At 32.3% G+C, this 72,089-nt stretch overlaps 3 protein-coding genes and 1 long non-coding RNA gene across 4 annotated transcripts; 3 read left to right on the top strand and 1 right to left on the bottom strand.

The window, feature by feature from the left end:
• The first annotated feature begins 7,973 nt into the window (after nt 1–7,973).
• On the top strand, nt 7,974–11,072 carry LOC130826204 (uncharacterized). Its single transcript, XM_057691784.1, has 2 exons — nt 7,974–10,205; nt 10,366–11,072. The coding sequence occupies exons 1-2, from the start codon at nt 10,023–10,025 to the stop codon at nt 10,669–10,671; spliced, it is 489 nt and encodes a 162-aa protein (XP_057547767.1). The 5' UTR covers nt 7,974–10,022; the 3' UTR covers nt 10,672–11,072.
• A 22,201-nt stretch (nt 11,073–33,273) lies between these two features.
• Nucleotides 33,274–38,493, bottom strand: LOC130826192 (cell division control protein 2 homolog C). The gene is made up of 6 exons (XM_057691762.1): nt 37,914–38,493; nt 37,698–37,809; nt 37,528–37,621; nt 37,383–37,452; nt 36,519–36,657; nt 33,274–33,621 (listed from the first exon to the last, which is right to left on the bottom strand). The coding sequence occupies exons 1-6, from the start codon at nt 38,333–38,335 to the stop codon at nt 33,529–33,531; spliced, it is 930 nt and encodes a 309-aa protein (XP_057547745.1). The 5' UTR covers nt 38,336–38,493; the 3' UTR covers nt 33,274–33,528.
• Nucleotides 38,494–43,972: 5,479 nt separating this feature from the next.
• LOC130825814 (uncharacterized) lies at nt 43,973–46,895 on the top strand. Its single transcript, XR_009046961.1, has 3 exons — nt 43,973–44,368; nt 45,662–45,710; nt 46,595–46,895. It is a non-coding gene; the product is annotated as an uncharacterized LOC130825814 (long non-coding RNA).
• Nucleotides 46,896–54,840: 7,945 nt separating this feature from the next.
• On the top strand, nt 54,841–56,796 carry LOC130824932 (uncharacterized; the record flags this gene model as incomplete). The annotated part of the gene is made up of 3 exons (XM_057689955.1): nt 54,841–55,227; nt 55,450–55,626; nt 56,380–56,796. Coding segments are annotated over exons 1-3 (981 nt in total), but the record flags the coding sequence as incomplete, so codon positions are not given.
• Between the last annotated feature and the right edge of the window lie 15,293 nt (nt 56,797–72,089).

Below are 72,089 nucleotides of genomic sequence, written 5' to 3'. Positions count from 1 at the left end.
GTGGATGTATTCACCACTTACAAAGTGAATGAGAGCTCTTATTTATAGGACTAGGTACATAAATGTCATTAGCTCACTAAATACAGAATTAATATTGAATAATGAATGACATGAAACTTCTCCAAGAACTTGAAAGGTCGAAAACAGCATCTTAGGCACACCAGAGAAACCGCTCGACCGGATCAGAGAGCTCGCTCGGTCGAGCGGCTCGGTCGAGCGAGTAACAACAACATTCTGGAGCATTCTGTCTGACCGCTCGACCCAACCTGGAGCTCGCTCGGTCGAGCGAGCTGGTCGAGCGGCTCTTCAGATACTTCTGACAGTATTGCTCGACTTTACATCGTAGAGCATCTTGAATCAACCTTTCCACTTCTTCATTAAGTCCCATAACTCCCACACTTCATTACCTTATTAATCCATACTTAATCACCATCATAAACCACAATAATCAACTTAATACACCAACATTAACACATTCATGGGATTCCATCCCAAAGGTCACACATGAATGCACCTTAACAAATGTGCACTCAAGTCACACCAATCACAAAAATCTCCACCTTGACTTGAGTTCACCCAAGTCAATGGAATTCTCTAATTCACTCCAAACATAACATAACAACTTACACAACATCATACTCAAAAACAAAAAACAAAAACAACACATGTGCACAAACATAGCACATGCACTAAACATGCCCTCAAAGGGCTCACAAGAGTATGAATTTTAATTACCAATCAAGTCCATACATCCCATGGACTCATTGGGATATGTTGAAATTATTCTCAAACTGTCTTTAAAAGAAGTATCAATATTATTTTCATGCTCGGTTGAAGTAGTGGACACACAAGCCGAACTGATTAAGGTTGAACCCAAAAGCATATACAAGCCATCATTAATGGATCCTTTCAAGAACAAATTAGGACCCTTGCCAACCTTCAAAACTCCACCTTCACCAATGCACCTATAACCTTCTTTATCCAGAATACTAAGGGAAATTGTGTTTTTATTCATACCTGGAACATGAAGGACTCCGGTCAACGTTCTTACAACACCATCAAACATGATAATTTTAACATCTCCAATACCAACTATCGGACAACTAGCCTCATTGCCCATAGTGACTTTTCTTCCATCAACCTTTTGATAAGTTGAGAAGAACCTAGAGTTAAAAGTTATGTGTCTCGAACATCCCGAATCCAAAATCCAAGAATCATCACCACCCTTATATTCACTAGTAACGACAAGAGCACCAACATCATATAGTTCATCATCTACAACATAGCTAGCTTCGGCGGAGCTATCTTTTGCGGATTTGCTTTCACCGGATTGTTTGGCTTTTAATTTCCAACAATCTTTCTTGAGGTGGCCTTTCCTCTTACAAAAGTTGCAAGTCATGCTCCTTTTATTCCTACCCGATTCCTTAACAAACAAAGCATCATTGGGAACTCTAGACTCCTTTTGAGCAAATTGAGAATCAATAAGATCCTTTTGTATCAAGGCCTTTCTAACATCCTCACTACTCAAAGTGTCTCTTCCATATAACAAATTTTCTCTAAAATGCTTATATGAGGGCGGTAGTGAAACTAACAATAGAATAGCCAAATCCTCATCATCCACTTTTACATCAATATTTTGCAAATCCATAACTATTGAGTAAAATTCATCAAGGTGCGGTTTTATCGGCTTCTCTTCATGCAATTTGAGATCATACAAACGACTCTTTAACAAAAGTCGATTGGTAACACTCTTTTCCATATAGAGTGATTCCAATTTTTCCCATATGCCTTTTGAAGTTTCCTCCTTTACAACTTCTCTCAAAACTTCATTAGAGAGACAAAGTTGTATGGTGGATAGAGCCTTCGCATCCATTTCTTCCCACTTAGCCTCACTTATGCCTTCGGGTTTCTTCTCCACACCATCTAGTGCTTTATGCACTCCATTTTGTATCAAAATTGCTTTCATTTTGACTTGCCATAAGCCAAAGTTCACACTCCTATCAAACTTCTCAATATCAAGTTTCATTGTAGCCATGTCGCACCAATACAACCTCTAAAACACGATAACAACAACTTGGCTCTGATACCAATTGAAAACGACGATGTATTAGAGTTCAAACAATGTGTTTCAAACTCCAATATTGCCAAGATCGAGTGTATGAAGTTTTAGTGACAAACAAATTACGCTATCAACGATATTGATGTTTATAGGAGAAAATAATGCAATAAAATGACACAAAGATTTAACGAGGTTCACCAAACTATGGCTACGTCCTCCGGTGTGTAGTATCTCTTATATTATCAAAAGGAGTTCAAAGAACTCTCAAATATGGAGAATTACAATAGAGAAGAGATATAGGCTAGTGTATGGCTTTGGGTGTATTTGTGGATGTATTCACCACTTACAAAGTGAATGAGAGCTCTTATTTATAGGACTAGGTACATAAATGTCATTAGCTCACTAAATACAGAATTAATATTGAATAATGAATGACATGAAACTTCTCCAAGAACTTGAAAGGTCGAAAACAGCATCTTAGGCACACCAGAGAAACCGCTCGACCGGATCAGAGAGCTCGCTCGGTCGAGCGGCTCGGTCGAGCGAGTAACAACAACATTCTGGAGCATTCTGTCTGACCGCTCGACCCAACCTGGAGCTCGCTCGGTCGAGCGAGCTGGTCGAGCGGCTCTTCAGATACTTCTGACAGTATTGCTCGACTTTACATCGTAGAGCATCTTGAATCAACCTTTCCACTTCTTCATTAAGTCCCATAACTCCCACACTTCATTACCTTATTAATCCATACTTAATCACCATCATAAACCACAATAATCAACTTAATACACCAACATTAACACATTCATGGGATTCCATCCCAAAGGTCACACATGAATGCACCTTAACAAATGTGCACTCAAGTCACACCAATCACAAAAATCTCCACCTTGACTTGAGTTCACCCAAGTCAATGGAATTCTCTAATTCACTCCAAACATAACATAACAACTTACACAACATCATACTCAAAAACAAAAAACAAAAACAACACATGTGCACAAACATAGCACATGCACTAAACATGCCCTCAAAGGGCTCACAAGAGTATGAATTTTAATTACCAATCAAGTCCATACATCCCATGGACTCATTGGGATATGTTGAAATTATTCTCAAACTGTCTTTAAAAGAAGTATCAATATTATTTTCATGCTCGGTTGAAGTAGTGGACACACAAGCCGAACTGATTAAGGTTGAACCCAAAAGCATATACAAGCCATCATTAATGGATCCTTTCAAGAACAAATTAGGACCCTTGCCAACCTTCAAAACTCCACCTTCACCAATGCACCTATAACCTTCTTTATCCAGAATACTAAGGGAAATTGTGTTTTTATTCATACCTGGAACATGAAGGACTCCGGTCAACGTTCTTACAACACCATCAAACATGATAATTTTAACATCTCCAATACCAACTATCGGACAACTAGCCTCATTGCCCATAGTGACTTTTCTTCCATCAACCTTTTGATAAGTTGAGAAGAACCTAGAGTTAAAAGTTATGTGTCTCGAACATCCCGAATCCAAAATCCAAGAATCATCACCACCCTTATATTCACTAGTAACGACAAGAGCACCAACATCATATAGTTCATCATCTACAACATAGCTAGCTTCGGCGGAGCTATCTTTTGCGGATTTGCTTTCACCGGATTGTTTGGCTTTTAATTTCCAACAATCTTTCTTGAGGTGGCCTTTCCTCTTACAAAAGTTGCAAGTCATGCTCCTTTTATTCCTACCCGATTCCTTAACAAACAAAGCATCATTGGGAACTCTAGACTCCTTTTGAGCAAATTGAGAATCAATAAGATCCTTTTGTATCAAGGCCTTTCTAACATCCTCACTACTCAAAGTGTCTCTTCCATATAACAAATTTTCTCTAAAATGCTTATATGAGGGCGGTAGTGAAACTAACAATAGAATAGCCAAATCCTCATCATCCACTTTTACATCAATATTTTGCAAATCCATAACTATTGAGTAAAATTCATCAAGGTGCGGTTTTATCGGCTTCTCTTCATGCAATTTGAGATCATACAAACGACTCTTTAACAAAAGTCGATTGGTAACACTCTTTTCCATATAGAGTGATTCCAATTTTTCCCATATGCCTTTTGAAGTTTCCTCCTTTACAACTTCTCTCAAAACTTCATTAGAGAGACAAAGTTGTATGGTGGATAGAGCCTTCGCATCCATTTCTTCCCACTTAGCCTCACCTATGCCTTCGGGTTTCTTCTCCACACCATCTAGTGCTTTATGCACTCCATTTTGTATCAAAATTGCTTTCATTTTGACTTGCCATAAGCCAAAGTTCACACTCCTATCAAACTTCTCAATATCAAGTTTCATTGTAGCCATGTCGCACCAATACAACCTCTAAAACACGATAACAACAACTTGGCTCTGATACCAATTGAAAACGACGATGTATTAGAGTTCAAACAATGTGTTTCAAACTCCAATATTGCCAAGATCGAGTGTATGAAGTTTTAGTGACAAACAAATTACGCTATCAACGATATTGATGTTTATAGGAGAAAATAATGCAATAAAATGACACAAAGATTTAACGAGGTTCACCAAACTATGGCTACGTCCTCCGGTGTGTAGTATCTCTTATATTATCAAAAGGAGTTCAAAGAACTCTCAAATATGGAGAATTACAATAGAGAAGAGATATAGGCTAGTGTATGGCTTTGGGTGTATTTGTGGATGTATTCACCACTTACAAAGTGAATGAGAGCTCTTATTTATAGGACTAGGTACATAAATGTCATTAGCTCACTAAATACAGAATTAATATTGAATAATGAATGACATGAAACTTCTCCAAGAACTTGAAAGGTCGAAAACAGCATCTTAGGCACACCAGAGAAACCGCTCGACCGGATCAGAGAGCTCGCTCGGTCGAGCGGCTCGGTCGAGCGAGTAACAACAACATTCTGGAGCATTCTGTCTGACCGCTCGACCCAACCTGGAGCTCGCTCGGTCGAGCGAGCTGGTCGAGCGGCTCTTCAGATACTTCTGACAGTATTGCTCGACTTTACATCGTAGAGCATCTTGAATCAACCTTTCCACTTCTTCATTAAGTCCCATAACTCCCACACTTCATTACCTTATTAATCCATACTTAATCACCATCATAAACCACAATAATCAACTTAATACACCAACATTAACACATTCATGGGATTCCATCCCAAAGGTCACACATGAATGCACCTTAACAAATGTGCACTCAAGTCACACCAATCACAACAATCTCCACCTTGACTTGAGTTCACCCAAGTCAATGGAATTCTCTAATTCACTCTAAACATAACATAACAACTTACACAACATCATACTCAAAAACAAAAAACAAAAACAACACATGTGCACAAACATAGCACATGCACTAAACATGCCCTCAAAGGGCTCACAAGAGTATGAATTTTAATTACCAATCAAGTCCATACATCCCATGGACTCATTGGGATATGTTGAAATTATTCTCAAACTGTCTTTAAAAGAAGTATCAATATTATTTTCATGCTCGGTTGAAGTAGTGGACACACAAGCCGAACTGATTAAGGTTGAACCCAAAAGCATATACAAGCCATCATTAATGGATCCTTTCAAGAACAAATTAGGACCCTTGCCAACCTTCAAAACTCCACCTTCACCAATGCACCTATAACCTTCTTTATCCAGAATACTAAGGGAAATTGTGTTTTTATTCATACCTGGAACATGAAGGACTCCGGTCAACGTTCTTACAACACCATCAAACATGATAATTTTAACATCTCCAATACCAACTATCGGACAACTAGCCTCATTGCCCATAGTGACTTTTCTTCCATCAACCTTTTGATAAGTTGAGAAGAACCTAGAGTTAAAAGTTATGTGTCTCGAACATCCCGAATCCAAAATCCAAGAATCATCACCACCCTTATATTCACTAGTAACGACAAGAGCACCAACATCATATAGTTCATCATCTACAACATAGCTAGCTTCGGCGGAGCTATCTTTTGCGGATTTGCTTTCACCGGATTGTTTGGCTTTTAATTTCCAACAATCTTTCTTGAGGTGGCCTTTCCTCTTACAAAAGTTGCAAGTCATGCTCCTTTTATTCCTACCCGATTCCTTAACAAACAAAGCATCATTGGGAACTCTAGACTCCTTTTGAGCAAATTGAGAATCAATAAGATCCTTTTGTATCAAGGCCTTTCTAACATCCTCACTACTCAAAGTGTCTCTTCCATATAACAAATTTTCTCTAAAATGCTTATATGAGGGCGGTAGTGAAACTAACAATAGAATAGCCAAATCCTCATCATCCACTTTTACATCAATATTTTGCAAATCCATAACTATTGAGTAAAATTCATCAAGGTGCGGTTTTATCGGCTTCTCTTCATGCAATTTGAGATCATACAAACGACTCTTTAACAAAAGTCGATTGGTAACACTCTTTTCCATATAGAGTGATTCCAATTTTTCCCATATGCCTTTTGAAGTTTCCTCCTTTACAACTTCTCTCAAAACTTCATTAGAGAGACAAAGTTGTATGGTGGATAGAGCCTTCGCATCCATTTCTTCCCACTTAGCCTCACTTATGCCTTCGGGTTTCTTCTCCACACCATCTAGTGCTTTATGCACTCCATTTTGTATCAAAATTGCTTTCATTTTGACTTGCCATAAGCCAAAGTTCACACTCCTATCAAACTTCTCAATATCAAGTTTCATTGTAGCCATGTCGCACCAATACAACCTCTAAAACACGATAACAACAACTTGGCTCTGATACCAATTGAAAACGACGATGTATTAGAGTTCAAACAATGTGTTTCAAACTCCAATATTGCCAAGATCGAGTGTATGAAGTTTTAGTGACAAACAAATTACGCTATCAACGATATTGATGTTTATAGGAGAAAATAATGCAATAAAATGACACAAAGATTTAACGAGGTTCACCAAACTATGGCTACGTCCTCCGGTGTGTAGTATCTCTTATATTATCAAAAGGAGTTCAAAGAACTCTCAAATATGGAGAATTACAATAGAGAAGAGATATAGGCTAGTGTATGGCTTTGGGTGTATTTGTGGATGTATTCACCACTTACAAAGTGAATGAGAGCTCTTATTTATAGGACTAGGTACATAAATGTCATTAGCTCACTAAATACAGAATTAATATTGAATAATGAATGACATGAAACTTCTCCAAGAACTTGAAAGGTCGAAAACAGCATCTTAGGCACACCAGAGAAACCGCTCGACCGGATCAGAGAGCTCGCTCGGTCGAGCGAGTAACAACAACATTCTGGAGCATTCTGTCTGACCGCTCGACCCAACCTGGAGCTCGCTCGGTCGAGCGAGCTGGTCGAGCGGCTCTTCAGATACTTCTGACAGTATTGCTCGACTTTACATCGTAGAGCATCTTGAATCAACCTTTCCACTTCTTCATTAAGTCCCATAACTCCCACACTTCATTACCTTATTAATCCATACTTAATCACCATCATAAACCACAATAATCAACTTAATATACCAACATTAACACATTCATGGGATTCCATCCCAAAGGTCACACATGAATGCACCTTAACAAATGTGCACTCAAGTCACACCAATCACAACAATCTTTCTTATTTTTATTCTAATAAAGTTTTAATGTCAATTTTTGAAGAATTTTGTTGTTGATTCATCCTTTTATGCTTCATCTACTTTGATTGGTTCTGTTTTTTTTTATTTGTGTATTTTTTCAATCGATTTTTAGACTCCATTGACTATACTATTGAGTTATTCTTCTGTTGTATATATACTTCTGTTGACAATACTATTGAGTTATTGTTTTATTGAGTTATTTTTTCAATTGATTTTTTCAATCGTAGTATTTGAAAATACTAATTTGCTACTGTTTTTATCATTGCTGATTTTATCTAAAAAATACAGTAGCAAATTTTCTATCTTATATATGTTTTTAGATATTCTTCTGTTGATGAAGTATACTATTGAGTTGTTTAAGTTAATAAGCTATTGTACTTGGTCTTAACTAGAATTGATTGAATGGTTTTGTGACTTATCATCTACTTATGCTATGATTTATGTAATTATGGCGCGTCTTCAACAATCGCCTAAGGATTTTATTTTTTTTTTTGGGTTTACTATGAAGCGAAGAAAAACTAGAAGAGTAATGATGTTGATTTTTATTAGGATAATCCTCATTTTTAGAGGAAGGCTAAGAATTAGGATGTCTAAGCAACCTAGTCTGCATAATCCTATCTATTTAGCACATTTAGATGGAATGATAGTGGAGAGTGATATTGCTTGCATTGAGCAACTTAGGATGGATCGTCGCACATTTAATATCTTAATTTCATTGGTTCGTGAAGTTGGAGGGTTAAGGGATACTAACAACATGGTAGTCGAAGAAATCGTTGCTATATTTTTGCATCTTTGAGGAGGAGAATAGGGAAATAAATTATGATTTTCAACGGTCAGGAGAAACTATAAGTAGACATTTAAATAATGTGTTAAAAATTGTGTTAAAACTTTCGAGTTTGCTCCTCAAGAAACCCCGAGAATAGCACATATGAAAGATGGAAATGGTTCAAGGTAAACCTTGTATTTTTTTTTAATAGATAGAAAGAACATATCGATTTTTAACTTTTATTAATCACACCCTTTTTTATAAATTGTATAGGTGCAATTGATGGGACTTTGATTGATGTAAATGTGCCTGCGATAGATAAATCACGTAATAGATCAAGAAAAAATATCATTTTAACAAATGTTCTAGGAGCTTGTGCACCGAATATGCAATTTATATATGTTTTGGTTGGTTGGGAAGGTTCAGCTGCCGATGGAAGAGTACTTCGAAGTGCTTTAAATAGGAATAATGGATTAAAAGTGGCTAGAGGTCAAAAATCAATTTCTTATGTGTAAAGAATTTTTAAAGTGAGCAACAATGACCAATAGTCTAGCTTAACTCATTGGTTTTTCGCTTTTTCACCTAGATAATTATTATCTAGGGGATGCAGGATATAAACATTGTGATGGATTCCTTTTACCTTATAAAAGAAAATTTTATCATGAATGGAGAAGGGGGTTGGAGCAACCGCGCTCTAGGGAAGAGTTGTTCAATACGAGGCATACTTCAGCTAGAAATGTGATTGAACGAGCTTTTGGTTTGTTGAAAGTACGGTGGGAAGTTCTTGCCAAAGGAACCAAGTACCCGCTCAGCACTCAAATAGATATAATATTGGCTTGTGTATATATTCATAACCTTATTCGCCAACAAATGAGCATTGATCCAATGGAAACTCTTTTAGATGCATATATGGAAGAGGAAGGAGAGAATGATGAAATTGATGATGGAGACTACATTCAAAATTGTGAGGCTTCTGAAGAATGGACTAACTTTAGAAACACATTAGCTCAAGAAATTTTTAATGCATTCTTAGCCAGGAGACATCAATAATGATGTACATTAGTTCCGAATAATTTCTTATTTTACTTGGTTTTGCAATTTTTAGTCTTTTTATGATTAGCTTCTATGTTGAACTACAGACATGAGTTGTTGTTTGTTGCATAGTTTTCAACTACAGAAATTATTTTGAGCATGAAAACCGATAGCTGCTACTTATTTTTTAATTGATATAAAATAGAGTTATTATTGTTTGATAATTGTTGTTTGTTGTGGAGTTGTCCCTATCTTTAAATTGATTGATTAGTTATAAAATATACTTGTCTTATAAATATACTTTGGTATTGTTTGTCACCATTGTATAGAAGATATATATAACTAATATGGGTGAAGAGATTTGTGGTCGAGGAAAAAAATAAGAGAATGTGGACTTCATTAGAAGAGAATGCTCTTGTTGACATTATGTTTGAGATGCAGAACTCAAATTGAAAGTGTGATGCAAGCTATAGGACGGGTTATCAGACATACATTGAAAAGAAAATGAATGATCGATTTCCTTATTGTGGATTGAAGGGGAAGCCACATATTGAATCCAAAATTAAGATTTTTAAGAGACAAATGGGATATATTCTTGAAACTCAGAAGCAAGTTAGTGGTTTTGGTTGGGATGATGCTACAAAAATGATAACTGGTGAGAAGGAAGTCTTCATAGGATGGGCTAAGGTATTTTCTTTTATTTAATTTGTTAGTAGTAACTATTAATCACTGTTTTTGCTATTAGTTTTGTTTCTTTCATTTGATTGAGATATAATTGTAAAATATGCCACAAGGAAAAGTTGGAGCTGCTGATCTATTTTGTAAACCATTTCCTCTTTATGACAAGCTCTGTGAGATTTACGCCAAGGATCGTGCTAGAGAAAGTATGGTCAAGGGGCCTGGAGACGATGAAGAAGGTGATAAGAATGAGGCTGAGAAGAATGATGATGTTATTAGCTCAACTAGGACAATTGGGCAATCAAGTGGCCGAGGAGATTGTAAGAGAAGAAAGGAAATTGAAAATGATGAGTTTGATGGGTTGGCCACTGCTTTGACAACTTTAATTGATGTTGAAAAGGAGTCTACTTCAATCATGATGGATATGAAGAAATCATTTTTACGAGATGTGGAGATAGGTGAGAGTATTGAGTAATTTGCAAGAATTGACACCCATAGAAGTTGTCGATGCTACCACAATTATTAGCTTAGATGACAAGAAAGTGGAGATATTCTACAGTGTACCAGATGAGTCCAAAGTTATGTTCGTCAAATCTTTGCTCATATGATAGTGTTGATAGATTTCAAAACTATTATGATGTAGAATGGGTTAACTTTAGGTTGTATTTCTGTGTTGGTGAACGTAGGTGTGTTTTAAAAAAGTACGAACTTGGTAGTCACTAGAAGAATGGACCTTTTATCGCAATTTTTAGGTCCAAACACTAGCTAATTTTCTCTGTTGAAAAGCACTACTATGGCTACTTAATTGAAACTTATTTGTGATTTTCAAGTATTTGCAATGTAAAGAATGCATGAAAAATATTATTATTTGCAATTGCAAGTCGATGCAATTGTCCACAAAAAAAATAATGAACAAAAAAATGGTATTGTTTGTAATTATCTACAAAAATATTATTATTAAGAAAATGGTAATAAGCGAAATTTTTAGATACAATAATGAAACTAAGAGCCATTACCAATTTTCATTACCAACAACCAAATGCAATTAATTATCTTCCATTACCATTCTTTAGTCATGGCCTAGGGATGACAATGGGTCGAACTCGGCTCGGACTATCCACCCTCCAACTTTGCTCCGGATAAATCTCGGAATATTTTTTTCAGTCCACCTCCACTCGGAGTCGGATTATGCATACTCCAACATTGCTCCGACTCGGACTCTCGGACCTCCGACGGAGTTCGGATTATTATCAAGATTTATTCTTATCGATACTACATTAATGATTTTAAAGCACGAAAAAATTGATATAGATTAGTCTTTAATTACAACCTAACAAAGAAAATATATCTTTCAAAAATAACTTAATAAGAACATGGAACTGCAGAACTTCAATCTTGAATGTATTCTATATATATGCAAACTTTCAAAGCTAAAATATTAAAAAAATTAAAGCTAAGAAGGACAAAACTTTCAAAGCTATGAACAAAAGTATTCTATATATAAATCCTTACTAATATCATTTAAATCATCAATCAAATTCTTACCCATAACAAGATTCAATGACAATTATACAAAATTGACACCAAACTCATAAACTTAGTAAAATTCTAATTAGATACTAGGAAGATTACTTAGAGTAAACTTGAGAGGCTTACAATGGGGTAATAAGAAAAGAGGAGTGAGATGATAAGTGTTTGATGTAGTGGTGGTTGCACAGGAGGATCAAGACACCGCGGTGGGCCTTGGTGTTAGTGCAGACAGCCGTAGCTGCTACTGGTGGTGCACGAAAATACAGCAGTTGCTGCTGTTTTGTAGGCGGGTGTAGCGGCGCTGCTTCTACTGGACTTCGTGCGTGCATGGAGGCTGCGGCTGCTGCTGCTTGGTGGCTGTGCGGGCTGCCGGCTGCTCCTTTGTGGTTGCGACGGCTCACAGAGGTGAGGGAAGAGAAGAGAAGAGGGAAGGAAAAGCAGTGAGGCTAACGGCTACAAGCAAGAGCCAAGAAATAAGGGTTTCATTCATACTAGTCCTTAGTCCTTATCCTTATTATTATTATTATCATTTTTTTTTAATCTTGTGTCAACATTAATGAAGGGCTAAGATTGAAATCATTTTGAAATTAATGGTTAAAATCCAAAATTCATGTGGCATTCATAGTTGTATGTAATTGGTTATTGAACGTTTTTAAGGATTGATGGGGTGGACATTATCAAAACCATTCATTCATCCACATTACACATCATCAATGGCTTAAATTTAATTAATGGTAAATACTATTTTAATGAACATTTTCTTAAAAAAGCTAATTAGCAATAAAATTGAATAAGAATTATTTAGAATTATGAGGTTATTAAATAACTTATATATAAACATAATTAAATAAAATTTTAATTCGTTATTAGTGGTTTAATTTCGTTTAATTCATAATAATTGACAACTTACAAGTTATAATTAAATCTTTAATATACTATCGATTTAAGTATCTATGTAAGACTATAAATCTATGATAGTCTAATAGATTGTTTTGATTAGTTTTGTTCATTCAACTTGATCAAACTTACAATATTCAATCTCACTTACAATTTAACGACATAGCTTCAAGTCTATATTAGACAAGTTCCAGTTAAATCATTATTAAACGATCGATTAAGTATCTAATTGATTAATATTAATTAATATATAGACTAATACTATATTTCTAATAGTTTATTTTAGTTAGTTTTAGGTTTCATTATACTTAAAAAACTTCAAAACTATGTAAGACTGTAAGTCTATAATAATCAAATCGATTGTTTTGATAAGTTTCATTCACTCAACTTGATTAAATTTACAATATTCAATCTCACTTACAATGTAATTAGTCAATCAGATAGTCAGATGTCAAGTTTGCAATTCGGGTTAGAATAAACTTATTTTCATATAAAGTTCAAAATTTTCAAAATATAAAAATGTCTTAAATTAAAAGTTGAGTCGGATGTCGGGTCGAGTCGGAGTCGAAGTCGAAGTCGATCGGATTATCGGATATTTTATGAGGTCCAGCTCCGGTCCAACTCTAAATCGGACTTGGATTATATAATCGAATTCAGAGTCGCATATTTTCCACCTTAGAGTCGAATCAGATTAAAATCCTCGGATCGAGTCGGATTAGGGGCGGATTCTGACTGAATTGCCATCCCTAAGTCATGCACACCAAACAAAAGAATCTTCATTACCAATTTTCATATCCATTCCTTCATTACTATTGCCATTACAACATTCCATTCTCATTACTTCATTATCATCAACCAAACGGGCCGTAAGAATAATATTTAATTTTATAGAAAAACAAAAGTCAAACTAATTAAATAAGGTTTTTAAAGTAGCAAATTAAAAAATAATTATTGTTATCAAGTGTGAGAAATAGTTATAGAGTGATAGCGAAAAAGAAAAGAATAATTAGTTCTCTCGTTTTGGATAATTATTTACCTTGTGGGATGGGTCAATATTCCCAACATGAGGTTAATTATCTTTCTCAAACTATTACTCTCTCGTATTCTTCTTATTTGTTACATCTACTTTTTGGTTACTATTCACTAATAACTCTTTATTTGTATTTTATTCTTAAACTATAAGTTAAAATATAGTCATGTGGGATTTTATTTATTTGTCTCAATGCAAAGATTATTAATATTAAATTATAAATAATTTTTAATCATGTAAAATTAAACATATTAAACATTAAAATGTTGTCTCGGCGTGTGTAAAAAAGGTAAATGGTATAAATAGGGTGAATAGGAGGGAATATTTTTTATCTTTCATCTTCCTTTCAAATTTTCTTCTATTTATATTTATTTGTATAGTTTAACTATTATTTTTTTTTTTGGACTTTTATTTTTCACTTAAATATTTACTCTCAAATTAACAATAAAAAATAGAAATGAAAATTAAATGTATTTGGAAGATCAGAGAAAAATAAAATTGTAGAAGGGGCAGCGTAGGGTTAATTAGGCTTAGAAATAAAGGCAATTAAGATGAATCAAAAGTTATACAAGAGTATCTAGCATGTAATTTTAATATCCAGTAAAAAGAATCACGTAAGATAATTTACAATAGATAAACATTTTAATATATATAATAATAATTATAACTCATTGCCGATTCAAAAATATAGGTAACACCAACAATATACAAAATATTCACGATGTTTATTTAAAAAATAATCCACTTTATGTTTAACAATTCTAAAAATAATAAAATAATAAATTAAATATAGAATTACTACATTTTTAACTTGAATTATCATTTTTAAGAACCAAACAATTGCATCTAAAATTCACTTGTCATTTTTAAATTACCAACGAACTTTGAAATGGTCAGTTAAAAGAAAATCCAATTTTCGTGTTGAAATTTATGTAGATAAAATTTAGCAAATGGAAGCAACTTTTTTATATGATCAATAAATCGATTTTCAAGTTCGCTTATATTATTAGAAACCTTAATTTGATTTAAATGATGAAATTTTAAATAACAAATTTATATGGGGTAAAAAGACAAAAGTACCTCTTTATTATTCCCCAAATTAAAGACTTTGACTTTCGAGCATGATTACTGAGTTAATGACTATAACTATGACTAATTGGTTATTATAAAAGAGAAACAAAGATGTGCAAAAATAACTTATATACAACTAGGATTGATTTATTTAATAATCTAGAAATTCTCATAAAAGGAGTGTGTAACACACATATTAAAATATCCAAAAATATTATAAGCTCGTCTTGTATGAGACCGTCTCATCATGATACGGACCCTTATAATTAGTTTTTTTTTAATTGACCAATTTAAGCTTGTAAGTATTACTTTTTAAATAGACTAAATATACATGGATTAGTCCAATAAAGATAGTCTCATTATGAAACCGTATCATTTAAAAATTTGAGAAATATTATACACTTAACATTTACATTTTTATAAAATGGAGAGAATAGTTTTAAATTCTACTTTTATCTTAACTGATAGTTGTATTAGGCTATTGACTCTAAGTATTAAGGCCCAATGAAAATCAACAAGTAAAACCTAAAATGGAGCTCAATTAACTAAATAAGGCCAAGTAATAATAGTACTATGTACAACTGTACTCCAACAAAGGAAAAATAGAGTTTAAGGACCAGCCGCAATACTCTTATCATCAACCTCAAAAATTCATCTTTAACCTCAAGACACACAAGCATAGTTAGCCCTATCAATGGAAAACTCAAAAACTAAAAAATAATTTCCCAAATTTGAAGGGTAGCACATGCTATCCTAGATTACACTATAGATCCGCCTATGCTCATTACTATTAAATTTCACTATAAATGATTCTCAAACAAAAGATAAGTCAAACATCTTATAAGATAAACTTAGTCTCAATCACACACCCATCCATCCCACACTTAAGACATTTGATGACATTAATGTGTTTAGCATGAATGATCCTTTGTGATATTATATTTTACAAAAAATAATTTTAAATGAACTTTACATATTTTTGTTATGTTTATTTTGAGAAAAGTAAATTTTAATGTATTAAGTTAACTTGTCTATATTTAATTTAAATTATTCTTATGTAAAATAATATAGTAAATTACAATTTATATAGACTTGTTTTGGCATGGAAATTACCATTAAAAAAAACTTCATGATAAATATATGACTTTCAACTAAAGATATTAAAATACAACATGATACAACATGAATTTAATAAGTGGTTTATAAATTATCAAAACCCATAAAACATAAATTATCACAAAATCATAAAGCTACATCAAAAGTAAAATGGAGTAGTATTCATGATCCTATAATATAATACACAAATCTATTTATATTAATGTTGTTAGAGCAAGTACCTAATTCGCTATGCTTGGAGGTGGTGTTGATCACCAAATGACTCAAGCATAGGCACACTAAGTTGTAAGCAATGATGGGGTGGAAGAGGTTTTAGTGCATTAATGATGGGGCATCAACGAAGCAATGAAAGAGGTCTATGATGTGCCATTCTAATGGAGAAATCAAGAATAATAAGATGAAAGTGCTTAAAAGGCGTCATGAACAAGTAAGAGGTGTCTTTAACAAGGCAAGATGTAGCACAATAAGTGTCTTGAACAAGGCATGGGTTATGGAGGAAATGCCTTTGAACAGGGCAAGCAACACAAAAAAACATTAAATGAATGTGAGTTGGTGCTGGTTCAAGCACATATAATACTCGTTCAAGCACCATAGTGTAGGAACACTATCAGGTTTTTGTTTTGGCTCATACTTGATAAGCACATTTGAGCTTTTGGGCTAGAGTTTATTCTAATTTTTTAGAGACAGTATAAGGTCCTTAAATCAGATTAACGAATAGATAGAGGGCTAATACCTAGAAAAAATAGGGTTTGAGAGTCCTAGAGTGTTCTCTTGTATTAGATGAATGAACTCCATTATAGATGGAAGGAAGCATTGTGAGTGATATTTAATTAATGTAGTAATGTTGATCAATTAATGAAATATTATTCCATTAGAGGAGGAGGTGGTGTCTAAGACACCATTTTATCTTTGTGTGTCTACTTTTGTTCATCAAAGCTTCAATATTTTTTTTATTGCTTTTGTTTATACACTTCTTTTCATGCTTCCTTCTACACCTCATCTTGTCCACTAATGGTCTAAGAACCTTTCTTATCAATTGGTGTCAGAGCTTAGAGTGTTTTCCAAGGGTATTAAGTAAGAAAAAGCTTAGAGTTTGGTAAAGGAGTGATGGTAAAAGTAGATATGTTTGGAGGGCTTGTTGAAACCATTGAGGTTTGTTGAAACCGTTGGGAGGAGTGAAAAGCAGGGGTTATACAAGAGATGAGGAGTTTGTTAATAAAGTTCTCATGAAACTAGAAGAGCTTGTTAACAATGGCGAAAAAGCAAAATCAAGTGATAGAGTCTTCGTTTTTGAGAGTTAATCCTTAAAAAAGTTAGTAGGTTTTTGTAGCAATAATGATGAGATGCCATCTATGGAGGATGGTAAGATTGTTGATTAGAATCTATTAATAGGGGATAGAAAAATCATTGAGGAAAATCTATTAATGAAGAGTATTGAAGAGAAAACTAGAGTCAAGAAGGTAAGAGCGAGATATGGGGATAAAGTGTTCTATCATTTTCATAAGAGAGGCTACATCCAATACACTTGCATCAAATTAGAGAAAGACTGTCGAAACTGGAAGCTTTTAAAGGACATGAAGAAGTCGATTATGGAGTGTGGTGATAAAAAGAAGCTCCAAGGAACAACAAAACAAAAAAAACAAAAAAAAAGGTTCCATTTGAGAAGGTAAGAAAAATCACAACTTTGAAGAAAGGAGTTGCAAAAAAGAGTGTTCAAAACTTAGATGATGAGGACCAAGGGTTAGGTCAAATATGATGCTGAAAATGATGGTGATGTGCTAATAGCTTATAGTGATGATGGTGATTAGGTGTTTGATTTCGTGCATTCATATCATATTTGTAGAGACAAAAGCTTGTTATTACGAAGGTTTTGGCTTGTGAGCATGAGAGGGTGATCTTGCCTATTAGTTAGGAAGTTGTGGTAGAGGCCATTGCAATGGTGCTTTTGAAGATGTACACTGTCTTTTTGAGAAAGCTTAGCGGTGTATGATACATAGCTAAGACTGAAACAGTTGTAAAAACATCTTCGTCAATTATTTTAATAATAAAATGAATTCGTCATTTAAAAGTAAAATTTTACTACGATTTTTAGGTATTAATTTTATTATTTCTTCTAATTTTTAATAGTTGCTACAATTCCTGTAGCAACTACTGTTCATCAACTGATCTTATTTGGTATATATTTCTCCATCTATAATGTATAACATAGTCAAGTGATATCTTGTATGCTTCGTCTTTATGCATATTTTGATAATATTAACTTTTTAGAATTTATTATCATATGAAATTAAAGATATTAAAGGTTAAAATCGTGCATTGGATAGCATGAAAAATAGAAGTGTAGCAACTATTAAAAACTAGAGGAAGTATTTTTTGGGACAAAATAAATTACTCCCTCCGTTCCTTTTTGTTTTTCCACTTTACCTTTTGTACATATTTTTTAGAAATTTTGAATCCTTAATATCTTTAAGTACGCATCATAAAAAATTATAATAGTTATATATCAAAACACTTTACATCAAGGCAAATCTAACAAGATCTCGCATTAATTTATTTTATCTTTTAATATATATTTCAAAAATCTAATTTAAGTTTCTCTCTCTTAAAGTGGACAAACAAAAAAGAACAGAGGGAGGATATGATGAAAATATAGGTATATTTTACACATCATGCATTTGATAAGTATGAATAGAAATCCATCACCTATATTTTGCCACCTAAACCTATATGATTATCTAAAAATTATGATTCATTACGCTTCATTACTCATCAAAGCCATATGACTTATCTAAAGAAAACTCACCTTTTTAGTAATGCTATTTCTGCATAAATCAACTCCTATTCATCATCTTCTCTCTTATCTCTCAAAGCAAATTCTAAAACCCATTTCTACTCTTTTAGTGCATAAGACTTACCCAAGTATTGGAATTTACCTACTTTTCCATCCTAAGTTCATAAATCACCATGAATTAATTAGTATGTATTTATATTAGAAACCCCCAATTTCAATTTAGGGTTCTTAAAAATTCAATTAAGGTCTCTACAAAATTAGTGAGAATTATGGAAAGCTAATTGGGAGTTGTTTTGAAAATTAGATAATCCTGGGATTGAAGAACTCAAGTAGATCATCATCTCCATCCTCTTTTGATAACAGTGAGTTCATATCCATCTTCATCTTCATTTTATTAATGTGCATGTTAATTAAGGTTAAAAGAACCTTTAATTGACATTGATGTGTTTAATTGTTAGGACTTTTTGATAGAATCTTCTTTTGGTGTTTGAAGTTGGATTTTGAATTTTCATTGAAGAAATTGCTCATCAAGGTAACCCACAAACTATTCTATTAAGTTAAGTATAAATTTTTTTGTTTTATAGTGGTTTTAAGTATAGACAATGGTTATTGATTCATGTTCAAAGTTGAGAGTAAATTTCATTTTATTTATACAAGTTTCAATTAAATCTGTTTGGCTGTTTTCGAGACAATTAGAGTCATTTTTGGGTTTTGGTTCCTTCATAAGATTTGTAGAGCTTGGAGTAGCCACTTGAGTCGCCTCTATACGAGTTCTATGAGGAAGTTTTACCTAAAATACTAATAGGGTGTCCTGAAAATCAAGAATAGCATTTTAAGATTTACTTGTTAATGATAAAAGTTAGGGTTCAAATTGAGTACTCCTTTTATCAAATGTATAGGGTTATTATTCATTCTTCAATTGGGTTTTATTGATTGGAATTGTTGAGTTATGGGTTCATATTTGATTAATTGATATTATTTGGGTTTGAATCAAATTGAGTATTTGGGATTTAAGATTAGTATAAAAATTTATAAAAGTCCATTGATGGTAACTCAAGCTCTTATATGTGTTGCTGATGATGAGTCAAATTGTTATTTAACTAATTATTAGTTGCTTTACTTATGTAATAATGTTATTAGTGATGTGAAATGATTTTAAAAAAATTAACCATGTTATGGAAATTGTATTTGATAAAATAATGTTAATATTGTGTTTATTTAAAAACTTTCAAAACCATGTTTTATTTTTACGTAAAAGTTTTGTATAAAGACATTGTAAATGTCCGTTCTTTGCGATAAAATGGGAATTAGACAACGGATACTATGTATCCAGATATATGTGAAAAACCCTAGAGCTTTATTTAAGGTATATGCTTTTAGGATCTGCATCGAGCCCCCGATTCTGTTTCGTTCTTGCAAGAGTCATATTTAGGTGATGACGATCACCCGTTTTACCATAATGTTAAATCAAGCCTCATTCTAGCGGTCCATGAATATTCTATGTTTTTCATATATTTTACTATTGTTTTAAGCATTGTTTAGTGCAAATGTCTGGTAAAAAATACTATTTTATATAGAGATGACCTCAATTATGTTTAGCTATGTGCTTATGCAGTTCATTAGCCGTATGTCGTTATTTAAAGAAGTATTTTTTAAAACTTACACATTACACTGTGATGTAATGTAGTTTGAGTATTATCGAAAATAACGTGTGACAATATTTGATTTTAAAAAGAGTTACCAAATAAGAATCTTTGTATGTCTTAATAAATGTGCATTGTTTGTCGCGTTATGCAACAATTATAGTTGTTGACAGCTTTTGATGGGACCTATTCCTTTCGGGGAATAGATCCACTTTCAAAGTTAGCTGCGTCATATGGATGGATGTACACTATTTGCTATGTGTATTGTGTGCAGCGAGGACTTCAGTTGTATTTTGAGACTGTAAATTATTATCATGTAATATATTTATAGAACCAAGTGTTTTGTAAAATTTAAATCTAAGTTATAATGTTTTGTATTTAATAGTTCCTTATTAAGTTATGTAAAAAGTTTAAATAACTCTAATATTAGTTTGTTGTGGTCATCGAACCACGGGTCGGATTCAGTCCAGACGTTTATAAGTCTTCCACTGTGCTAGTAGATAGTATTATTATACTTTTTACGTCAGTTTGGTTGTTTCAAAGATAATGAGGAATCTAATATCATTGAGGAGATCAATTAGAGATGACTAGGTACACCATGAAGACTCAAAGTGATGGAGTCGAATAGTTTAAAAAAAATTCAAAGTTTGCATATAGCTGTTGCCAACAGGATTCGAACCTACGACCTGTGCGCCTCTCTGCTACATTCGCTACCAACTGACACAGAATATTTTAGTATAATATTTTAAACTCAGTTGTTTATAAAGGATCTTAATTTCAAAAACTATAAATACTTAAAAACTTCAGCAATTATCACGAAATTGGAAACCAATTAAATATTAGGGCATACTGATACTCCAATCATCAACCACCCACCACTGTGCATCTGTGCGAGATGATGATCGTTTGGTAATTTAAAGGGATTAGGTGATCTTTCTCAAATGTTAGTGAAGACAAAAAAAAAAATAAAGTGTATCCCTTAGCTACAGTGAAATGAGCTTTTCTACAATGAATATCGTGAAGACAAAATTGCAAAATAAAATGGAAGATCAACGGATAAATGATTTTGGTATCTTTTATTGAGAAGGAGGTATTTTGTAGTGTTCCCAATCATCTTATTATTTGTCGGTTTCAAGATATGAAAACTCATCGAAATAGAATATAAAATATTCTTTTATAGGATTAAATTGAAAACATTATTTGTTTTTTGTATTAATGATTTTTTTATTAAATTATTATCTTACCTTTTGTGCTCTCACTGAGTTTGAGTCCCGAGTCCGCCACTGGTCATGTGTTGCTAAGGAGTTGAACCTACATCATCTTGAGAGTGGTGCAAGGCTCAAGTCATCAAGAAGAGTGAAATTTATTGATGGGGCACAAAGAAAGTTGATAATGGGTTTGGTCTTGAGGGGGAGCTAGATTTAAATCATATGTTTCATAGAGAGGGGAAATTGTGGTTTCTATGTCTAGATGAAAATATCATTTCGTCTAAGAATAAAAATGCATACATCTTTCCCTTTTTGTTACTTAGTTTGTAACGATGGGGCTCATCATCTTGTTAAATGGGTTGTTAGTAGTGTCAATATCATGTTGTCAAAACTCGGTCAAGTTAACTCGGAACAACCGACTTGAAATGGTTTTCCAATTAGCCGTTCTCATATCACCCATTTGTAACGTCCTTAGAATAAATGACGCATCACAATGAATATCGCTTGTTTTCACCGTTCTAAAACGGAGATTTGGGTTTATTTCTTCCGAAATTCAAGTTTTTGGGGCGAGATTTCACCCAGAATGTACACATGAAGAAGGTATAAAACTCAACAAAATAGAAGGAAAAGTTAACAATACTTACATCCGTTGATTTCAAAGAAAATATTGAAGAAAAAAAAAATCAAAATACGAAACTCCACCTATCCACCATTAAACCTTGAAGTTAAAGCTTGAAGTTGAAGGTCACTGAAACTATTGTTGGACATAATAAAAGTTGAGGGTAAAACTATTCTCAGAGACTTATTGATGACAACTTTAGTTTTTCACTTATTAATTGCTTTGAATAAAAGTAAAGCTATTATGAAATAAATAGTTAAACATTAATAGTATAAAAACTCATGTCATGGACTATATGAATATGTAACAAACATACTGTATATTAAAGATGACGTAATAATTTTTTTTAAAAGGTCACTTCTTTTACCTCTTCATTTTGTTTTTTTTTTTTTTTTTTTTTTTTTTAACTATTATACTTCTATTATTACTACTACTGAAGATTTCAATTAGTTGCTACAACTCCTATTAAAATATCAATTATGCCATTCGAAAAATACACTGTTAATTACTCATGGTAACCATTCTTCCCTTTTTCATACTTTAGAAGAATTTAAATGCTTTTTACTTAACCGGTCATTTAAAAATTATAAACTCAAAAACACCCTTCAAAACTCTAATTCTAATATTCAAATTATGTAAATCATACTTTACTTGTTTTTCATAGTTGTTATATTTCTGTTTTGTACGCTATTTAATGTACGATTTTAATTTTTAAAATCTTTAATTTCAAATGATAAAATAATCCTAAAAGTTAATTTTATGAAAATACGCATTAATACGAATCAAACAAGTTCCCACTTGATTATGTTTAACATTATACATAGAGAAATATATAACAAATAAGGTCAGTTGAAAAACAGTAATTACTACAGAGACTGTAGCAACTAATAAAATTTAGAGGAAGTATATTTTTTATGTTAAATAAATTTTAATAAATGTATAACTCATGTTATTTTTAACCTTATTTATATCATTCAATAAAACAAAAAATTTTAGTTGATTATTTTATAAAAATATTTCAATTTGTAGACTATAAAAATTGGTAAATTAACGCTATATATAAATCTAAATTAAAAAATTATCTAATATAGCTCCTTTTAAGCCAGAAGCATTCAATTTATTTAGATTTTAAAAATAAAAATTTACTAAATTTAATTAATTTTTAGAAGAGCTAAAAATGATAGTTGGCTAATTTTATTTGCCATCTAAGTTAACTTTAATCATTAAAATCCTTCCAAGTTATAGAGATCTATAAGGATAACACGTCGAATTTTTCAGTCTTTTTGTTAGAATATAATTGTATTTCAAAAATGAAAATTTTCTAATTTAATTAATTTTTGGAAGAGCTAAAAATGATAGTTGGTTAGTTTTATTTGTTTTGTAATCAAAGATAATCAAATAAAATCATTTCATCTTTTGGAGACCATATGGATGACACGTAGAATTTTGAAATGTTTTTATTAGAATGTAATTTTATTTTAAAAAGAAAAATTAATAATTTTATTAATTTTTGGAAGAGCAAAAGATGATAGTTGGTTAATTTAATTTGCCACGTAAGCAAACATTATCCAATAAAATTCTTCCATCTAATAGAGTTTCAGTTTTTTTTTTTATTAGAATGTAATATTATTTGACACGTAAGCTAACATAAATCAATAAAATTTCTTCCAATTTTTTGTGTTCTATACAAATGACATGTGGAATCTTCTAGTCTTTTTATTAAGTTGTACTTCCTCTGGTTTTTAATAGCTGCTAGAGTTAGTGACATTTCTCCTCACAAGATGTCACTATCTGTAGCAACTAATAAAAACCAGAGGAAGTATAATATAATGATATATTGTAATTTTATTTGTCACGTAAGCTAACATTAATTAGTAAAATTTTTCCTTTTTCTAAAATTCTATAAAGATGACATGTGAAATATTCTATTTTTTAATTAGATAGTATAACATGATATGATGTTACACCTATCACTCACTCCTACATAAATTTTAAAATTTCTTATCTTCAAAATTATTTTTTATTAAAAACATGAATTGTTAATACTTTTATCGTACTAGATAGTGCCCGTACGATGCACGACTTTATTAAATTTATCGATATATTTGTATCATTTAAGAAAGGATTATTTGCAAAAAAACACCTTTTAAAACCCCTTTTTTGTAAAAAAAACACCTTTTATAATTTTTTTTGTATAAAAACACCTTTTAAGAGACTTTTTTTAAAAAAAACACCTTAAATCAGTTTCCGGTAACTTTTGTCAACTTTCCGGCGTTGACTATGCCATTTGTCAACTTTCCGGCGTTGACTTTTATTTTTATTTTTATTTTTATTATTAATATTATTTTTTTAAAAAAATTTTATTTTTATTATTATTAAAAAATAAAAAAAATAATTAATAATAAATAATAATAATAATAATAATAATAATAATAATAATAAAAAATAATTATTATTATTATTATTTTTTAATTTTTTAAAAATTTTTTTTTTATTTTTTTATTATTATTTTTCAATTTTTCCTTTTTTTATTTTTATTTTATTTTTAATTTTTATTATTATTATTATTATTTTTGTTTTTATTTTTATTTTTTTATTATTATTATTATTTTTTTTTTTAAAAAAATTTTTAAATTTTTTTTTTGTTTTTATTATTATTTTTTTTATTATTAATATTAATTTTTTTAATTTTAATTTTTATTATTATTTTATAAAAAAATTTAAAAAAAATTAATAATAATAATAATAATAATAATAATAATAATAATAATAATAATTAAAAATAAAATAAAAATAAAAACAAAAGGAAAAATAAAAAAATAATAAAAAAAATAATAAAAATAAATTTTAAAATAAATTTTAAAATAAATTATAATTTTTTTTATTTTTGTTTTTATTTTTATTATTATAATTATTATTATTATTATTATTATTTTTATTATTATTATTATTATTATTATTATTATTATTATTATTATTATTATTATTATTGTTATTATTATTGTTTATTTTTTTTTATTTTTTTGAAATAATAATAAAAATAAAAATTTTGTTTAAAAAATAATATTAATAATAAAAATAAAAATAAATATAAATATAAATATAAACACAAAAGTCGACGCCAGAAAGTTGACAAATGGCATAGTCAACGCCGGAAAGTTGACAAAAGTCACCGGAAACTGATTTAAGGTGTTTTTTTTTATAAAAAAGTATCTTAAAAGGTGTTTTTTTACAAAAAAAATTATAAAAGGTGTTTCTTTACAATAAAGGGGTTTTAAAATGTGTTTCTTTGCAAATTTCCCTTTAAGAAATTAAAATTTTAATAAATAGATTTTACAATATAGTTATATCCAAAGTTGTTCAAATCGAGATTTTATTAATTTGAAATAATCGTTTAGACCTGTAGAATTCAATCGTAGAGTATTAAGATTTTACAATTCACTTAAATTTGCTATCTAGTCATAATTATTCACATCAAAGGTTAAGTTTATTAATTAAAGTTTCATTAACTTATTTTTTAAGAATGAAATAAAAAAAAATTTAATAATTAGTATAAATCTTCATACCAATAAAGAAATTTATTTTTTATGAATTTTGATGATGGATCGTTAATTGTAAGAAAAATTAATAAAAGATGGTAAATAAGAAAAATTAAAAAATTAAGAATAAATTTGTTAAATCAAATCGTTAAATCGTTAGATCGTAGAATTGTGTTATCATTTACCTCTACAAATTTTATTTTAAATAGAATCGTAAGATTCTACCAACTTCCGATTCTACCTACAATTCGAATTGCTCGCTTATTTTTAGATTGTAAAATTGTTGAATCGTAGATCAGAATTCTGATTTTAATAACCATGGTTATATCTCGTTTCACTCTGAATAGTTGTATATAGGGCTGTAAAAACGGGTTAAAAGGTCGGAAACAGGTCGGTCAAAAACAGGTTCGGTAAAAAACGGTCGGTCAAAAGCAGGTCGTATAAGTCTTTCGGTACCGGTCGGTATCGGTCGGTTTATTCGGTATCCGGTCGAATCCGGTTTTTTTCCTTGGCGGGTGTCGGTCGGTATGGGTCCGGTATTTATCGGTCCGGTCATTACCGGAAACAGGTCACATTCGGTCGGTCAAAAACGGTTTTTTGCAGGTCGTAATCAGTATACAGATCATAACCGGGCGGTCAAAATCGGTAATCGGTCGGTCACAATCGGTATGCGGGTCAGAATCGGTCGGTCACAATCGGTCGGTTTTGGTCGGTATCGGTTCAGTTCAATTTAGTTGAACCGGGATTCAGTTCTGTTCAGTTCAGTTTTGGTTGGTATCGGTTCGGTTCAATTCAGTTAAACCGATATTCCGGTTAATTTGGTTGATATCGGTTCAGTTCAATTCATTTAAACCATGATTTAATTCAGTTCAATTATGTTCCAATTATTCTATTCCAATTTGGTAAAAAATCGCATCGTGTTGCCTCATAATGTCATTGATCATGCGTTTATCCATGATGGAAATGATATATAGAAGGTGGAACCTCACATCAAGTTTTATAGATGTCGTTAGGTTATGAGTTTTATGACATCAAATTCAACTAATCAACTCCGTCTAAGTTAATTAATAGATCATAACATGTTAATTGATCGACTTCATCTAATATCAATTAGACAATTACAATTTACAACAATAATATGTTATTAATGTCACAATGTAAGTTTGTTAGATTGTCTTAACAATAAATGTGGTTAAGTTATGAGTTTAATATATATATTCAACTAATCAACTTCGTCTAAGCTAAGTTAATTAATAGATCATAACATGTTATTACAGTCACAATGTGAGTTTGTTAGATTGTCTTAATAATCTATCTTCATCATTGATCTGAATTGACCCTTGTTAGCCCATGGGTGTGTTATTTTAAGCTAATGTGATCAATCTATCTAATCAATCTAGCTGCCAGCGATCTAAGTTAATTGATTGGTTTTTCATTCTATTTCGTCCTATCTAAGTCAATCATGACAAGTTAACATGTAAATCCATCTACGTTGATATGTTTGATTTTAAATGAGGTTTTCGAAAACTAATCAACTCGATTTAAGTTAATTAATTTATTTGATCATAAGTCTAATTTTTCAACTTGATAAATCGATTATAATTAATTAATATATTTGATCATATCATGTTAATTATTTCTATTTGATAAATCAACTCGTGAATTATTCTAACGATTATCTTTTTGGGTGTAATTTATAGACTTTTCAATTTCAATATAGAATTATATAAATACCAAGAGGTTTATTTCTAACAATTTTTGGGTGTAATTATTTCTAACGCATAATTAGAAGTATATATATATATATATTTTAGAAATAAGAAAGAAAGAGGTTTATTTATTAAAATTAAGAAGTTTATTTAGAAACCATTAAATCAATGAATTACTCATATTTTAAAAAAAAAATTTAGTTGTAAAAAAAAAAAAACACATAAGATTATCCCATTGGTGCACAACCTCAATACATGGATTGTCAACTTGGCAAAAGGCATGATAAATCATAACCCTTCATTTTGAAATCAATTAATCTAAACCATTGATTAAACATACTCTAATATATTTAAAAAAAAAAAAAAAAAAAAAAAAAAACTAATATGAACCGTTAGATCAAGGGATCTAATCTAAACCGTTGATAAGCCCAAACCCTAACTTTCATCCACTTTCCTCATTCTCTCCCTCACCGCCATTCTCTCCCTCTTCTTCTACCTTTCCTTTCCCTTTTTTCCTTTTCCTTCTTCTTCGAGTAACCCGCTCCTCTCCAGCCATTCTCTAAATCTCGCGCCTAATCCCGCCGCTCCTCTCCAGCCAGTTCGCCACCGGCCCACCGCCACTCCTCTCCAGCCGGTCCAACCGTCCAAGTAAGTCTTCTTCCATTTTTTTTTGTTCGATTTGTTTTTTTGTTTAATTTTATGGGTTTAATGTGTTCGTTTAGGGTTAGATTTAGGGTTTTTTGTATTTAATCTTTGTTTTTTGTGTTTAATCTTTGGTTTTCGTGTTTAATCTTTGTTCGATTTAGTCTTCCAGTTTTTTTGTTCTTAATCTTTGTTTCGTTTTCGTGTTCGATTTAGTCTTGTTCCATTTTTTATATTTATGAAATTCTAGCCAACTAAATTGGTATTTTTAATCGGAACTTTAATTTCCTAAATAAGAATTGGTCTTTGTAAGGTGTGGGGAGATAAGGGGATACCTATTTCAAGGAAAGTCTAGCTATTAGTTCAGAAATTTTGAACAATGCATTCAAGGAGAAAACATATCATGATTAATACATGAGAGTTGCGTACTGTTGGTAAAATGTTCAGAAGGAAGAAATATTCCTCGTGATTGAAAGATGAATGATCAAGTCACAAATGTGTGCGTCAAAAAAGATAGAAAGTTTTTGTCAAAAAGGTAGAAAAGTAAAATGGAAATAAATCTTCCTGTTATGGTAAAATATACTATAGTTCCATTTAGAGGTGAACTGCTATGCTACCATTCCGGGTCAAAGTGACAAATGGCAAAAGAAATAAAAACTGAGTGAGTAAATGTATGAAAAAAGAGGCCAATTATCTGTAAATGTGCTGTGATTTCGTTTTAGAGAAAATTATTCTGTCTTTCCTAATTTCTTTTTTTTTTTAAGGTATGGCTGACCCTGCTGTGGCTGTCCCCGAACAAAGAAGAGTTGTTAAACATAAAAAAATTACGTCACCGGTTTGGGATCAGTACCATGTATCGTACCCCAATGACGTACGGACGGTAAAGTGTAAATACTGCGATTATGAGGCGGCAGCACCAGGTAGTGCAGGTACAACTAATTATAAACGTCATACTGAGGGCTGTAAAGGTTATAAAGAGTTCATAAAAAATAACCCAAACGCTAATGTTGTGTATGATCATGATACTTACGTGCTTAAGTTTGCTGATTCGATATTATATCATGGATATTGTTTGAGTATGGTAGAGCATATTAAAACTAGAGAATTGCATCGTTGGTTAAATCCTAATGTCAAAGATGTGTCTAGATATACGATAACTAAATGCGTAATGGGTGAACATGAAAAGTACAAAAAACTAGTATTTGACAATATGCAATCTTGTAAGAGTCGTATATGCTTAACTTGTGATGGATGGACAGCATGTACTTCGCGTTCATATTTTGCCCTTACTGCCCATTTCATCGATGATGATTATAAATTGCATTCCCTTTTGTTAAATTTTCGCCGTTTTCCCCCACCCCACGATGGTGAATCTATATTCATGTTTGTGAAAGGTTTGTTGAATGACTGGAATATAGGTAGAAAAGTTTTTTCAATCACACTTGATAATGCTTCCTCTAATAATAGGATGGTTGAAAAACTAAAACGTGATTTGCACTCCTCTTCTCCTCTCCCTTTAGATGGCAAGTATTTTCATATAAGGTGTTGTGCTCATATTTTGAACCTTATTGTTAAAAAGGGTTTGAAACTTGTTGATAATTCCGTGACTAAGTTACGTGCGGTTGTTATATATGTTGATTCTTCTGATTTTCGACTTACAAATTTTGAGAAAGCTAAAATTGATAAAGGTTTGCAATCAAAGGGTAAATTAGTTTTGGATGTTTCCACTAGATGGAACTCTACTTATGACATGATTCATAGGGCTCTTGAGGTAAAGGATGCTATTGATTTATATCTTGTTCGTGAAAGGGATATTGATGTTGATATTATTTCTGAGAATGAGTGGGATACACTTCAAGATATTTGTGATTTTCTTGAGCCATTCTATGAGATTACCAAGCTTTTTTCTGGTTCAAAATATCCCACTGCAAATTTGTACCTTTCTTGCATAATATGTATTGAAAAGATTTTGACTGATTCCCACCAAGATCCTAGTGATGCTGTGAGAAAGATGGCTGCTCCTATGTGGGAAATGTTTGATAAATATTGGTCCGATCATTCTATGGTTCTGTCTTTTTCCTTTTTACTTGATCCACGTTTTAAGATGACTTTCCTTAGTGATTATTATTCTATGCTGTATGTACCTACTGCGGTTGAACAAAAGGTAAATGATGTGCTTGCTGCGTTTGTTGCTTTATATGAATGTTATATGAATACCACTCAATCTGCTCCTGTTGCACCCTCTCCGTCAAACCTTGGTCCTCCTCGTTCGTTCCAAATGCGCAAGTTACGTCATGATTTTCCTCGTATTTCTGCATCTAGGACGGCGAGAGGTGATGTGGACTCTTATTTGGCCATGTCTCTTGTTGTTGATTATGATGGTTTTGATGTTCTTGAATATTGGAAGGGACAGTCTACCTCTTATCCAACACTCGCACTAATGGCTAGAGATATTCTAGCCATTCCAATTACTTTTGTTGCATCTGAATCTGCTTTTAGTGTTGGTGGTCGGATCCTTAACAAATTGAGATCTTCTTTGTTACCAAAAAATGTTGAAATTTTGGTGACAACGCGAAATTGGCTATTTGGGTTTGAACCCGAGGAAAATGCGAAGGAGATATTAAGTGTTATTGAGGAAAATAACACTGATCATGATGATAATGCTTCAGGTAAGTGTAGTGCTCTATGAAGATTTTTTTCTTGTAATTGGGTTTTTTACCAAATTATCGTTATCTATGGGTTCAAAAATCATGTCGTTTTACCTATTTTAATATTATAAAAACATGAACTTCTAAAAATGAACTTCTGTTAACTTTAAATTATTGTTTCTGTGATGTCAGCAATAGGAGAAGAACAGATTTGTGCCCTCAAGGACATTGGCCCGAAATGAGTCACACAAGTCTGTACATTTTAAAATCCAGGCTCATCCACACAGCACACGCAGAACTAAGCCAAGTCGTGATCAATCTATAAGAAAATTCTCGTAATTTATTTGATATAAACTCTAAACTGTCGTACTTTAACTTTTCTTCTGCAAACTCTTAATTTTCTTTTTGTGGTGGGTTTTGGTTCCTATTTTATGGGTTTCATGAGAATATTTGCTAGACTCGTAATGCAATGGATTATATTTATGGAGTTTGAAAACAAATCTGTATGAGGTATAAGTTTCTCTATTTGGTTTCATTGTGATGAATTGTAACCCCTGTTTTCAGTGTATTCTATATGAAAATGGCTTCTGCACCTCGGCTACATCACGTATATCTGTAACAGGTACAGTGCAGCGTGAATTTTGATTGATATATTTGGTGGGTGATAATGGTTGATGAAGCAGCACACTGTCTTGGAAAATTCATGCTTCTAACATATTCTAAACATCCTTGATTTGGCAAAGTCATATGAATGACCTATTCAATCAAACTTGATTTGGCACGACTGTAAAATGATATTTATATAAATTAAATTAAGTTGATATGTTATCAAGTACATTATTTCAAATCTAAAAGGCTATAACCTAATGCAACACGTGAACGAATATCTAAAATTTGCGAGCAAGTTGTGAATTGTGATTGGTATTGTAGAATTGTACGATTTACATTTAAATTTCGTCTAAACTATTAAATGAAATGAAAGTGGTTTATCAATTTCATATGTTAATATTTTGTATTGGTTTATATTGTTATATGTTGATTTTAATACAGTATTAATTAGTCAGGAAATTAACCTGAACTTGGTAATTATATTGGTTGCAAAGTATGAACTATGTTTATGCAATTTTGCAATTTCTGAGTTTTGTAAAATTTATACTTAATTTTTTAGAAAAGAAAAAGGCTTTACTAAATTACTGAGTTAATATATATTAACTTATAATTTATATATTTATTTTATAAAAATTTATATTTAATTTAATTTTTATCATATAGAAATAATATAATTAAGTTTAATTTAATTATTTTATATAAAATTTTATTATATTTTGACAACTTAGAAGAATTATGTAGATAAGTTCGGTCCAAAACAGGTTCGGTACAAAACAGGTTCCAGGTTCGGTAAAATACAGGTTCGGTACAATATAGATTCGGTCAAAAACGGTCGGTTAAAAACGGGTATTAAGCGGGTCGAAAACAGGTTTCGGTCTGAAAACAGGTTCGGTATCGGTCGGTCACGGTATGATAAAAACAGGTCGAAAACGGTTTTCGGTTTAAAACAGGTTCGGTACCGGTCGGTTTCGGTATGTGTAAAACAGGTCGGAAACGGTTTCGGTCACCATTCGGGTTCGGTAGCGGTCGGTATCTGGTCACTTGTATTCGGTCAAAAACGGGTTCGGTATCGGTCGGTAACAAGTCGGTAAAACAGGTTTCTGACCACATTTACAGCCCTAGTTGTATACATTTTATACATTGTTTGATTTGTATCATACTTTGCATTGTGCGCGCAGATGATTGTGAAAATTTAATTATAGATTTAACATAAATATTTATGTAAAATTTCTTTATAAAAGTTAAAAAAAAATTGATTTTTTATCATAAAAAATATAAGTCACTTGCATAAAAGTAGTCAAAACCTAAATCATATTAGACTTATGCATTGAATTTAAGAAAACAATTTCAAACGTATAAATAAAAAAATCCTCATAAAGGTATATTATCTTTTAATCAACTTAAAATATCCAATACACTTAAATAATACTCATTTAATAAATAATTGAAAAAAATAAAATAAATTATATGGTTTTCTAATACATTAAATGATGTGACTTAAAAAGTATAAAATCAATCAATAAAGATAATATTATTATCATAGTTAGAAAGTAATAAAGTCAAAGATATAAATATTAATCATAAAAACAATAACATTATCGATGAGTTTTGGAGGGAATATAATTATTGAGGTTGTAACATATAAGCAATATTAAATAGTGATAATGTCAATGTGTTTTACTTTAATAATAGTTATAGATAGATTATAGATAGATATTTATTGTTTCCAAATGTAATATGACTACGTAAATGTATTTCTTACGTAATATTAAAGGAATTTCATGTATAATTGACTACTTTTTTATTTAATATTTTAAATTTTATTATTGTGTAATATTTCAAAATTAACTAACAATAAACCATTTAAAGAATATATTTTAAGTAAAAAAATAAATTATTATCATGTATAATTATCGCGACTCGTTTCGTAATAACCGAATTTTTTTCGTTCTCACAACCTACAATCATGACAGTGATGTGGCCGTGATCGCAGCTGTGATCGAAGTTTTGCACCATGGTCAATATAAAAAAGGATATGAAAGGATAATACAACAATTTTTCCTCCCCTTCCCCTTCCCCTTCCTTTCCTTTCATAATTATCAAATACAACATATATTTTTAAAGCTACTTTAAAAGCCAACAATTGCACAAAGTTATCAAATATGAAAAGGATGAAATATCTCCAACACTAGAAATACTTTTAAGAGGAAGCACAAGTAAATAGTGGTATCACCAAGAAGATGACACAATGAAGCAGGAGGGCTTGAACCTAAAACATTTTTAAAATTGAGACTTGTCAAGAGTATCGAAGTAGGGATGATCTAGTGCTACCTTGGCCGAGATCCTCTCTGCTGGATTATATTTGAGCATTTTCTACATCATCAAAATCAATATTATAAAACTGTTAGCTTTCCAACGTAGAAACAATCAACAAAAACAAAAACAAACAATATTGACACTTTGAAAGCAGATTATATTTACGAAAGTAAAAAAAGTCAAACTAATGGAATAAAGTTAAGTAAAGGTGCAAATAAATTAATTGTAAAAGAAATGGAATGAAGAGTACACTAAAAAAGATAAATGAAAAAGATGATGATTTCCCTTATTTGGAGTATAGTGTTCCCCACTCTCCCCAAGGTAAATTTATGCACCAATATGAGAAAAGTAATTATTATTTTCTAACCAATTCTTCCACATTTCTAACAATTAAATTCCTATAATCTTCTATCTAAGTAACCTTATTTTTTTACTGACTTTTATTTACCCGTTTAAATACTTACATTCAATCCAAACGACCCCTTAGTATTACTCCACAACTTTTGTCAATAGTAATTTCCCTCCAATATCAACATTAAAGGATGTTCAATAACCGTTCTCCTTTCATCACAATTGATTTCAATCTCACACGAAAATAATAATAAGTAAATGGCTTTTTGACTATTAGCTTTTTGCCTCAAATATACATACAATCTCCTTTCCCTTCATAACTCACGAGTGAAGACTCAAGACCTACTTTTAAGGCACTACTCTTGGGTCACTTGTATAGTTGAATTGCAGTTTGCAGCTAGAATTAGGAATTTTTCCAGAGGTTTAATTTAGTTTTTAGCTATCGACTTCAACCCTTAAAACATTCATTCCACTACTTAAAATGTCAGTTATAACTCTTAAAACCCCTACTCTAACCCTGTATTGTATACTTTACTTATCTATTCTAATTGTAAAATATTTATTTCAAGACTTAAAATATATATTCCAATGGTTTAATGTTTGTCAAATTCAAGACTTAAAATGCCGTCCAATATGTCCAATTCAAGCTTTAAAATGATAACTTTAAAATTATGGGCTGAACACATGAGCGGTCGCACGTATGCAGCCATCACACATGACATTTTTTGTTTGTAATTTATATAGCTAGGGGTCTGAGTCAAGGTCTATGTGGCGAAGGAGGTCTGGTTTGAGTTTGGTCTAAGAATCTAGACTCAAATATAAACTCGTTTTTCATTTATGAGATCCAAACCCAATCCAGACTTGTTGAGTCAGAAAAATGAGATACAAAACATTTATATAGGATCAGGTTAAACAAGATTTTAGATCCACAATCATCCGTACTTATTTGTCATATTATAGCACCGATAATAATAATCAACGCAGTTAATATGTCATTTTGGCATCATTCAGATGGAAATTGTTAAATGATTGCAGTAATTGTAAAAAGGAGGGTAAAAGATGGGGTATGCATCATATTAATAGAACAATGATGGAAAAAGCAGGAGTAAAATGGGAAAGAAAATACAATTAAGGCAAAAGGTGAAAGTGTGACAAGCAAAAAAATGAATGTACAGAAACTGCGAGAAATAAAAAGAAAAAATTACATAGAAAGGGATACATCTAAAGTGTGACTTATAAGAAGAAACGGAAGTAGTACATTGAGATGCTTCTTAAACCATTTACTGTGACCTATAAGAAATGGGACTGCAAATTGAGTAAAGGACCTATAATTGGTTTGCATTACTTCACTAAGAATCACAGAACTACAAAAAATATAGCAAGTAGCAGACATGTATTTAAAACTTAAAAGCCCGTCTAGATTGAAAGATAAGTAATTCGACTCATTCACATTCAGATCATGAATGTTTGAAATCCATATTATGCAACAAGACATTGCTTTTGCTAATTCGACTTGAAGGGTGGTAGAAGATTGGTATTTCTCTTGTGGAATGAAATCTCAATTCCAACGACGATTTCATTAGACATCTTTCAACTAGAATTCCTCTTTTTTCCTATCCAGTTTTACATTTATGAATGGGAAGGTCCGAATGATTAATTCTACAATCCCTAGTTCAAATAAATAGGTCTTCAAATCGTTCATTTGAAAAAAAATTGAAAGCTTTCTTATTGGATGATCATGATAGAATGACCCATATGCATAGACCAAAGTCATATTATTATTTACTACTTACTAAATATTACTACTTCCAAAATTAGGGATGGAGTGATACATTTACCATTGAAGGTTGCAACATTGTAAAGTCAATCTTAGTGGTTTCAAAATGTTTTGTGGCCCTCTGGAAGTTTTTCTTAGGGATGCTCCACATGAGAGCACATATCTTGTTCAAAAGAAAGTGGTAGCAACTTTCTTATTTTTTCCCACATTCTACCATTAAAATTACTATGTCACCAACAACAACATAGTAGCAAAATCCGTTAGATTTAGTATATTCTATTAAGTTTATGTTAAATTTTCATTTTTATTTTTCTATTTTACAATTTATGATTTTAACAAATAAATGAAATAAACCACCCATCCCCTACCAGCTAGACCAACACACCGATCAACACCATCAACCCCCCTGGCGGCTAACACAACAAATCATACCCGGCAGATAATTGGTGGCACAACAAGACAGCAAAAACCCATTGGTCACGCTACACACTCACAAACTCACCATTCGCTAATCGCCACCTACCCAGCTAGCCAAACTGCACTAGCAGTCAGCATGCCACCGTCCAAGGTCACTGCCCACTACCAAAGATGCCACCTGCCCACTACCACTGCAGTGTGCACACCGCAATTTACGAAGGTTTTTTGTTTGTTTTGTTTTTCCTTTCCTAAATAAAATTATTTTTGTACAATTGATCTAAATTTGTTTGATTGATTTGGCTGATATTGAACATTGTTTGTTGATTCTACAATTTCAAATTGATTTAATACTACAAAATAAAGCAACAGAATAGCACATAATAAACTAGCAACAGCATGAGGTACTCACAGATAAGAGATCAAGACCATTAGGTTCTAAGGATGGAACTGCACGAGCAAGGTTCTGCCCCTCCCACTGAGGATAGACATGCCAGTCCCTTAAAGAAGTTACTCCAGGCCACTGCTCCTCAGTTGGTGTTCCCAACAACCTTGCATGATCAACAATTACATGAATAATTCAACACGTAAAAGTAGGCGCTAAGGCATATGGGGCAACAATGTCTACGAATGCATAAACTAATTAGCCGCAAAACAAAGTCCAGTAATCCTTGTCTTCAAAATGTACAGGGTCTAACAACTATAATAAATCATCCGAGAAAAAAAAAGAAACTCATCCATAAGGCCGAGTTATATGCTAATAACTAACATTCAAACCCCCTTATATTTGATGAAGTATATTCTCTAAACAGGACATTAATTGTTAAAGCTGAAATAAAACATAAGGTTTCCAATAGATAAATTTTGAAAAAGGTAATATATGGCTATAGGCTTGAAAAAATGGAACCTAGCATGTGCTCCATGAGTTGAAATTGTACTCTCCATAAAGTTAGAAAAAATCCTTTACAAATTCAGAAAAGCAATCCTAATTAAGGTAAGCAAAATGCTTACAAAACAGAACACAACACACTCTCTCCTAAGTTAATTTAAGCATAATTCAAAAAAAAAATACTAATTTGAGCAAAAACCTTACAAAAAAGAACACCTACAGGCATAAAAAGGTTTGAATGCCAATGAACTAGAAATGCCTATGTTATGCACGCAGGGACTAAATCAATCAACTACAGTAACTAAAAATAACACAAGAGCTGCAAAAGGAGGTCTGCCAGTGCCACACTTGTAAAACTAGAGACTATAATGGGATCAGGTTTGGTACCGAAAGATGTGTAATAGCTGTTGAAATTCTGAATCTCCAGGAAATAGAGCTTGCCTTCTCACCATTTCCGCTGAAGAAAAGACAAAAGTCAGGAAAATATCAAAGAAATTGGTACAGTAATCTATTTAACAAGAGAGCGCGTTACCGAAGATGCATCCAACAGACCAAATATCAACGGCAGTGGAGTAATGAGTGCAACCCAGCAGCACCTCCGGGGCACGATACCAAAGGGTGACAATCTGCAATGATAAATTTAATTTTTGAAAAAACTTGAGACAAAATGACAATAGTAAGCAGTAAGCAGTGATGACTGACCTCGTGGGTATAGCTCTTTAGCGGAACCGTAAAAGACCTGCCAAGGCCAAGATCCGCAATCTTAAGGATACCCTTTTCTTTGTCCAGTAGAAGATTCTGCGGCTTCAGATCTCTGTCAAAATTTTGAACTATTAAGTATTGATAAGAAATTAGAATTTGAATTCGTGGATGGGAGTATGAATTATGCTGAAGAAGATGAAAAGAAGGTACACATACCTGTGAAGCACCCCATGGCTGTGACAGTGAGCAACACCCTTCAGAAGCTGAAACAGAAAGCTCTGAACCTGGGAAGGAGGAAGAGGGCGAGGATTGGAGCCCTTGCGGTGTGAATCAATAAATTTCTTGAGATCCGTGTCTAGGTATTCAAAAACAAGGTAAAGAAGAGGCTTGGAAACGCCAGTGGCGGAGTTAGTCTTCTCAACGTGCTCGACGCAGAGTAACCTCACCACATAAAGCGACTGCGACAGCATCTGTAATAGCGACACCTCCCTCAGCGCCGTGGGAGGCACCCCTTCCTCGTCCATCTCCAACCTCGTTTTCTTCAATGCCACTAGTTGCCCAGTACCTTTCTCCTTCGCCTTGTACACTTTCCCGTAGGTGCCTTCCCCAACCTTCTCCAACTTCTCGTACTTCTCCATTACTGGAATTTCTATTTCTTTTCAACCGTTAAGGCGTTAACCCTAAACTAGATTGAAATGAAAGAATACACCAAGTAAAGTAAGGGAAGAGAGCGCCTCTTTTCTTATTTTGAATTTCTCCCACATCACCACTCCTTTTTCTCTATCAGTTTTGAGCCGTTCGATATTTGTTTAACTCACTGGCTTTTGTATTTCGAATCCGAGGGATTGTTTTTCTTTAATTTTATTCAATTTTTTAACAAAGAAACCACCTCATTTTTTATTAAAATAGAAATAAAATTTTATTTAAAAAACTTATATTTTTAATTAAAGAAGAGAAATAATGAATTGTTTAATTGAAATTTAAAAAAAGGGTTAAAATGTATTGATGAGATGAAAAAAATGGTGATCATAGTCAATAAATAAAAATGATGTATTAGAAGTTGGACAAAACAAAATAACAATTGATCAAAAATGAATAGGATGCAAGGAGAGCGTCTTATTGATTTTTGACACAAAAACTATAAAAAATAAAGTTTTTTTAAAAAAAAAGAATATAAGAAGTAAAAGTGTTATATCCAATAAATAAAACATGGCAAATTGAATGAAATGGATTAAAATAGATTAGGCAAAATTACAAAAAAAATATCTAATATATAGCATCTTTTGCAAAGAAAATTATCCAATCTAATTTTTTTTTTGCAAAAAAACTACTTTATATGATATTTTTATTTGCAAAAACTACCACTTGACGAAACTGTCAATTGGCACGTGACAGGCACGTGACGTACTTTTAGCATACTGATAACCGACTTTTCATGTCGTTTGCTAAAAGACCAATCAATCAAACACCCTAGACACTACATAAGTATAGTGGGAGTAGGGGATCGAACCACGAAAACAAAAGATGTTAGACTCTAAGCTTAACGTAGGAAAGTTTATATGCAAGGTTGGGTGTTGGACTAAACTAATAACAATAATAACAAAGCAAGAATGAAAAAGATAAAAGCAATAAAAGACAAGCCGAGATATACTTGGTCCACCCTAGGAAGGTCAATTAATACAAAAGATAAGCTAGGCCAAGGTAAATCAAACAATAACCAATCATGACACTCAAGATACCGAGAGGATGTTGGTGACCCCACAAATAATACGAAACGACCTATAATCGTCCTATGTCTCCTAAGGAGTGATAGGACAAGATTCGTATCGAATATCAACAAACAAGCATCATTAACCTCAAACCCTAATCCTATACAATGAAGAACAAAACCAATCCTAAGGTTTCACTAATCAAAACTCTTAATAAACTACTGACTCATATTAATAACAACTAAGGTAAAAACAAATAACAAGACAATAGATGAAAACATGAAGAACTTAAATGTAAATGAATAAGGAAGCAATAGAGAAAGCAATAAAGAAAGAAATAACAATAATGAGGAACAAGAAAGCAATAAATGAAAACAAGAAATCAACCAAAGCAATAAGTGAAAGAAATAAATTACATGAAAGCAATATAAGAATGAAAACTTACATAAATGAAAGTGCTTGAATGGAAGAAAGCTTGAATCTATTACAATTCTTGAAATAAAGGCTTAAACTAAAGAGCTTGAATGTAAAGAAAGCATTAAAGGAAAGCTTTAATCTAATATAGGGCATAAAGAAAATGAAAGCAATAAAGAGTTGATGTTCTAAGATGAGGCACATTAAGCACTAATAGTAGGCATAAGGGATATATAAAAATTAGGAGTATTTATAGCCTAAGAAAAAGGGGTTTGAGAAGCCATAAAATAGCCCTCGTGTTTCGCTTGCAAAGAAAATGAGTTACACGCAGTAGTAGGCCCATTCGGCCGAATGGGATACTCATTCGCTCGAATGAGCACCCATTCAACCGAATGCTGTTTCATTCGACGATTCCAACAAGTTTGAAGCCAAGACTTAAGAGATGATCTTCCATTTGGCTAAATCCTTAGGCCATTCGACCGAACCGTGGGTTATTCGCCTGCATGGCTGTTTATTCGGCTATAACATCAGCTTCAAGACCTTTGTGCTTGAGTTGCTTCATCTATTCGACCGAACACATGAAGTATTCGACCGAATGGGCACTGGCTCAACCAAATCACTTCTACATTTGCTCAAAACAGTGAAATTTGACTAGATTACAGATTAAAGGCTTCGTTTGCATCTTCGAGGCTTTGTAAGCATCGTCAAGGCATTGCTACATAGTTGCATATAGCGACGAGTCCTCCAAATGTATCAAGAAGTTATCTTAACATAGGTTGGCTCTCGAGAATCCTCGAAAACTGTGCTAATGCTCTAATAAGCACGTCTAAAACTTAATACGAGTGTCAGCCTCAAACATATCGTAATTGACCTTAACGTCTTCGAAAACACCTGAAATGACCATAAAACAACCCCAAGACAAGAACAAGGTAAAATCACGTGTAATGTGCATAATATCAATCTAAAATGCTAGACTTGACACTAAAATGGAGTCGTAAACATGCTAGAGGTGATTTTACTTCGTTCTTGTCTTTGGGTTGTTTTATGGTCATTTCAGGTGATTTTGAAGACTTCAAGGTCAATTGTGATGTGTTTGAGGATTAGACTTTCTTATCAAGGTTTAGGCACACATACGATATTGAAAAATCGTGAATATTTCTCAAACTTAAAATTGCTTCATGCAAATGTCAATACCATATCAGGAATAACAAAATTAATTGAAGGCACTGGAAAAGCATGCATCATACTCTCTATGGGGACAAAATTAGTAATAAATGATGCACTATACTCGAGTAAATCTCGAAGTAACCTTATAAGTTTCAAGGCAATACGCCAAAATGGTTATCATGTGGAAACCAACACTATAAATGAGAAAGAATTCTTATGCCTTATAATAGAAAGTAATGGCACAAAAATTATCCTTGAAAGGATGTCAGCATATTAATCGAGATTATATCTCACTCATGTACGCCCGAATGAAATAAATATGATAAGACTAGACAATAAAGAGCTATTCACTCTATGTCATGACTGCTTAGGTCATCCTGGCACTGGGATGATGCATAAAATAATAGAAAATTTAGTCGAACATCCTCTAAGAAATATTAAGATTCCCCAGTCAAATGAGCTCTTGTACACCTCTCTTGTTCTCTTGGAAAATTTATTACTAGACCATCAGTAAATATGATTGTTACTGAACTCCTATATTTCTTGAAAAAATTCAAGGAGATATATGTGGACCAATTAATCCACCATGTGGACCTTTTAAGTACTTCATCGTTTTAATAGATGCTTCCACAAGATGGTCACATGTAAGCCTTCTATCAAGTAGAAATAATGCATTTGCAAAACTACTTGCACAAATCATCCAATTGAAAAATCATTTTCCTGATTATACAGTAAAAAGTTATTAGATTGGACAATGCTGGTGAATTCACATCTCAAAACTTTTAATGACTATTGCATGTCAATTGGAATTAAAGTAGAACACCCTGTGCCACATGTTCACACACAAAAGGGTCTTGCTGAATCATTAATTAAGAGATTGCAATTAATTGCAAGAACATTTCTAATGAAATCAAAATTACCATCATCGGCCTGGCGTTATGCAATATTACATGCAACATCATTGATTAGGCTAAGACCTACAACTTATCATAAATATTTGCCAATGCAATTAGTAGCAGGTCATGAACCTAATAGAAATTCCTGATGAAAAGGAAAAAACTTGATAAAATTGTTGTGCAAAGAAAACATGGAAGGCCACTTGGTTCAAAAGATTTAAAACCAAGAAAATTGTATTTTCTCCAAGAAACAATGGAATCGAAAAGGATTATTCCAAATGCGTCTCTTGCTTATTCCATAGCTATTGATATAATAAATGATCTTGAGCCAATGTCGATTAATTAATGTGTAAAAAGACCTGATTTGTCAAGATGGAAAGAAGCAATTGAAACAGAGTTAAAATCGTTAGAAAAAAGAGAAGTCTTTGGGCCAATTTTACAAACTCCAAAAGGCATAAAACCCGCAGGCTTCAAATGGGTACTTGTAAGAAAAAGAAATGAGAAAAATGAAATTTTCAGATACAAGGCAAGACTTGTAGCTCAAGGTTTTTCTCAAATGCCAGGAATTGATCATGAAGAAACATATTCCCCAATAGTTGATGCAACCACACTCAGATTTTTGGTAAGTTTAATAGTTTCTCAACGCCTACACATGAGATTGATAGATGTCGTAATTGCATATTTATATGGGTTACTTGACAAAACATCTATATAAAGGTCCTTGAAGGACTAAACTTACCAATAAAGAATGTACCTAGAGAAATGTTTTTCATAAAATTAAAAAGATCATTGTTTGGATTAAAGCAATCTGAGATGAATGTGGTATAATCGTTTGAGTGAATACCTTATGAAAGCAGGATTCAAAAACAACCAAATTAGTCCATGTATATTCATCAAACGATCTCAATCCGATTTTGTAATAATTACTGTGTATGTAGATGACTTAAATCTGAATGGAACTCCAAAAAAAATTGAAATAACAGCTCAATATTTGATGAGGGAATTTGAGATGAAGGATTAAGGAAAAACTAAATTTTGCCTTGGACTACAAATTGAACATTTGTAAAGTGAAATATTTGTCCATCGGAGCAATTATACTGAGAAATTTTTAAAACGATTTTACATGGACAAGGCTCATCCACTAAGTTTCCCAATGGTGATACAATCATTAAACATAAAGGATGACCCATTCCGTCCACAAGAAGAAAATGAAAAAAAATTTAGGCCCTCAAGTATCATACTTGAGTGCCATTGGTGCTTTAATATACTTAGCAAATAATATAAGACCTGATATAGCATTTTATGTAAACTTTTTTGCTACGTTTAGTAATGCACCAACAAAAAGACATTAGGATGGGATAAACCATCTATTTCGATACCTAAAGGGAACTATAGACCTTGGATTATTTTTCTAGTCAGGAATGATGCCATACTTACTGGATATGCTGATGCAGGATATCTATCTAACCCACATATGGCTAAGTCACAAACTGGATATGTATTTACATGTGCAGGAATCGCAATATCTTGGAAATCACCAAAACAAACTCTAACGGCTACATCCTCAAATCATGCAGAACTTATAGCTTTATATGAAGCCAATCGAGAATGTGTATGGTTGAGATCCATGATCGGCCAATTCCAAGAAGATTGTGGTTTAAACGATACAACTAGGGCACCTACTACAATCTATGAAGATATTGATGCCTGTATCAACCAAGTTAGAAAAGGTTAAAATCAGGGGAGACAGAACAAAACACTTGTCACCAAAATTATTCTTCGCATATGATTTGCAGAAAGATATAAAGATAAAAGTCCAAGAAATTCAATCCTGTGAAAACTCCGCTGATTTGTTCACAAAGTCACTTCCGTCAAGAAAATTTGAGTATTTGGTATGCAAGATTGGAATGTGCCGATTTCAAGACATATGTTAGCTTCAGGGGGAGAAATATGCCCGCTGTACTTCATTTTCTTTTAATCAGGTTTTTTCTTTATCCCACTGGATTTTTTCTGATGAAGGTTTTTAACAAGGCAGATTTAGGGCTATAAATGTTATAATAAAATTTTAGTATTTATGTAATGCATTTAAGGGAGAGTGTTAAAAGTAGATAGCATTGGCAGTGAATGCATTGAAAGAAACAATACTATCCTTTCCTATAGTTGCAAATAGTACATGAATAGTATCATAAGCGACATGTCTATAGTTAGAGAAAAATGCAACTAGCATCTTAACAAACCTGCTGCTTGCTTCCATTCAACATTGCAAATTTCTTATGCCAATTGCTTACTTCCATTGACGACATAGATGTTGCTTCTGCAGGCCTCTACCACACCGCGACTGCTGCTACCGGCTTCCTCTACACCGGATATTGTTGTTGTTGCCGGCATTGCGAACATGCGAACAAAGAAAAAATTGTTCGCTCTCCTCTTATTTCAGCCCTAATTCGCACAACTTTTTGAAGATCAGTAATTTACATTCAATGAGGTAATTAATTTATTTTCAATTTCAATTTTGTTTGTTTTCAATGTATTTTAAGCTTTTATTTGATAATAAGGTTTCAATTGCATTTTTGTCAACTTATTCAGTGCGAGGTAACACAGATTTGGGCTGAAATTCTATTTATGTAAGTTAAATGAAATGTGTCAAGAAGATTACGACAAACATAAAAATTTGAGATTTGGAAGATTTGATTGAATCTGGAAATGATAAAAAGGGTATATGGGTTGAAATTGAAAAAAAGTCTAGGTGAGGGTAATTCACTGAAACCTGGTTGAATTGCTTTGTTTTCTTTGAACATATTGAATTCAAAGCTGGGGACTAGTTCATGAGGATTTTTGGATTGAAAAACTTGTTGAGAAATATTATGTAGTGAAATAAATTTTCTGTTTAAAATGGTGTAGAGTAGGGACTTGCATCTTGCAAGATGATATCAGTATCATGAGCTTCAAAATGGGTTTGGAATGCAATTATATTCTCAAGAATAAAACTTGGACACCAAAATCCTTGATAAGAGGTCTAACTCTTTGAGCTTACACCAATGGAAAAAACGTTATTTGCTGCGGTTTTCCTTAGATGCAGCATTAAATAGCAAAAAAAAAAAAAAAAAAAAAAAAATATATAGTACAAATGCTGCGGGCTACCTGATGCCCGCAGTAAATAAGCATTATTTGCTGCGGTTTTATTAAGCCCGCAGAAAATAAGTGCTTATTAAACGGAAAAAGCAAAAAAAAAAAACAAAAAAGGCTATTATTTGTTGCGGGTTTTTAAAACCGCAGCAAATAATGCTTATTTGCTGCGGTTTTTTAAGAAGCCTGCAGCAAATAGTCATTTCAAAAAAAATATAAGAACCGCGTTTTGACGTTCAATTGCTTAAAACTCTCAAATAACTTTCTTCAAAAACCCACGACGACGACTGCCTTCTTCTTTAAGCTCTTCAATTTCAGAAAATTTCTTCGAAAACCCACGAAAAATCTTTTCAAGTTCTTCAAGTTTTTCAAATCATACGACTCTACTGTGTTTTCTCTTCATTTCGTTCATCATCTTCCAAACCCCACGACTTTGTTTAAGTTCTTCAAGTTCCTTTGTTGTTGAAATTTGTTGCTTCAATAACCACCCATTGGACGAATTTTCTTCTCCATCTTTGTTTAAGTTCTTCAACCCACCATTGTTGCTTTTCCTTCAAAAGCCAGGGTTAGTCTTGTTCTTTTTCAAGTCATTGTGTTTTAATAAGGATTTAGTCTTTTTTTATACTAATTTTGATTTTGTTTTTCATTGTAGGTTACATAATCTTATTGTAGAAACAAAATTATCATATCTCATTACCAAGGTATGTATTTTATATTTGATTGTGAATAATTTACTTATGTATGTACTTGAATATTTGAATGTGAATAATTTTAATTGATTAGGATTTTTAGGGTAGATTGAATGTGAATAATTTACTTATGTATATATGTAGTTGTATATTTGAATGTGAATAATTACTTATGTATGTGGTATCAATGGTTCAATGGTAGTTGTTCTTGTAAACGACATCATGTAAGATTATAATCATGTAATTTAATTATCAATCTTTATTTGGTGATGATAATTTTTGCTGGTATGAAACCTGCTTTGCTTTATTATCTGTGTGAAGTAGAAATTTAGAAGTAGGATAGTGGCTTTTGCTTATCGAAAATCGGCTAAGAAACTGAAGAGATTTAAAGAACCTCAGAATGAAATGAGATTTATATACATTACTTATAAAATACAAGAAGATATCTTTTAGCTAATGAACAATTCTTTTAGCTTCAATCAGGTTCAAAAGGTTTGTTGCTTTTGTGTCATTATTTTTATGTTTATAAAGATTTAAGATTGAACGCGATGTTTGTGAATGATTAAGTTTCCAACTCTTATGATTGTACTTTTAGAATATTATGTAGAATGTGTGAAAAGAGTAGATTACGTAGAAGTTACAGACTATAAAGCTGACAATTTGTGTTTTAATATAATTGGTCAGATTCTCACTAGCCTTGTAATGAGCCCTCCAAAGGTATTTCCCATTTCATTTTAACTGTATAATGAGGATTTTCCTTGGTGATTGATTGTTGATAATGTATTATTCTTTTTCTATTTTTAGGATTAAGTTGGTATTCTAATGTACTTCTAGGATGTTAATTAATGATTTTTTTGATGAGTTTAATGCTTATTTGTGTTTCATTGGATTTGCAGATTGATAGTTTGCCATATCGATGTTTATTCGAAGGACAAAAATTCTCAACTTGAATCCACTATTCACTTTCGCAAGCTGCTTTCTATATGAAACATGTAGGATTGAATCTCAAAAACCGAGAGCTTTTGATGTGTGACACTCTTTTTGGAGTCAAGAATTCATTATTTTTATGACTAGAGTAAGTTTAAAAGTAATTGTGTCAAGTTTAAAAACACCTTTTGATTTATTAGGACTTTAATTTGTATATGTACATATTATTATATTATATATACGATCGAGAGTTTACAAAGAGATTATTGTTGATTATTGGTGTTAATTGGTGATTATCATTGATTAATCATTGTTTATTACATTGTACATTATTGGATTATTTACTAGTATTAAAACGAAAAAAGCAAAAAAAAGGCTATTATTTGCTGCGGGCTTCTTAAAAACCACAGCAAATAGTCATACACTATTTGCTGCGGTTTTTTAAGAAGCCCGCAGCAAATAGCCTTTTTTTTGTTGCGGTTTTAAACCGCAGCAATTACAATAGGCCATTTGCTGCTATGACTATTGCTGCGGGACAAAACCGCAGCATATTAAGGTCAAAAAACTACAGCAAATAAGGTTTTTTCCACTAGTGTTAGCCTCCAATTGTTTTAATTCTGTAGCATTTTTAGATTTCGAGATTGACATTGCACTCGTTTATTGATATGCTTTAATGTTTTCTTTTCTCAAATGCTAGAAATAAAGGTTATAGTTGCTGACATGCTTGACTTGCCTCTTCGATGGAACATTTTATGTGGTCATTAGAAATAAAGGGTTGGATTTTGCTCTTTCTTTTGTAAGTACGAACACTTAAATCTTCTCGTTGGCTTTTAATCTACAAAGCTTGAATGCACTTGAATACACTTCTATAAAAAATATTTACAATTATATATATATATATATATATATATATATATATATATATATATATATATATATATATATATATATATATATATATATATATATATATATATATATATATATATATATGGGAAATTTGCAAAGAAACACTTTTTAAAACCACTTTTTTGTAAAGAAACACCTTCTATAATTTTTTTTTTGTAAAAAAACACCTTTTAAGAGACATTTTTTTTAAAAAAAACACCTTAAATCAGTTTCCGGTGACTTTTGTCAACTTTCCGGCGTTGACTATGCCAGTCAACGCCGGAAAGTTGACCAAAGTCAGCGGAAACTGATTTAAGGTGTTTTTTTTTTTAAAAAAAGTCTCTTAAAAGGTGTTTTTTTACAAAAAAAATTATAAAAGGTGTTTCTTTACAAAAAAGGATTTTAAAAGGTGTTTCTTTGCAAATTTCCCTAATTATTATTATTATTAATTTTTAAAAAATTTTTTTTTAAATTTTTTTTATATAATAATAAAAATAAATTTTTTTTAAAAAAATAATATTAATAATAAAAATAAAAATAAAAATAAAAACAAAAATTTTTAAAAAAGTTAAAAAAAATTTTAAAAAATTAATAATAATAATAATAATAATAATAATAATAATAATAATAATAATAATAATAAATATTATTATTCTTATTTTTTTAAAAAAATATTTTTTTAATTTAATTTTTACTTTAAATTTTATTATTATTATTATTATTATTTTTAATTATTATTATTGTTATTTTATATTTTTTTATACTTTTTATTTTTTTTATTATTATTAAATTTTTTAAATTTTTTTTAACTTTTTTTTAAATTTTTGTTTTTATTTTTATTTTTATTTTTATTATTAATATTATTTTTTTAAAAAAAATTTATTTTTATTATTATATAAAAAAAAATAAAAAAAAATTTTAAAAAAATTATTAATAATAATAATAAAAGAAATTTGCAAAGAAACACATTTTAAAACCATTTTTTGTAAAGAAACACCTTTTATAATTTTTTTTTGTAAAAAAACACCTTTTAAAAGACTTTTTTAAAAAAAAAAACACCTTAAATCAGTTTCCGGTGACTTTTGTCAACTTTTCGGCGTTGACTGGCATAGTCAACGCCGGAAAGTTGACAAAAGTCACCGGAAACTGATTTAAGGTATCTTTTTTTAAAAAAAGTCTCTTAAAAGGTGTTTTTTTACAAAAAAAATTATAAAAGGTGTTTCTTTGCAAAAAAGGGGTTTTAAAAGGTGTTTTTTTGCAAATTTCCCTATATATATATATATATATATATATATATATATATATATATATATATATAATTGTAAATATTTTTTATAGAAAGGGTTATTTGTATTGTTTGTTTGAAGCAAATGATACAAATAGTCCATTATTTGTATCTTTGCTTTGAAACAAAATATACAAATAATGAGTTATTTATATCGTTTGATTCAAAAAAACGATACAAATAACCTATTATTTGTATCTTTTCTTTCAAACCGAAAATACAAATACCTGTTATTTGTATCTTTGATTTACAAAAGATACAAACAATGTGCTATTTGTAACCCTTTTATTAGTAACCCCCAATATAAGATACAAATAAGCTTAAAACCAATATACAAATAAGGATTTTTTTACTAGTGCGATGAACGAAATAAAATATACATATTTATATATTTAATCGTCTAAAATATATTAATAATTATTTATTTAGACGACATTCTAATGGGGTGTTACTGAAAAGATTGGCCACAATTGTGTTGCTTGTATTGACAATGTAAAAAGATATATATGTTACATGATCCTCCTAATTAAGGAAAATACTACCCATAACAACTAATTGCCCAAAATATTGAATATACACCCAAGATTATATATTTTCCAATCAATAATATTCCCAACTGATATTGCAATAATATTCCCGTAATACCCCCCTCAAGTTGGAGCATAAGGGTCATGAATACTTGGAGAGTATTTTATCGAACTGCTTTTGACCAAGCGCCTTAGTAAACATATCTGCTAGTTGAGAAGATGTAGAAACATGAGATGGAGATATTAAACCCTCATTGATTGCATCGCGAACAAAATGACAATCAATTTCTATGTGCTTCGTCCGTTCATGGAAAACAGGATTCTTTGCATTGTGTAAGGCGAATTGACTATCACAAAACAATTTAATTGCTTTAGGATGATTCACACCCAAGCTTAACAACAAACCCTTTAACCACTTTAACTCACAGGTGATGGCAGCCATAGAGCGGTATTCGGCCTCAGCCGATGACCGTGAAACGGTATGCTGCTTCTTTGTCTTCCAGGACACAGGAGATTGGCCAAGGAAAACAAGCCAACCTGTAAGAGAACGTCGAGTGACGGGGCATGCCGCCCAATCGAAATCACACCATCCCTATAGAGATAAAAGTCACAATCTGCACTCAAAAGAATACGTTGTCCCGGTGTCCCTTTTAAATATCGAACAACCCTTAAGGCCGCCTCCCAATGCTCAGTTCTGGGTTCCTGCATGAACTGAGACAAGATGTGGACAGAGTATGCCAGATCCGGACGAGAAACAGAAAGATATATCAATCGACCAACAAGTCTCCGATACGACTCTGGATCTTTAAGAAATTCGCCTTTAGCCAATCCAAGTTTATGATTCTGCTCTATGGGAAAGCCAATTGGCTTAGCTCCTAACATTCCTGCTTCAGAAAAAATGTCCAGAGTATATTTTCGTTGACACAAAAACAGACCTGCAGAACTCCTGGCCACCTCTATACCCAAAAAATATTTCAAAGGACCCAAGTCCTTCATTTTGAAACAATCACTAAGATAAGACTTGAAAGTACACAACGCATCAGAATCGTTCCCAGATATAACAAGATCATCAACATATACTAAGACATTAATCTGGATACCTGTCTTGGTATATGTAAACAATGAATAATCCGAATAAGACTGAAGAAAACCATATTCTTTCAAGGCTGTGACTAACTTTGCAAACCAACATCTAGGAGCCTGTTTCAAGCCATACAACGATTTTCTCAAGTGACAAACCAGAGTAGGATTAGGACTCTCAAATTCGGGAGGCAACTTCATATAGACTTCTTCATCAAGATCACCGTGCAAGAAAGCATTGTGAACATCCATTTGGTGAAGTTCCCAATTTTTAGAAGCTGTAATTGCCAAACAAGTCCGAACAGTAGTCATTTTAGCAATGGGAGCAAATGTTTCATTGTAATCAATACCTGCCTGCTGATGATTCCCGAGAACAACCAGCCGGGATTTGAGCCTTTCAACTTCACCATTGGACAAAAATTTTGTCCTGTAGACCCATTGACTACTGAGAGCTCTTTTGCTCGGTGGAAGAGGTTCCAAGGTCCATGTAACATTGTTTTCATGACATCGAATTTCTTTCTGCATGAACTGTCTCCAACCACTGTATTTCATTGCCTCCTTAAAGGACTTTGGATCATTGTTACTAATTATTGCTGCAATAAACTGTCGATAATGTACAGAGAAATTATCACAATGTATATAATGTGCAAGAGGATACGGAGTACCTGAAGGGTGATCAGAAACTGAAGCCGGGAGAGATGGACTACGAGCAAAAACGGTGTGGGTAACATGGTCACGAAGCTTGACAGAGGGATATTTTGTACGGAAGCCACGACCCATATTTTTGAAGGGGTGAGCTACTGCTGGAGAAAACCGTGTCAAAGTTGCTGCCAGAGACAGCTTCTGTGGGTTGGCAGCTGGGTGTGGCAGCTTCTGTGGGTTGCTGTAAGGTGGTGTTGTTCCGGTGGTCATGGCTCGTACCGGCCCCCCCTTGATCATATTTAGACACCTCATCATCACATTCTTCATCACACAAACCAATGTCCGCAAAATCCTCATGAACAACATCATTGTAATCAACAGTAGACGCTATATTTATATCACTGGAACTAGCAAACGGGAACACATTTTCAACAAATTTAACATCCCGAGAAACAAAAAACTCCTTCGTATCCAAATCATACACTCTCCAACCTTTCTGCCCAAAAGCATACCCAACAAAGACATACTTCCTACTCTTACTAGCAAACTTGTCACCTTTCGTGTTTTGATTGTAAGCAAAACAAAGACATCCAAAGGTACGAATGGCATCAAAATTGGGTAATTTATTGAAAAGAATTTCAAACGGTGTTTTATGTTGAAGAAGAGGTGTGGGAGTACGATTAATCAAATGCGCCGCACCAAGAACACACTCACTGTAACAGGCTCAAATTTCTTAATCTTAATCTTCCGATTAATTATTCCGAAATTTCGTTTCAAATTCCTAATCCTTTGGTTATCTAATTCAAATCACCTTCAATTCCTAAACCTTATTCCGATTTTTGTAATTTCTTCCAAATATTAAACTTAAAAATATATTTATATTCTTAAATTTCTTTATAAGCACTAAAATATTATTTTATTATTTTATACTACGAAAAGTAAAATTTTAATATTATATTTACGGTTTTATTAAAACGTTACGTTTCAATTTCGTTTCCTTAAACTAACTTTACTATTTATCATTTTAACTTTACAACTTTAATTAATTATTTTATACCTAAAAATTAACTATATTTTTCTTATTAATTTTAAGTATAGTTTTAACTAAAATTTTCTAAGTAAACTATCATATTTTCATAATCAAACCTTAATCATACTTTCCCATTAATCTAAAACATTTCACTAGCATAAACTAGAACAAAAATTTGATGAATCAATATCCTATCTACATCAATCCATAATGTTCATCAATTACACAAGCTATCACCATTTTCTTACACAAGTTAACCTTCTTCTACACTCCAAACTCTTACACATCCACTTACACACTCCAACTCTTACACATTCACTTAAACACTCTAAATCACTTACACAAGTTAACCTTCTTTTTCATACAATCTTATGAACTAAAAAGTTGCCCAAAACCCATTATAAATACCCCTCCTTAGCCATGAGATCACTTGCACCCCCATCATCAAATCTTTCTGCCATTCTTTCTTATATCTTCACTTCATTAACATCTTACTAACTTTATACCCTTTTTATTTGTTGAAGAATCAAATGAAGATGAAGCTTGATTTTATCACTTTTTAAGCCAATAATCATCAACTTTTGAAAAGTCAAGTATTATCTTTTGGAGCTTGGATATCATTTTCTTTTGGGTAATTGAAGATCTACTTCTTTGAAGCTTGGAGCCTTGAAGAATTTCTCTTTTGGAGCTTATTTCTTTAAAGTTCTTATTTTCCTATTATTATTCTCTTACTTGGTTTAGCACCACCTTCGGAGGAAAATGGTACACATTTTCTTAACTCTCTCGTTATGTGATATTTATTTATGGTTACTCGATAATATAAAAGCATGATCAACATGATTTTATTTTAGTCATTTAAACTTTATATGGTAATATTAAAGTCATATCCAGTTTAGTGATATTTTCGTTAAAACAATAACACTTTTGGGACACTCGAAAAAAAGTCATATATATGGAAATTTTTGATTAATATGATAATATAAATATATATGAATTTTACTAGTTAAATAAACTTATGTGTTTCAAATGATTCCATATCATCTTGGTGTTTTGATAAATTTTTAATCGGTTTATTGGTAAAATAGTCAAACAAATTTGTTAAAATGCTTAGCATTGTTTTTCTTGAAAACTCATTTCATATAGATTTTGGACCCTTAATAATTTGTCGGATTATGTTATTTTTATAGTGATGATAGATCCGTTTTACTATTTTACTGGTTATTTGATAAAATATGTTATTAAGTACTTAGAAATATTACCCTTGACTGTTATGATTATTTATGACACAATAATGACTTAGTTTAGCCTCAGCAATCTTAGTATAGCTACGAAAATTTGTTATTTAATAATATTAATTTATTAGATACTAGTAATTTGTTTTTATTAAAAGGGTAGAATTGTCAAAAATTTGACTAGTGGAAGTTTCACTTATAAGAATGTAAACAATTTCGGTTTAGAGTCTTGTTTGATATTGCATGATATTGATTGTATGACAATGATAGTAAGGTAACGTCGAACCATGGACCGACATGTAAAATCCCGGCGTCCGTGTTAGCCGGCACGTAAAATGCGGTGTCAAACAGGGGGTCCGAGAAGTCTCGAGCATAACAGTATTGAGAGGAGTGACGACTCCCACCAGAGTTAGGGTTTAGGACTACGGTCCTCACCTAACCAGACCCTTACATATATCAGTTGTCATTATTGTTGTGATTTTGTGATGTGCTATGATGATTAAGCTATGAGGCTTAATTGAACTTGATTAAATAAGCATTAAGGTTACCAAGTATTTAGTAGCAGTAATGAACTTCTGCAAGTATTGAGAATGTAACTTAATGGCTTAGTAAAGGTCAATAATGAGTAATAACCTTCTATATTGTGCTTGATGATTATTCTGTAAGCATGATTTAACTATCGCATCATAAGCTTGTTGAGAAAATTGTACTCGGCTTTATCGCTGACCGATTTAATCGGCTGTCATCCATATTATGGATGACAGTATTTTGCAGGAAAATTTAGCTCAGTTTTCGATCTAGGCCGCAACTTTAATTATTCTATCGAGGACTTAGCTTCAATGATTTTACTTGATGACTATATTGTACTTATGTTTTTTTATCGTATTTAAGTAAACCTTATTTTATATTTTCTCAGTTGTAAGATATTTTTTTTTACTTATGTTTTGAACAATTTTAGTTTAAATGGTTTTTAGCAGTTCGGCGTTTTACACTTCCGCATTATTTATCTTAAGTATAATTATTAATGTTAATTATGTATCAAGAGTGCTGTCCTGATACACGTGGTATCAGAGCCAGGTTACTCGAATCTTGGAATTTTAGTTCCATGTGAAAGGCTCGATAGCTGACTAAAAAAATAAAAAAATAAAAAATAAAAAAGAAAAGAATTTCAAATGATTTTCAAAACAAGTCTTCCTAAAAATTCTATTTGTTTTCTATGTGCTTATGTGACTATGTGTAAAATTACGTGCCAGATTAATTAAGTTAATGTGAAAGTCAGTCACATGTTTAAAAAAATATTTTTTAGGTTAGAAATGGCGTAACTTCATCTGATCACGAAGCTAGAATTCAAGAGCTAGAAGCACTACTAGCTCGGATGGAAAGGACAAATGAGCGACTAATCACCCTCATGGAGAATCAGGCTCAAGAGGCCAATGACGACGGGAAATACTTTAAGAATATAGCATATCATCGTCTGCCGCAATACGACGGAGAAGCTGATCCGGTTCGCTTCGAGAATTGGCTCGCAGAGATGGAGAAACTTTTAGAGGTTATTAACTGTCCAGCGCACCTAAAAGTAAAGCTGGCTTCCTACTACCTATCTGGTCCAGCAGAGTTATGGTGGCGTTCTGTCAAGGCCACTATGACTGATACCTTTTGGGATGGCTTTCTTATAACTCTTTATCAACAATTCTATCCGCCATCACTCCAATGGAAAAAGGAGAATGAGTTCTTACATCTTCGTCAGGGTCTTATGACCATGATTGAGTATAGTTGTAAGTTCAATGAGCTATCTCGATTTGCTTCTGACATTGTAAGCAAAGAAAGTGTTCGTGCATCCCGCTTCTTCGAGGGTCTTAATCTTAAGATCCAAAAGGGGATTGGGAAGTATTCTGACATCCGAGATCTTTACGACCGAGCGCTTGAGTATGAGAGGATCCTTGACAAGGAGGACAACACCAACAAAAGAAAATTTGGTGGAGGCAACAACAACAGGAACAAGAGGCTAACCAATTGGGATCGCAAGCCGTTCCAACCAACAACTTCAACAAGAGTCACAGTTTGGAAGTGTCGCTTATGTGGTAAGGATCACCGAGGTCGTTCATGCACTGGGAAGATCATCTGCTTCAAATGCAAAAAGGAGGGTCATGTTTCCACTAACTGCCGAGAAGGGATCCAGTTGGGAGCTAGTAGTACTGGTAATTATGGAGCTCCTAGTTTTTCAGGAAATGTTCAGAGTATTGCAGCTAGGAGGACTGCCGGTTTGCACGCTATTAGCAACCATGTATACAATCTTCATCAGGCGTTTGAGGGTAAGGTCATTTCTGGTCACTTTGTCGTAGAAGATTCTTTGGCTCATATTCTTTTTGATTCAGGAGCTGATCGATCTTTTATCTCTTCTTCTTTCCTTCATAAATCCTCTATCTCTCTTGAACCTCAAAAATTTAATCTCCAAATTCTATTATTTGACGGTTCACCATTCCTATGTGACCGTATCTTTCCTAATTTCCCTCTTAAGATTTCGGACAACCATCTACCTGCCGATTTAATAGTGTTTGAGTTGGGTACATATGATATTATTTTGGGGATGGACTGGTTGGGACGTCATCATGCGGAGATTTTGTGTAAAGAGAAGATCGTTCGGGTTAAGGCTCCAAGTGGAGAATGTTTGATTAGGAAGAATTCTGTGTTTCCCATTCAAACCATTTCTACAGTTCAAGCCATTGAGATGATTAAACATGGAGATAAGGGATATTTGTGTTTTATTACTAGTTGTGAGGAGAAAATCAAGTTAAGTCTTGAGGAAACCCCAATTGTTTGTGATTACCCTGATGTTTTCCCTGAGGATCTACCTGGTTTACCTCCAAGGAGAGAGGTTGACTTTCATATAGATCTAATTCCTGATGCTACCCCTATCTCTAGGACTCCGTATCGTTTTGCTCCAGCTGAGTTAGCCGAATTTAAAAAGCAATTAGATGAGTTATTGGAGAAAGGTTTTATCCGACCTAGTATGTCACCCTGGGGAGCCCCTGTTCTATTTGTGAAGAAGAAGGATGGAACGATGAGATTGTGTATTGATTATAGGGAGATTAATAAGATCACCATTAAGAACCGTTACCCTTTGCCCAGGATAGATGATTTGTTTGATCAGCTAAGAGGCGCTCAGGTGTTCTCGAAGATTGATTTAAGGTCTGGATATCATCAATTGAGGATAGCCAAGGAGGATGTTTCTAAAATAGCATTTCGGACCCGATATGGACATTATGAGTTTTTGGTGATGCCATTTGGGTTAACAAATGCACCTGCAGCATTTATGGATTTGATGCAAAGGTATCTTCGTCCTTATTTGGATAAATTCGTGGTTATTTTTATCGATGATATTTTGGTATATTCAAGGAGTAGGGAAGAACATGAAGAACACTTGAGAATGATTCTAGAGCTTTTGAGAAAAGAGAAATTGTATGGGAAATTTAGTAAGTGTGAGTTTTGGCTTGAGGAAATTTCTTTTCTAGGTCATATGGTGTCTAAGGGTGGAATTTCTGTAGATCCTGAGAAGATTAAAGCAATAATGGACTGGCCGATTCCTAGAAATGTGACTGAAGTTCGGAGCTTTTTAGGATTAGCTGGGTACTATAGGAAATATGTTTAAAACTTTTCTAAGGTTGCTCGTCCCATGTTTAAGCTGTTGAAGAAAGGGATACGATTTCAGTGGAATGAGAGGCACACAATTGCTTTCGAGGAATTAAAGAAAAGAGTTACTACCGCCCCTGTTTTAGCAATGCCTGATTGTAATAAGCCATTCGAGGTCTATTGTGATGCTTCATTCGAAGGTTTAGGTTGTGTACTTATGCAAGAAGGAAAGGTCATAGCTTATGCATCGAGGCAGTTAAGGCCACATGAGGTGAATTACCCCGTGCATGACATTGAACTTGCTGCAGTGATCTTTGCTTTGAAGTTGTGGAGATATTATTTGTATGGGTTACCGTGTAAGATCTACACTGATCATCAAAATTTGAGGTATGTCTTCAACCAAAAAGAATTGAACATGCGCCAAAGGCGGTGGCTTGAGGTTATTAAGGATTATGATCTTGAAATTGTGTACCACCCTGGAAAAGCGAATAAGGTAGCTGATGCCTTGAGTAGGAGACCGAGAGTGTCTGTGAATGCCATTATGTCTGTACCATGGGAGTTGTATCGTGAGATGCAGAGTTTGGGATTAGAGATTTGTAGTCGACACGAGGTTGGTCAGTATTTGGGAGCAATGACTATACAACCCACTTTGTTTGATCATATAATTGAGGCACAACTTGAGGATCCAGAGATTGTTGAGTTGATCCATAGAGTTGAGAAAAATGAGACTGATGCTTTTGAGTTAGGAGAAAGAGGAGAGATGAGCATGAACGGTAGATTGTGTGTTCCAAATCAATTTGAATTGAAGAATGAGATTCTGAAGGAAGGTCATCAAAGTTTATTTCATTTGCATCCAGGTCGAGATAAGATGATTGAGGAGATAAGAGAGATATTTTGGTGAAAAGGTCTAAGGAAAGATGTCTCTGATTTTGTGTCTAAGTTCCTAGTCTGCCAGAGGGTAAAGTTCGAGAGACAAAAGAGTTCAAGGTTGCTTCAACCGTTGCCTGTCCCAGATTGGAAGTGGGACTCGATTTCTATGGACTTTGTGGTAGGGCTGCCAAGGACCCAGCGAGGGAATGATGTTATTTGAGTCATTGTTGATAGATTGACCAAGGTCGCTAGATTTGTGCCAATGAAGAATACTTGGGGGGCCAAGCAATTAGTAGATGCCTATGTCCAAGAGATTGTCAGACTTCATGGTGTTCCGAGGACTATTGTTTCTGATAGAGATCCAAAGTTTTTATCGAGGTTTTGGGAAAAGTTGCAGGAAGCTTTTGGCAGTAAGTTGTGCTTGAGTACTGCTTTTCATCCTGCGACTGATGGTCAGACTGAGAGAACTATTCAGACTTTAGAGGATCTTTTGAGATGTTGTGTGTTGGACTTTGAGGGTTCTTGGGAAGATAAATTACCGATGGTGGAGTTCGCCGACAACAATAGTTTCCAATCTAGTATTAGGATGGCACCGTATGAATCTCTTTATGGAAGGAAGTATCGAGTACCTTTGTGTTGGGATTTGATGGATAGGACCGTTCCCGAAGGTCCAGATGTGATACAGGAATCCATTGATGCGCTGAAGATTGTTCAAATGAACATGAGAGCAGCACAGAGCCGACAAAAGAGTTATGCTGATAATCGACGAAAGATGTTGCAATTTGAGGTTGGCGACAAGGTTTTACTAAAGGTTTCACCTACAAGAGGTGTCCAGCGTTTTGGAGTTCGAGGAAAGTTGAGTACAAAATATATTGGACCTTTTGAGATCCTAAGGAGAGTCGGGGAAGTTTCTTATGAGTTGGATTTACCTCCAAGTTTAGCAAAAGTTCATAATGTGTTCCATGTTTCACAGTTGAGGAAGTATGTTCATGATCCGTCTCATGTTCTAGCTCACGAGCCGCTTTTGATTGAAGAGTCTTTGGTGTATGAGGAACAACCAATCAGGATCTTAGATACCCGAGTAAAAGAGTTGAGAAATTCGAGGATTCCATTGGTCAAGGTTTTTGTGGTCAAACCACGGGGTTGAAGAGGCGACTTGGGAAAAAAAGAGATCGACATGAGAGAGCGTTATCCTAACCTTTTTGGTAAGTCCTAGTTTCGGGACGAAACTATCTAAAGGGGGAAAGAGTTGTAACAGGCTCAAATTTCTTAATTTTAATCTTCCGATTAATTATTCCGAAATTTCTTTTCGAATTCCTAATCCTTTGGTTATCTAATTCAAATCACCTATAATTCCTAAACCTTATTCCGATTTTTGTAATTTCTTCCAAATATTAAACTTAAAATTATATTTATATTCTTAAATTTCTTTATAAGCACTAAAATATTATTTTATTATTTTATACTACGAAAAGTAAAATTTTAATATTATATTTACGGTTTTATTAAAACGTTACGTTTCAATTTCGTTTCCTTAAACTAACTTTACTACTTATCATTTTAACTTTACAACTTTGATTTAATTATTTTATACCTAAAAATTAACTATATTTTTCTTATTAACTTTAAGTATAGTTTTAACTAAAATTTTCTAAGTAAACTATCATATTTTCATAATCAAACCTTAATCATACTTTCCCATTAATCTAAAACATTTCACTAGTATAAACTAGGACAAAAATTTGATGAATCAATATCCTTTCTACATCAATTCATAATGTTCATCACTTACACAAGCTATCACCATTTCCTTACACAAGTTAACCTTCTTCTACACTCCAAACTCTTACACATCCACTTACACACTCCAACTCTTACACATTCACTTACACACTCTAAATCACTTACACAAGTTAACCTCCTTAGCCATGAGATCACTTGCACCCCCATCATCAAATCTTTCTACCATTCTTTCTTATATCTTCACTTCATTAACATCTTACTAACTTTATACCCTTTTTATTTGTTGAAGAATCAAACGAAGATGGAGCTTGATTTTATCACTTCTTAAGCCAATAATCATCAACTTTTGAAAAGTCAAGTATTATCTTTTGGAGCTTGGATATCATTTTCTTTTGGGTAATTGAAGATCTACTTCTTTGAAGCTTGGAGCCTTGAAGACTTTCTCTTTTGGAGCTTATTTCTTTAAAGTTCTTATTTTCCTATTATTATTCTCTTACTTGGTTTAGCACCACCTTCGGAGGAAAATGGTACACATTTTCTTAACTCTCTCGTTATGTGATATTTATTTATGGTTACTCGATAATATAAAAGCATGATCAACATGATTTTATTTTAGTCATTTAAACTTTATATGGTAATATTAAAGTCATATCCAGTTTAGTGATATTTTCGTCAAAACAATAATACTTTTGGGACACTCGAAAAAAAGTCATATATATGGAAATTTTTGATTAATATGATAACATAAATATATATGAATTTTACTAGTTAAATAAACTTATGTGTTTAAAATGATTCCATATCATCTTGGTGTTTTGATAAATATTATATCGTTTATTGGTAAAATAGTCAAACAAATTTGTTAAAATGCTTAGCATTGTTTTTCTTGAAAACTCATTTCATATAGTTTTTGGACCCTTAATAATTTGTCGGATTATGTTATTTTTATAGTGATGATAGATCCGTTTTACTATTTTACTGGTTATTTGATAAAATATGTTATTAAGTACTTAGAAATATTACCCTTGATTGTTAATTTGTTATGATTATTTATGACACAATAATGACTTAGTTTAGCCTCAGGAATCTTAGTATAGCTACGAAAATTTGTTATTTAATTAATATTAATTTATTAGATACTAGTAATTTGTTTCTATTAAAAGGGTAGAATTGTCAAAAACTTGACTAGTGGAAGTTTGACTTATAAGAATGTAAACTATTTCGGTTTAGAGTCTTGTTTGATATTGCATGATATTGATTGTATGACTCTGATAGTAAGGTAACGTCGAACCATGGACCGGCATGTAAAATCCCGGCGTCCGTGTTAGCCGGCACGTAAAATGCGGTGTCAGACAGGGGGTCCGAGAAAAACCCATCCTGTGAAGTCTCGAGCATAATAGTATTAAGAGGAGTGACGACTCCCACCACAGTTAGGGTTTAGGACTACGGTCCTCACCTAACCAGACCCTTACATATATCAGTTGTCAATATTGTTGTGATCTTGTGATATGCTATGATGGTAAAGCTATGAGGCTTAATTGAACTTGATTAAATAAGCATTAAGGTTACCAAGTTTTTAGTAGCAGTAATGAACTTCTGCAAGTATTGAGAATGTAACTTAATGGCTTAGTAAAGGTCAATAATGAGTAATAACCTTCTATATTGTGCTTGATGATTATTCTGTAAGCATGATTTAACTATCGCATCATAAGCTTGTTGAGAAAATTGTACTCGGCTTTATCGCTGACCGATTTAATCGGCTGTCATCCATATTATGGATGACAGTATTTTGTAGGAAAATTTAGCTCAGTTTTCGATCCAAGCCGCAACTTTAATTATTCTATTGAGGACTTAGCTTCAATGATTTTAGTTGATGACTATATTGTACTTATGTTTTTTTATCGTATTTAAGTAAACCTTATTTTATATTTTCTCAGTTGTAAGATATTTTTTTTTTACTTATGTTTTGAACAATAGTTTAAATGGTTTTTAGCAGTTCGGCGTTTTACACTTCCGCATTATTTATCTTAAGTATAATTATTAATGTTAATTATGTATCGAGAGTGCCGCTCCTGCTACACTTACCCCAAAAATAAATAGGCAAGTTGGCTTGAAAGCGCAAAGCTCTCCCAACATTTAAAATATGTTGATGTTTTCTTTCCACCCGCCCATTTTACTGTGGTGTACCAACACAAGAGGTTTGATAGAGAATACCATTATCACGAAAATAATCAAGCAAGCATTTAAATTCAGTGCCATTATCACTTTGCACGATTGTAATACTTTGGCCAAATTGTCTATCCACCATCGCTACAAAAGTCATAAACATCTGAAAAACTTCTTTTTTATCAATCAATAAATAAATCCATACGGCCCGTGAAAAATCATCCACAATAGTCAAAAAATAACGAGCACCACACGATGACTCATGTCGATAAGGACCCCACAAATCACAATGAATTTTCTCAAAAATTCGAGAACAACTATTAGTACTTAAAGGAAACTTGTCTCTATGGTGTTTAGAACGAAAACAGACTTCACAGTTTTTATTCAAACTACTCCTAGATCTACGGACATGAGGAAAAGACTTAACCACTTGCTCAGATGGATGCCCCATTCTTCTATGCCACAATTCCACATCAGAGGTTGCTGCAACTGTAGACACCACCTTTGGTTTGCTGAAGTAGTATAGTCCATCCCGCCTAACTCCCGTTCCAATCAGAGCCTTCATGTGGTCCTGTATCAAGCACACATCAGAGTTAAATGTGACAATTGACTGTAAATTATCATTAAGTTGCGAAACAGAAAGTAAATTACAACTTAAGTTAGGAACATATAGAACATGATGTAGAGTGATCGTATATGATAAATAGACCGAGCCCTCCATAGATGCAAGAATAGTATCACCATTTGGCAAACCCACAGAACAATGTATATTGATAATGTCAAACAACCAAGATTTTTCTCTAGTGACATGATGAGCTCCACCCGTATCAATAATCCAAGAAGTAATATCAAACTTACCACTCAAGCGATTTTTCGGTATTTTATCATTACCAAAGAAACCCATGATAGCTCTCCACTGTGCTGCCGTGAAGACCTGTCTATTTGAAGACGAAACAGGAGCGGTGATGGAGCATTCTGACGGACCAGATGAGGCAGGCGCTGCAGGTGAGCTGCTGCCAGCTGCTGCTGCTGCATTGGCTCGCGTCGTCCTATGATTTTGACTAGATGACTTGCCTCCTCGATTCCCCATGGTCCATCCTTCAGGGCAGCTGACAATTTCAAAGCAGCGAGTGATATCATGGCCTCGCTTGTTGCAATGAACACACACTTGTAAAGAATAACAGTAGGAAGCCAAGTGACCCAATTTCTTGCAATGAGTACAAACAGGTGTGACCGAGGTGGGCTTCGCACTACCACGACCTCTACCTACTGCTGCACGGACAGCAAATCCCACGGGAGTAGAGGGTTCATCTCGAACACGTGCAAAGCCACGTACAAGTTCTTCTTAAGATACTTGTTGATAGGCTTTATTCAAGGATGGTAGAGGATCTTGAGCAAGAATATTGGACCTAATGTGTGCATAATACTCGGAATACAAACCAAGCAAAAATTTTCGCAACCTATCATGTTCACGACGTTTTACGTGTTGCTTACTAACATCACAAGTACATTGGCCACACTTACAAGAAATTAAAGGTTGTAATTGTGCAAGTTCATCCCACAAAACATTTAATTTTCCAAAATAAATCGCAACCAACATGGTTTTAGTTTGCTCACATTTATTAATTTGATATTTCAACTGATGAATCCGAGGTTTGTTCACAATACAAAACCGTTCATGCAAATCATCCCACAATTGTTTAGCATTATCATAATTTGAAAGCATGGATTTTACCTCAGGATCGATTGTATTCATGAGCCATGACACGAGCATACAGTGTACCACGACCCAATCCTCCTTTATTGCGGATGACGCAACATCCGTAATCGTGCCATCAAGAAAACCGAATTTACGACGAGAACAAAGAGCAACTTTAATGGCATGTGACCAAGAGTCAAAATTATCAAGTTTGAGTCTAATGGGTGTGATAAAATCCCCCGGCCTATCATGTGCACCGAGGTAAAAGGGAGTGTTTATTTCAATTCTTTGTGATGGTGATGGCGCATCACCATCTTTGCCGGTCATGACTATCAAAGAAAATTGTTTTTATCTTGCTCTTGATACCATGAAAAGATTGGCCACAATTGTGTTGCTTGTATTGACAATGTAAAAAGATATATATGTTACATGATCCTCCTAATTAAGGAAAATACTACCCATAACAACTAATTGCCCAAAATATTGAATATACACCCAAGATTATATATTTTCCAATCAATAATATTCCCAAGAGATATTGCATTAATATTCCCGTAATAGTTACACATATAGTGTAGACAAGGTTGCAAAAGATGGCTACAACTTTTAGCTTTGTTTTAGGCATTTTTCGTTTCTGGTATAGGTCTTTCAGGGTCGTAATACCCCTATTCACTCTTAGTCATTCTTGAAGCACATCCACGTGCTGGCTACTGAATTCACACCGGAAGAATAGAATTCTATCATTTCAGCCTAAGTATCATAGATGGGGCATGCTTTGTTGTATATCACCCCCATTTCATTAGTCTTTGTTTAGCTTTGAGTCTTTTGAGGTACGCTAGCCATACCACAAAGGCACAAACCGACTTCATGGGATGGTGGCTTTGTTCCATATGATTCTAGCCCATCGCACTCTATTGACGTCCCTATAAAGTCTATGTATATAGTTACTATAGATTATTGCAGTTTTCCCATCCAAACCCTCAGATTCTCCTTCACATTGCACAGCCTTTTTATCACCCAACTGGCAGTGATAGAAGCAATAATTATTATTATTATTATTATTATTATTATTATTATTATTATTATTATCATTATCATTATTATTATTATTATTATTATTATTATTATTATTATTATTATTATTATTAATGTAGTATTCACATAAATTATTAGTCGTATAATTGTTAGTATATTAGTCGTATTTGAGTAGTACTTGTAACATTTGAAAAGTTAATAATTTAAAACGAGTAAATTTAAGAGAATTATTAGTAAGAAATGAACTTAAATATACATAACATAAACCTCTCAATTTAATTTCTTTTCTTTTTTTTCCTTTTTCTTTTAATGTGATTAAAAAAAATAAAAAAAAATCTTTATTCCTCATTCCCAATTATTCTAAAAGTCCTATTCACCTCCCATTGTGCGAAACTCGAAGAAAACTCAGCAACCATAGCCTCCTTCTTTGAAGCTTTCCTTCGAAAAACAGCAATGGCAGGATTCACAGCTTTCCTTCTTTGAGTAGCTTAGTGTTCTTGGAGGTGTATTAGTCCTTTCGAATATTTGATGGATTAAAATGGTTATATTTGTGAATTAGATGTATAAAGAAGATAATGAGTGTTGAGAATCCTCTAGGAGAATGTGAACAACCCTAGATTCTTTAAATTGCTCAGAAATGACCTTATAACATGAGATGTTGGAATATTAAAAATAAAGTCTTGGTTAACGTGCGATGACTAGGAGGAGAGGCAATAAGTTATATAGATCTAGATTGTAGTATCGAACGCTCTTTCGTGATGCTGTGATTTGTTATGCTTCAGGAGGCGATATCATCGAGGAACTTTTCTAGCGATCGCGGAGAACCAAACTTAGCTCCTTGAAGCATCTTTGATGAACAGTAGCAGTCCCTTAAAAGCTCTGGTCAGACTACAATTTTATAAATCGTTTTATTAAAACTTTGAATCTATAATGTTGAGACAAATTTGTTATGAATGATTACGCTGATATTGATATGGTCAGTAGATCGGGCTCACGAGCTGGTCATTGACAGAGTAGAGGGAAAATCACCCTACTCCCTATTTTTAGGTGCATTGTCATTCAAATATTAACTAGCCTCACCCGAGAGTAACATAGCCTTAGAGCTATGGATGTTCCTCTCAACTAGACTCTCTGTGCACACATAGATCTAGGAAACTGATGTTGCTTTTAAACCTATGTTTTGAATTACTGTGTTTTGTTGTTTTAGATTGTTACTTCTCACTCAGTTTAACCTGAACCCTTGTTGTTTCCATATTTTATGCTGTCTACAGATCGGAACCGGTCGGGAACGATGGGTTAGCGGTGATGATTAGAGTTACATGGATGTTAAATTGAGATGAGTACGTGAGAAGTTGTAGTTTTGTATTAGGTTTTGGTAAATGTATATTGGACTAGATTGTATTGGTTATGTTGGACTTTTATAGTGACTTTTATGATTACCTTGTGCTTTAGTTAGATGTTTGGATTGAGAATTAGCTGATTTAGCTATGATTTAGAACCAAAGACTCATTTACGCAAGTTTTGTGATTGAGATTTGAGTTTCTTGGGAAGTAAACCCCCTGATGATCCTGTTTACCCAGTCAACGGTAAGTCAGGTTGTTACAGTACTTGTATGCAATTAATGCACGATTTTTTTAGCATCGACATAGATAAACATATGATGTTAAAAGTAAAGCCAACAATATCATACAGTAGAAATACTCAATTTTAACAATTTTATAATGTATAAATTAACTCAGTCGTTTTAAAAATTGTCAAAAATATATTATGTAGTATATTATGTTCTCTAACTTACTCAATTTAACTATAAATAAATGTTACTCAATGATACTTCATGGTATAGATATTAGTTAAGATCAAATATCTTGTCGTTTTTCTTTTGCCAACAAATAAGTTCCATTTGATATAACTCTCTTTATTTGTGAGACTTGGAAATTTTCAACCTTTTTAGTATACTGTATTATTTAACTGTAAATAAAATGCTAGTCAAAAATATTTAATGGTAGAGATGTTGGAAGATCAAATGTCATTTTTTTTCTTTAGGCAATAAATCAGTTACTTTTGGAAAAACGCTTTTTAATTATGACACTTGAAATTTTCCATCCTTTTTGGTATAATTTATGAATAGTATGTTAATGGTAAATTATTAGTCGCTATAGTGTAGAATTAGTTTATTATTAGCCACATTAGTATAATATTAGTTGTATCAGTGCGACGTATTATTAGTACATTATTAGTACATTAAAAGTTGTATGAGAATATTATTAGTATATTATTCGTTGTATTGGTAACATATTAGTCGTTAATATAATATTATTAGTCTTATTAGTAGAGTATTTGTCGCATTAGTATGATGTTAGTTGCATAATATTTATCAAGCATTGAAAAATAATTAAATAATTCAAGCTTATTTAAATGAGTTAAAAATATAAAGTTTTCCACCCTCACAAATTTTGGTCAGTTTGTTTTCGACAAAAATTTTATCGGAAATTATTGGGAGACTAGTCATTAATAAAGGGCGACAATTTCCATCCTTTTTCCATTTTGAATTTAACAAAATAAATTTTTTAAACGAAACTCAATCAATACAACAATACGAAATAGAAGGAATTACATGTTCAATAAAAAACAACAATAATAAAAAATGATAGCCATGTTCGACAAGGAAAATAAGTATTTTGTATTCAGGATGGATCCGTTATCACGATGGGCTTGTTCCGAGACACAAGAATAAAGTGAACTTCGCCATTTGACATGAAAATCTTCCACAGCAGTAAGGTTTAGTGAATGGAATAATGTTACAAGGTTGTCCGTAGGGTATGCACTTTGTATAAATAAATCAAATATCAACTAATACGAATCCAAATCAATCTATTAATTAAGAAAAATTGTATTTTTTTTTTTTATCAACTTACATAAAATTCAATTCATCTATTTGATTCTTCCATCGTTATTGCATGCTAACATTTAAATCTCTTCGTTGACTCCATAAATCAAATAGAAGTAATTATTTTATATAATTTGCTAAAATAATCCATTGTATTTTGTACAATTTGCTTAAGTTTCCGTGTCCAATTATTTTCTTAGCGAATAATGTTTAATTAAAGAAAATAGATGCTTATAATGCAACGATAAAAAAAAAAAAAATCCATACTCTTACTGTATCGCGGCCAGAAACAAAGTTGACCTAGATTTTTCAAATATTTTGTAAATAATTTCACAAAATACTTCATTTCATTCAAAAGAATCCAAAAAATATTTTAACTTTTTTGATTAATCAGAAATATTTATTGAAATGTATAATTATATTATTAGAAAAGAAAAAATATACTAGAATAATCCAACCTTTTCATATATTACTCTAACCATTAAACTGCAGTAATATAATTTTTGTTAAATTTTGCACTCTTTAAGCTGGGTATCATTATAATTATTTGTTGTCGAAAAAAGTTGACACAGATGAATATTTTGACTTACCTTGTGCTGCAACATTCCCAAAGCTCGCCATAATTTGAACTACAAACAAACGTTCAAAGTACAACAGCAATGTAAGTATTATTATTAAATTAAGTAATTAAAAAATAATAAATATAATTTAGCAATTAAACTTTGATACTACTAATATGATAGTAGGAGAATAGCAGTAATTACCTAATGTAATTATAAGAATAATTGCTAATATATTCTTAGAAGACATTGCTATGATTATTTGAAAACTGATCAAGAGTTACTGATTGATGGATCGTAAGGATTTTTGATGGAACAATGACTTAACGGTTGCTCCTTTTATAATTGTTTGTGTAGAGTTTCTCTTCCATCAATTACAATATGCCAGCTTAATTACAGATGATCATATTTTGTTATTCAATCCATTTTTCAAATATTGTTGAGGATTTGCACTATCATTAGAATTAGGGTATAGGTTTGGGTAGTCATTCTTAAATTCTCAACTTTAACTACTTTAAAAACAATGATACAATTTGATCCAAATCCAAATTTAAATTTTTTGATTTGCCAAATAATAAATTTAAGCCAATTCCAAATTTTCAAATGAAATCATCGTTCCCAAACATGACATTAGTCGTATTTGTTTAATATTAGTCAGATCAGTGTAGTATTACTAGTATAAGAGTAATAGTAGATATATTTGTATAATATTAATCGTAATATTAGTATACTATAATTAGTTATTAGTAATTGTTTATATTAGTCGCATTATTTTAGTAATAGTCGTTGCATTAGTGGTGTAATAGTTGTATAAGAGTAAGATTAGGCATATTAGTAAAATATTAGTCATTTTGTTAGTATATTATTAGTCATACATATTAGGAAAAATTACCTTAAATAATTTAATGTTTATATGATTTTTCTATAATAATTCCACCTATTGATTAATCATAAATAATTCCAACTTTTGAGGGTATATTTCTAGAGTAAACTTGGATAACCGTAGGACTGACTATAGTAGATAATTCACCAAAAAAATAAACTAATAATCAATGTAAAACTAGAAAAGTTTTTTGAAAATTTACACAAAAAATTCTGAATAATATAAACAAAATTAGAATTTTTTTGTCAACATTTTTATAACATCTTTTTGACATTATATTTTAATTTATTTTTTCTTTAAAAAAAGAACTGGCTATAGCAAGTCATCAGGTTATCGGGTTTACTCTAGGAAAATATCCTCCAAAGTTGGGATGATTCATAATTAATCAATAGTTGAGATTATTGTAAGAAAATCATGAAAAGATTGGATTATCCTTGATAATTTTTCCTATATATTATTAGTCGTATACATTAGTATTATTAATGGAGCATTAGTCAAAGTAGTGAAAATTAGTCCTAATGATATAGTTTTAGTTGTATTAATTTACTGTTGTGTTAGAGTATAAGTAGGCGCATTAGTTAAATATTAGTCTTATTAATATATCGTTATAGGCATATTAGTATAATATTAATTATATTAGTTTAGTATTAGTTGTATTTGTATTGCATTAGTGTTCTACTAGGAAGGTAAGTTCTATAATAAATTTAAATTTGCTATCTCGTCATAATTATTCACCTCAAAAGTTTAAGTTTGTTAATTAAAGTTTCATTCACTTTATTTTTATGAATAAAAAAGAAAAATATTTAATGATTAGTTCAAATATTCACAGAAATGAAGAAATTTATTTTTTAAAAGTATGATGATGGAACGTTAAATTGTGAGAAAAATTGCTACATCAGGAAAATTACAAAAAATTAAGAATAAATTAGAAGAATCGAATTGTTAAATCGTAGGATCGTAGAATAACCGTATTATGATTCTACCTCTATAAATTTTATTTTAATTAGAACGTATGTTTCTAATAACCGTGAAATTTGTACTAATAGAATTTAATTTAGTCGTAATTTATAAATATTATTAGTCATATTAGTTTAGTATTAGTTGTATTTGTATAGCATTAGTCGTATTAGTTAGTCATAGCCATATTAGTATAATATCAATAGTATTAGTATAATTTTAATTAGTTGTCTGTATGAACAATTACTATTAGTCATATTATTTTAATATTAGTTTAGTTAGTGAATTATAATTAATATTAGTCAATTAGTATAGTATGAATGGTATTAGTGTAGTATTAGTCGTACTAAATTGTTGGGAAAAGATTTATCTTATTTGAAAAATAATTACTAATAAAATATAATTATTCTTTAACAATGATTGAAAAATAATTTATTCTAAACAAGTTGTTGATAATAATAGGTGTTTTGTATCCATTATAAATAAAAAGAGTGTAAGACTTCTTCACTATTCACAGTTTGAAAATGAATAGTGTTTTTGCTTAGTCGTCTTCCACTTCATCTTTGGTGTGTGTTTTTACATGTAGGTTAGTTGTTTGGCTTTGTCAAGTTCATTTGGGGTTACACATGTCGTGGATTGCATGTGTTTTTGCATGGAGGTTGCTTATATATCATCAATCATAGTCAAAATTTGAATTTTAAGATTCTAATTGTTGTTAGTTACATTAAATACAATCACTCATTCTCTTCTCTAAGGCAGTCATAGCTGACGTTTTCTTGGTTGCTTGCTTTAGCAATACACAAGGTTTATGCAATGGGATATATGTATTTATAATGGATACAACACAGTTGTTTTCATTTGTTTCGAATTAGATTTTTAATTGTAATCTTTGGTTCACTGGTATACTCTAAAACTTGATCATGTTTTGCATTTTTCTTTTGTTTGATCATGTTTCAATTGTGATTTTGTTTGTATTTATTACATGTGCTCTTATAAAGTGAAAATGTGGTTATGTTTGAGTTTTATTTGGTTGGGTTGATAGTGTTATGGTAGCTAACTTTTGGTAATCATGTCTTCTTTGTTCTTTTTTTTATTTTTGCTTGTGTTACTGATCTTTTAGGTTTGTATTCATTGTGCTTTTAATTGGTGTTGTCTTATTCCCTGATCATGTCAATGAACATGCTTTGGTCCTGTTTGCTACATTTATTGCATGCATTTTTTGGGGATTGATTTGGTCTTATTCTGGTTGTGTTGGTCTTATTTGGCTATGTTATGGTAGCTAAATCTTAGTAATAGTGTTCTTTCGATTTTTTTGTTATTTTTGGCTTGTGTGACTGATCTTTGTTTGTTGCATTTATTGTACTTTGCATTGTTGTTGGTGTTATTTTTTGATCATGTGAACGATCATGCTTTGATCAGAAATGTAAGAAGTCCTTAATGTGTATAGAACAGTGTCATAGTCACTAAATCTAAGTAACCATGTTTTCTTGCACTGAGTGGTATTTGTTTGTTCTTTTTGTTCTTTTCTAGTTTTCGGATTGTGTCACTGATTTTTTGGGTCTACATCTATTGTGCTTTTCATTCTTATTGTTATTGTTTGCTGATCATGTCAATGCTCATTCGTTGATTAGAGATGTACACACGACTTGATGTGTAGCGGAAAGTGGCCTTGGATTAACAGGTTTTATATATAATCTACTATTTGTGTTTTCCATTTCACAATTTGAGGGTAAGTTCGATGCTAACAAAGTGCTCACTTACAATATCGGAAAAGCCACTTGGGTAATTCTTTGAGAAGCACATATTAATTGTGTAGAACTAGGAGATGCTTAGTACATTGTTTGTGAGTGCGACTTGCATTATTTGGTTGCTGGTATTGTACAAATTCGTAGGTTGTGTTTAATTTGTTGCTTCCAACTGTTGTTGTGGTTAATTTTGGGTATGAGTGGCTGTTGATAGGGCATATATGTAGCATTGGGAGAATGTGTTACCTAGCGCTTGTGATTGCATTGCTATAGTACCGAGCAAATACTTCTGCGCATTGTGGATGCACTTTGTTCTGTGTGCTCGTGGTTATTTGATACATTGTTTTATTTGCACAGTTGTGGTTCTTCACTTTCATGCACGTCTGCATTTCAATTCCTAGTTATGTTGATCTATGATCAGAATTCAAGTACAGTGATTGTGCATTAGCTGTTGAAGTCAGTTTTTTGTTGAGAGCTGAAAATAGATTCATAAAACACTATGTGATGATGAATTCATATCGCAGCATGCGATTATCACCGCCAAAAAAACAACAAACACCAAAAGCTTCTTCAAGCAACCGTGAATACAAGAGTACACGCACAGT

This window comes from Amaranthus tricolor, chromosome 10, assembly GCF_026212465.1.
Source record: "Amaranthus tricolor cultivar Red isolate AtriRed21 chromosome 10, ASM2621246v1, whole genome shotgun sequence".
NCBI classification, from domain to species: Eukaryota; Viridiplantae; Streptophyta; class Magnoliopsida; order Caryophyllales; family Amaranthaceae; genus Amaranthus; species Amaranthus tricolor.
This window is presented reverse-complemented; position numbering and strand designations above follow the sequence as displayed.

Coding starts and splice junctions, on each gene's coding strand:
- LOC130826204 (XM_057691784.1), top strand. CDS start 10,023: ATGAATGATCGATTTCCTTATTGTGGATTGAAGGGGAAGCCACATATT. Junction 10,206..10,365: donor TCTTCATAGGATGGGCTAAG/GTATTTTCTTTT, acceptor CTTTATGACAAG/CTCTGTGAGATTTACGCCAA.
- LOC130826192 (XM_057691762.1), bottom strand. CDS start 38,335: ATGGAGAAGTACGAGAAGTTGGAGAAGGTTGGGGAAGGCACCTACGGG. Junction 37,810..37,913: donor AGCCATGGGGTGCTTCACAG/GTATGTGTACCT, acceptor AAATTTTGACAG/AGATCTGAAGCCGCAGAATC. Junction 33,622..36,518: donor ATGGTCTTGATCTCTTATCT/GTGAGTACCTCA, acceptor TTGATGATGTAG/AAAATGCTCAAATATAATCC.